This window comes from Capsicum annuum, chromosome 6 (assembly GCF_002878395.1).
Source record: "Capsicum annuum cultivar UCD-10X-F1 chromosome 6, UCD10Xv1.1, whole genome shotgun sequence".
Classification (NCBI taxonomy): domain Eukaryota; kingdom Viridiplantae; phylum Streptophyta; class Magnoliopsida; order Solanales; family Solanaceae; genus Capsicum; species Capsicum annuum.
In genome coordinates this window covers 100,521,176-100,593,264 of record NC_061116.1, presented here as the reverse complement: position 1 = coordinate 100,593,264, position 72,089 = coordinate 100,521,176, and positions in this window count along the sequence as shown.

Sequence of the window (72,089 nt, the reverse complement as noted above, 5' to 3'; positions counted from 1 at the left end):
GTCAGTTGGTAAACTCGCACTCGACTTGGATCAAATAGTTGGAACATCAAATAACCCAACTTTTTATAATATTAAATCAAAGAAAGAGTGGAACACTGCCAAGTGATACAATTTAGAACCCTCAAAATTATGGCTCCAACTGCATGGCTATTACCACACGGAGTGGTAAAATTTTATCAGGCCCTTCTTTGGGTAATGCTGTGAATGATGAAGTGATTGAGAAAGATATTGAGCTTAGAGAAGGTAATCCAATAGAGTTTGAAAAGCTAGATGGCATTGATATTCCTTCTAATTATTAGCAGGTAGATGAGTTAGAAAAAAGAAAAGACAAGGAGAGGGAAGAAGCGGTGAATACTCACCCGAAACCACCACCTTCTTTTCCTCAGAGATTGAAGAAGAAGGCTGATGACTTTAGTAAATTCATGACAATGTTGAAGCAACTGATAGTGAATATGCCTCTGGTAGAGGCGCTTTAGAAAATGCAAGGATACACTAAATTTATGAAGGATCTTGTAACAAAGAAAAGAGCAGTAATCTACGAACCAGTGGATAATCTTCATCATTGTAGTGCTATTTCAACAAGGTCCTTGGTGCAGAAGAAGGTATACCAAGGAGCATTCACTATTCCTTATACGATTGGGTCGCCAAAATTTGCTAAGGCCTTATGTTATCTGGGGGCGAGCATCAATTTGATGTCGTTAGCTATTTATAAAAAGTTGGGTTTGGAATACCCCACACCCACCAACATACGACTTATGATGATGGATAGGTCAGTAAAACAACCTGTTGGTATTTTGTATGATATGGTGAAGGTGGCCAGCTTTATATTTCTTGTGGATTTTGTCGTTCTAGATTGTGAGGTGGACTTCGAGGTTCCCATAATCTTGGGTCAACCTTTCCTCACAACCAGAAGCATGCTGATTGATTTGTGAGCTAATGAGCTTTTATTTAGGCTGAATAATGAAGTGGTGTGATTTGATGTGTGCCAATCGATCAAGCAGCATAAAGAACTGAGTGTGTTCTCAATTGTTGATGTATATTATTAAGATGAGCAGGAGGTACCGATAAAGGAGAAATTTGTCATTGAACCTCTAGCTGCAGTGAAGATGAATTTTAATCGTGAAGGCATTAAGGAGTATGAAGAGACTGTTTGTGCTTTGACAAGAATGGAATCATATTCTTATGTTCCTAAGAAGCTAGATCTTGATCTTAAAAATCAACCAACACCACCGGCAAAGCCATCTATTGAAGAGCCACCTGTGTTGGAATTAAAAGAGCTGCCAGGACATTTAAGGTACATGTTTCTAGTCAATTGAAGCACACTACACGTTATTATTGTAGCTTATTTGGGTGAGCAGTAGGTGGAGGCTCTTATTTTGGTGCTTCAGAGGTAAAAAAAGAGCAATAGGCTAAACTATTGTAGATATTATTGGTATTTCCCCTGGCATCTGCACTCATAAGATATAACTTGAAGAAGATTGTACTCCAACCATCGAGCATCAATATCATTTTAACCCACCAATATAAGAGGTAGTTAATAAAGATATTATTAAGTGGTTAGATGTAGGAGTGGTTTAGCCTATTTTCGATAGTAAATGGGTAAGCCCAGTTCAATGTGTGCCCAAGAAAGGGGGCATGACTGTTGTTGCAAATGAAACGAATAAGTTAATTTCTCTTAGGCCTATGATTCCTCTCTGGCCTATGACTGGGTAGAGAGTTTGCATGGACTATCGCAAACTAAACTCATAGACCTTGAAAGACCCTTTCCCAATGTCCTTTATGGATCAAATGCTTGATCAATTGGTGGGAAAAAATGTGGTATTATTTTTTGGATGGCTATTCTGGCTATAACTAGATCTGTATTACTCCTGAAGATCAGGAGAAAATAACATTCACGTGCCCATATGGCACTTTTGCATTCAAGTGGATATCATTTGGGTTATGTAATACACCTGCTACCTTTCAAAGGTTCATGATGTCTATTTTCTCAGATATGGTGGAAGACACCCTGGAGGTGTTCAAGGATGATTTTTCTGTGGTAGGAGATTCATTTGAGCTATGGTTAGTGAACCTAAGTAGAGCCTTGGAACGTGTGTGGAATTCAATGTGGTGCTTAACTGGGAGAAATACTACTTCATGGTGAAGGAGGGCATTGTTCTCCTGCACAAAATTTTAGCAAAAGGGATAGAAGTTGATTGAGCCAAGGTAGATGTTATTGAGAAGCTACCAACTTCGATCTCAGTAAAGGGAGTTCGTAGTTTCCTTAGTCATGCTGGCTTTTATCGAAGGTTTCTAAGGGACTTCTCCAAGATTTCAAACCCACTTTGCAAACTTTTGGGGAAGGAAGCTAAGTTCTCCTTTGATAATGATTTCTTGAATGCATTTGAATGCCTTAAAAGGAAGCTGGTTGAGGCCCCTATCATTGTTGCATTGGATTGGTCAAAACCATTTGAGATCATGTGTGATGTAAGTAGTGTTTCCCTAGGAGCTGTGCTGGGACAAAAGAAAGACAAATTGTTTCATCCAATCTATTATGCCAGCAAAGCGCTGAATGGAGCTTAAAAGAACTACACCGTCATAGAACAGGAACTCCTTGCTATTGTCTATGCCTTTGAAAAGTTCCAAGCTTATTTTCTAGGAACCAAGGTGGTGGTCCACACTGACCACGCAGCCTTGAGATATCTGATGGCAAAAAAAGATGTGATGCCAAGGTTGATTAGATGGGTGCTGCTGCTTTAAGAATTTGACTTTGAAGTCAAAGATAGAAAGAGGTGCGAAAACCAAGTTGCGAATCATCTGTCCAGGATGGAAAGTGAACAAGTAGTTAGAGATGAATTTTAAATCAATGATGCATTTCTAGATAAGGAAATCTTAGCTGCTGTTATGGAGAAAATACATTGTTATGCTGATTTTGCAAATTATGTGGTGAGCAAGGGGATACCAGAGAATCTTTCCTTTCATCAAAGGAAAAAGTTTCTCCATGATATGACCCATTATTTTTGGGATAAGCCATATATTTTTCGGCGATATGTGGATGGTATTATTAGACGGTGGATCCCAAAAGTAGATATGTTGAGTATACTAGAAGCGAGCCATTCCTCCCCAGTTAGAGGTACCATGCAGGTGATCAGACTGCAAAGAAAGTGCTTTAGAGTGGCTACTACTGACCCTCTTTATTCAAGGATGCGTATGAGTTTGTGAAGAGATATGACTAATGTCAAAGGCAAGGGTCCATCTCAAAGCACCATGAGATGTCAATGTCTAAAATGCTGGAGGTAGAATTATTTGATGTGTGGTGCATTGATTTCATAGGGCCTTTCATGAGCTCATTTGGGATGAAGTACATACTAGTTGTTGTTGACTATGTGTCAAAATGGGTTGTGGATGTGGCTCTGGCGGATAATGAAGAAAAGTGGGTTGTTACATTCTTAAAAAGAAATATCTTCTCTCACTTTGGGGTACCACGTACCATTATAAGCGATAGAGGATCACACTTTTGCAACAAGATATTCAGAGCCACCTTGGCAAAATATGGAGTCAAACAGCATAAGGTGGCTACTCCATACCATCCACAGACCAATGGGAAGGTGGATATCTCAAATAGGGAAATCAAGGCAATCCTTACCAAGACTGTAAATACTAGCCAAAAGGATTGGTCTAGGAAGCTGGACTATGCCCTATGGGCATATCGAACGGCTTTTAAGACACCTATTGGCATGTCGCCATACCATTTGGTTTATGGCAAGGCTTGCCATTTTCCGATTGAGTTAGAGTATAAAACATTGTAGGCACTGAAGCGGCTTATTTTGAATTGGAATAAAGTAGCAAATATGAGACTGGGGCAGCTAAATAAGATGGACGAGTTCCATCTTAGAGCTTATGATTGGGCTGATCTATATAAGGAAAGAATGAAGAAGTACCATGACCGCAGGATTAAAAAGCGGGATTTCCAGAGAGGTGACTTGGTGCATCTATTCAACTCCAGACTCAAACTGTTTCCAGGTAAGCCCAAATCCAAATTGTCCAGCCCATTTAAGTGAGTCAAGTTTACTCATCTGGAGTAGTGAAAGTTGAAAATGAAGGCGGAAGTGTCTTCAAGGTAAATGGGCAATGTGTGAAACTGTATATATCAGTCCAATGGACTCGATAAAGAGTATTGGTACTGTCTGTCTCAATGGAGTCTGAGTAATCGAGATAAATAAGTCATGCCACGACAATAAATCAGGCGCTAGTCGGAGGTAATCCACAGTGTGTTATTGTAAAGTACTAGTTAAAGTTATTTTGGTGTTTGTTTTGTTGTTTTGTACAAACTGAAGGGTTTGTGTAAGTGTGCAGGTCTAACAGTGCAGGAAAATAGAAGCTGAGAAAGTTTGGGGTGACCGATGATTAATCTGACGGACCGTCAGTGATGTGATGGACCGTCGCTATAAATTCTAGAAACTAATTTACTGGAAGAGTAGCGACGGGTTGAGTGATGGATCGTTGCACATGAAACGGACCGTCTCTTAAACCATCGCCAGTATGTCTCTAGGTAAGTCACTGAAAAAGGATAATGGGATTGACCGATGAAATGCTGCATATGTGACGAACCATCGATTGAACCGTCGTATAAAACCCAATTCCAGCGGGTTGGGTCGAATTAATTTAAATAACTGACTTTTTCATTCTTATCCGATTCAAATGGGTTTAAATGATCATTTATGGGTTTACATGATAATTTGAAGTGGTTAAGTAACTCTCCAACTATTTAACGCACCTGATTCCTTTCATTCTCTCGTATAACTCTCTATTTTCCCTTTCCCAAGTCTGTTTCTCCTTTTTCTTTGTTCATCACAAGCCTACTAATTTCTTTTCACTAAAATAAATAATTTTCTATTGTCAAAGTTCATTGTGCAAGGTCAGAAAAGTGATCGAATACTGCAATAACATGGTATTAATTTCCTTTCACTCTCTATTTTTCTTTAACATGATGAGCATTAACTTAGGTTAAGACAATCAAGTGAACCAATTCTTTTCTACTTCTGGTAATGTATGGTATTGATTTGAGTTAAAACCTAGTATACACTATCCTAGGGGAAGTCTGAGTAGCCCATGGACTAAAAATGGTTAAATATAGTGACGTGTTATTGATAATTATGCCATGAAAATAGCCATTAAAAGAAACGTATGCAAGGTGTTTGACAAAATGCCAAAATGAGGCTTGAAATTGAAAGATGCAGGTGACAACTTGAGCGACAGACCGTCGGGTGCAAAACGATTCATTGCCTTAAGGCGTTGCACTTTCTCAGAATCAGTGTTACTGGAATGACCCCGACAGTTTGGGTCGATGGGCCATCGCAGGCCCAACGGACCGTCGCCCTAAGCTATTGCTTGTCCATAATTTTTCTTGTCTTCTAGTTTTAGTCTATGAAGTGATATATGTTTCACTTGTAGTTATCATCGCAAACAAATTACCAACCACCAGGGGTAGAGGTAGAGTCTAAGGGGCCATACAAGGGCTATCACAAGATGCAGATGCCCTGACACATAACACCCAGCGAAATCATCAAATCATCTCTTCATCCTTCCAGTTTGACGAGGAGGGTGAAAGAAGTAGCAGCAATAGCTCAAATTCAAATTCAGTTGAGGAAGGGGTTGAGGTTTCTAGCCCCGACTAAGAGGAGATTCTAGAACACAGGGACCCTAATTTGGTTCGACGCAAGGATTCACAAGTGTGGAAAGCTATAAGATGGCAGGTTGAGGGTACTCGAGAGAATTTCTACAAAGGGTTGGCACCAACAAATAGAGTATCCATAAAGAGGTCTATTTTTGAAGAACATCAGATTGTGACAACAAATTTGCCCGAGTACCCAAAACTTGAACGCCGATTCAATGAATACGAGTTGGCATGGATGAGTAGACCACTTGGATCCTATCAACCAAACTTGTACATTAGTTTTTCGTCACTTACTTGGCATTACTAGAAAAAAATTATCCCTCAGGCAAATCAGTTGCTGACATGAACAAGCTAGACACAGTTCCTGTTCGTGGAGTTAACATAGACATCTTAGAACGTACGTTGAACAGATTCTTGTTCAGGGCTAAATATTAGATACCAGGTGCAATACCATACTTGGAGCATCGGTTATTCACACGGACTCAACAAAATTCGTGATTAGCTAAAATATTGACAGACGGAGAAGAGCCTACATGGCTACACAATCCTCGCGAAAAGATATCCAAGTCATCCCTAAGCTTTAGGACTAAGTTTTGGTGGGAAGTTGTGAGGCTGAGGATGATGCCAACAGGTGGGGATGATCGCCTAAAACTCACTAGAGTTGTGATTTTCGTTGCTTTGATTGAGAGGTTGACAGTGGATTCTGGCCACATCATTTTTGATGAGTTATTTTACCGCACTCACAAGACTCAGACTGCACTGCCATTTCCATGCCTTATCATAGAGTTGTGCAAGCAAGCGAAGGTACCTTTGATCAGCAGAATAGATAATACGGTCCAGCCAATACACAAGCAAAATATTGAAAAGAGTAGAGATGTCTTAAAGTTTTACATGCGAGTCAACATAACCGAAGCTAACCAAACTCAGTCGGCACTAATTCCTAAGTCATCAGAATTCCCTTCAGGTATGCCATTACCTTTTGATACGTATATGCCTTTGACTATATCTATACCTTTTGCTACGTATATGCCTCCAACCACATTTGTAGGTTCATCTTTGATTCCCATGAGTGGTACCACAGATTTTTCATCAGTACCACCCTAATATTCTGAGTATAGGCTGAACTAAGAGAACTTTGCAAAGATAGTCCGAGCACAGAAGAGGTTTGAAAAGCAGTTGGCTATATGGGGGGCAGATTTCAAGTCATTTATTGAAAGAATTATGGAGAAAATAGTGAGCCCTTTTAGGAACATGCAACTAAGAATGGACAACATGGAGAAGCAAATTAACAAGAAGCTGGATACCATGTCCATTTTGGATTTTGCAAAATTGATAGAGGAAGTTAGACAAATCTGGCCTGACTTTGGCAAAATAACTCAGCAGCCACAACAACATATATTTGATTTATTTCAGATTGAAAGTGATGAATACAAAGGTCTTGTAGACTTAATGGGGCGAGCGATCAAAGATAAGGGTAAAAAAGTAGTAGAGACTGATGAAAAAGCTGTACAGAAAGCTTTTAAAATAAAGAGACTTAAAGTCATGTCACCAGAGGAGCGACAACATCATGATATAAAGTTATCAAGAAGAAAATCAAGGAAAGATAAAGAGAGAAGAAGGAAGAGAGCAGAGGATAAAGTAGCTGGAGAGTGTACCAGTTCTGCCCCAACTAGGAGGCAAACTATAGATCCTACTGGAGATGTGGTACCCTTGATTTCGAAGGGCGAGATTGTGAGTACTCCCACCACCAAGAGGGTCGACATAGCACTGGGTAAGGACACAACAACCTCATTGTACTTAACAAATGCCTCAGATGAATAAGAGGTACCACAAGTATTTCCCCTCTTTTGTACCTAAAATTATATGCATTGAAGGCAAAGTATTATTTTTTTGTAGGGGTGATATGTTCTTGTACCATAGGGGGTTGTGTTTCTGATATAATTAACCCTACCATGTGCTATCTAGGAGAATCGACATGTCTAGGTTTAATTTTTTTATTGCTTATTATGTTACTGATATTAGTCCATGAAATAAAAGTGTTGTTTGTGTTATTATCTTGTTGTAAATATGAATGATGAATGATGTTGGCATCAAGTTATGACTATTTTCATTTGATTGTTTACTTTTATCTCCTAAGATATAACTGTTAGTGGTTCTGTAGTTGGCATTAATCTATAAATTCACTAAAAATTCATATGACAAGTGATGCATTTCTTAAGAACAGTAGAATGAGTTTGAATCAGTTGCCACCGTGTGTGCGATTACTCTGTATTAGTTCTGACATAGTATAGTACCTAGAACTTTCCTGGTTTATTTGATATTATTCTGTGTTTGATGGGATGAGAAGTGATAGTAAGACACCTTGTGTTGTTAACTTAGCCAAAATGACCCCACCTAGAATAATTTCCCATGTTTGAACCCTTTATTGAACCTTTGTAGATTTCCTTCATCACCTAGTATTCTAGTTAACCCTCTTTTAGTTGATAACTTCTAGATCTGGCCCTGGCCTAGAAATAGGTATTATTTACTGAAACTTAGGTAAAACACCTAAGTTGAGGGTGGATATTATAAGGTTATTAACTGCCTAATGGACGGAGGGTCTAGAACTTAAAGTAGAGCATTTGGCCCTGGTCTTGTTAAGACAATGTGCACCTTAACTTATGGCATCAACCTAAGTTGAGGGTGGCTGATCCCTATTCTTAAAAAAGGGGGGGGGTGTTTACTATGGTGAAGCATAGAAGAACGAGAAAAGGACAAGTGAGTTATCAAAGTAATGGCCTTGATGAGAAGAAGTTGGAGGCAAAGAGAGTTAAAATTTATGTCATAGTTATTTTTGCCCAAAATTCTTTTTTTGAGCTAGCCTGACACCTTATTACTAGCTTAAAAAAGATCTGTTTGATCTTGGAACACAGCCATAGGAGGGGTGTTGGATGATAAGGCAAGCCTATGGGTACTTGTGCTATGTTAGTAACTTCTTTGATAAGTGATATGGTTTTGAATTGTATCCACAAAATATTTTGAGTGGTGGATCTCCTTGACTGTGAGGGCAACCTAAGTTACGCTTATTTTGGTGGATTTATGTAGATACTTTTATCCACATGTGTTTAGATGAATTGAATTAGAAATAATGTCGGTTATAGACTCTGACATGTTAAATGATATGATTTGGATGACAAATGAATGGTTGTGTGAAAACTTGATCAGTAAGAAATGTCTATCATCATGATTGTTTATATTTGTGGTTTGGTGCTGAGTTTATTAAGGACAAACAATTGTCTTAAGTTGTGGGTGTTGATGTTACGTCTTTTGATGTAATATTTTAAAACTTTTTCTTATGATAATTGCGTTTTCTCAAGTAACTACTGTTGTATTTAACATGGCGTTTTAGTGTTTTTAGGGTAATAATTGAGTACGAGGATAACTTGGATAAACTGGACAAAACAAAGAAGAATTGATTAGCGATGACTTAGGTGATGGGTTGTCGGCCTAGCTACAGACCGTTGGCCAGATCCGTCGCCCAAAAAATAGAAGACAGTTACACTGGAAATCCTGCGATGGTCTAGGTGATGGACCATCGACTCTGCAATAAACCATTAGCCTAAATGATCACCAATAAATAGAATTTGAAAACACTAGATGTCATGTGACGGTCCAAGAGATGAACCTTCGGCCCTGTGATGAACCGTCACCCTACCTATAACCTAGTGGAGCGGGAGTTAGAGTCTGTTTGCGTCTTTTTTTGACTCAACAAAACATATACTCACTGGTGCTCCAACGATGGTCTATATGATGGATCGTCGCCTCATTGACCAACCGTCGCTTGATTCGTCTAGCATAAACCGGAAACTCTGAGTTCAAATTTTGAAATTCCAATTTTGGAAACATATAAATACCAAGTATTAGGGTTTATTCCATATCTTTGTCATTGGTTTCATACTTTTTCCTTTTTTTGGAGAGCTTTGTAATACTTTTCATTGAGATTTGAATCTATAGATTGAGATCTGATTATTAGTTTATATTTTTTCCATTGAAGATTAAGAAGAACATTATTGTGACATTTGTAAGTACTCTCTTGAAGTCATTTATGAACGTCAATATATCTTTGATTTCTTACATAGAGATGAGTAGCTAAAATCCCATAACTAGGGTTATGGGAGCCTTGTTGTAGAGAATTATTTTAGGGTTATTAATCAGTTTGATTTCTAACGTTATTGAAATTGCATGAATCTTTCTTCTTTATAATGACATCTCTTGGTTGCAAACTTGAGAAGTGAGTCGATGAACACCACTTGTCTGACAAGAAAGTGGATATTGGGAAAAGAAGTGATTCACATAAACACAATAGGTTTACCCTTTGGGTTAATGGGTTGATGCCTTACATTGAGAAACACATGAGTAATTCTTACAATTCAATAATTCTTGCAAATGAATACATAAGTTATAATTCGAGCACAAATTCACAACCCAAACTGTTTGAACATCTTGGTGAGCATAACTCTAGTCAATTCATTTTTATTGAAATCACATCTACATTAACTCTCATTAGTTGGACCTTGTGTGATATAAATATAAAATAATATTGTTAACACATCCAAACCCCCTTTTACCTAGGAACCTTAGATCAACAATCTAATAACAGTCACAATACTTAGTGAATATAGTATTCTCTGTGGGATTTGACACCCAACCCAGTTGGGTTCTATATTTAAAAGCAACCGCTTACTCACTCGTAAGAGAGGTATAATTTTGGCGTATCATTGGGAATGTTGCATATGAGTTAGATTTTCCTGCGAGTTTGGGCTGAGTTCATCCTTTTTTTCATGTGTCCATGCTAGAAAGTGTGTGGGTGATCCTTCCTTAACAGTGCCTATTGAGGATGTTGGTGTGACGAATTTCTTGTTTTATGAGGAAGTCTCAATTAGAATATTAGATAGGCAAGTTTATAGATTAAGGACCAAGGAAGTAGTTTCAGTGAAGGTTCTTTGGAGGAGCTAAAAGGTAGAAGGGTCTTCTTGGGAAGCTGAGAAAGATATGATGGACAAGTATCCATTCTTATTCCTTGTGTAGGATGAAAGTGCTTAAGGTATGAGTTTCATTTTCCTCTGGTCACTTTCTGAGTTTGTCATTTGATTCTGGTGTATTCTTGCTATTCTCATGCTAAAAAGTGTCTTAACTCATATTCAGGGATGAATTATCCTAAGGAGGGGATAATGTAAGACCCTTACAAATTCAATCATTTTATTTTTTACCCTCTGATTTTTATAATATTGATATTTGACTTGAATTATGTCTAGGGATGTTAAATGGGTAATTTGGGAAAGTTTTGAATTTTGGAAAGGGTCTGGGGCTATTTTGGAACTCCGTAGCAGTGTCCCTCGCGATATCACCATGCCTCAGAGGTTAGCCTCCACGATATTTCTGGGACATGGAATATAACCTCAGCGATAACGTCATGCCACGCCAAGGTGTTAATTTAGTCCGATTTTGTTTTTTTCCCCTTGGGGTAAGGAGCTTTTGGGTTTTTTCACCCTTTTCACGACTTATAAACATAAAAGGGACCTTTTTCTTCAGTTTAAAAAGATCAAACTCTATTTTATTCATCTTTTACTCTCCAACCAAGAAAGCTAATAGGTTTCATAGAGAATTCATCATCCGGGCTCTGAACCTTAAATTGACTTCAAATTCTTGTGTGTTTCAGGCATATTTATCTTTCCCAAACTTTAATTTTACATTGTGGCATGAATTGAATGGATTTTTATGTGGTTTAAATTATTGGTTTTGAAATTGGGTTGAGGGATTTTGGTTGTTAGTGGTTAAATTACTTGTCCCGTGTTTTGAACGGATTATTTATGGTTTAAATTGATGTTTTTTGGGGATTAAATTGGTATATTTTTTAAATGGTTGCAATTGAGGACATGGATTTCACCAAATTGGATGAATTTTTCCTTAGAATTGGATGAACCTCAAACTACTTTGAGAATTTGATTTTAATTATAGAAAATTGTCAGGTTTAACTTGTTTTTGAACCTAATTCATTACTTTAATGGATAAATGGATATAAAAATGTATTTGTATGGCCTTAGTGTTTCGCCCCGAGTCTGTACCCTGGTTGGTACATGGTGCTCATCATCCCGAAGGACTACAAGCTAACCCATGACTGGTACCTACTGTAATAACTGTCTAATAAATACTATAATGATTACGAAAATAGGCAAAAACATGCCATAAGGTTCAAATCTGTTAATAAATCTGAATGCGGTATTAAAATACAAAAACTGAATATAAGTACTGAAAAACTGAACTATCTGAAAATACTCTAGTCTGAAAAAGCCTCTAACTATCTGAAATATGGAGTTGATGGGACAAGCCCCAACTAACTCCATCTACTGAAATAAAACTAAAGTACTGTAACTAATAAGCATGTCCTCAAACTATGAGGACTCACCACTACTCTGAAAGCTGAGAATCTGAACTGCTAAGAGTGCTCTAGGGCTTGTGCGTCTGAACCTATGATATAAGACATCATAACGCAGAGAAAAAAAGCATGTGTCAGTACTTTGAATGTACTGGTATGCTAGTGAGGTAGGCTGATATGCATGCACAATAATAACCAAATAACATGAGTATGACTGAGTAAGAGTACATGCATGAATACACAAACTGTAACTAAAATCGTGTTAATACTGAGTACTGAATCAGAATACTGATAACTGATATCTGGGTTTATGAATACTGTATTATTGATTATTTGAATGAATTTATCTGACAGTTCTGAGTGCTGAGGAACCAACTGAGTTCCATACTGAGCTGATTGACTATGTTTGATAGTCCTAAATCTATAAAACTGAACTGAGTTATATTCTGAGACTGAGATTAGAACTGACATTATAGGAGATAATCATCTAACCGACATACCCCTCTCTAAACTTATTGGGGTACAACCTGTAACCCCAGTTGGAAGGGTGTCAATACCATGCCATGGATAAGGACAAGCTGTGAATTAACCCTCTCTGGCATGAAGCTCTTTCATCAACCCTCAATGGCAGGATAACTCGGATGAGAAGTATCAACCCTCGTAATGTCTGACAGGAAGATACCTTAACCTACAGTAGCTACGTAGTTCTATAATGCAAGGATTGCTGCTAAGGGTCAAACCCCCTATTGAAAAGAATGCCCCCATCCCTAGGTTAACTTAGTGCTGAATCCTACTCCCAAATGAATAGACAGAAAACTAATTTCTAATTTGTACTAGGCTGGACTGAATGATTACTGAGATTACCATTTAGATTAACTGAACTTAGTTCCATTGACTGACGAAATACTACTAAATTCTGTTAGCTGATTGAGTTTACTGAGGTCTAAACTAGATACTAAATTAGACTGGACTAATATATATTTTACTGAGTTTTCCTGAGTTCTGTAACTGACTGAGGTACTACTGATCGTGTTGTGACTGATATTGTTCTATGACTGACCATGGCTCTTAGTAATCAGCTAAATTGTCTGGTACAAGTACCCCCAGAACTCGATAGCGTAAATTAAGAGACATGGCATAACATAAAACATGTAAACTATGAACTTGATCATCATTCATTTATTCGGGCATTTTGACAAATACTTGCATGATTTAACTTGCATATAAGCTATCTAGACATGATTTCTTTCTCTTAATAGTTCACATGGACAATTTATCAAGCACTTGGTAAGCATAGTTTATGCACATAGTATTGAACAAGAAGTGAGCATCATAATTCATATCTAATTTTACAAGTCAAGGGTTTATCATGGATTCACATTAATCTACACATATAGTGATCAATTTCACATGAGATATATATATGTAATCATGAATTAGGAATTTAATCCAAATAGAAATCATGGATACACTTTAATTCTAACCATGGAATCATAAAATCAATTACTTGAAGTTTATGAGAGATTCTTGGAGTCCAAGGATGGAAGGAACCCTTGGATAAACTCTTCACATACCATTGTTGAAGAATTTCTAAAAGTTTGTGGTTGAATCTTGAGTTCTTGATCTGAAATTTAAGCACCTAGGTTTTTGTCTTGAGCTAATTGGAGAATGAATGAGTATATTTGCTCTCTGAAGGGCTTAATTTTATGTTTTGGGGGCTGAAGGACGTGGAGAAAAGACCCAAATACCCCCAAGAATGCAGTCTTTTAATGACTGAAACCTGGGCTGCCGAAGCACAGGTCAACGCAGCATGTCGATGGCATCAATGCTATAGACAACGCATCATTCCATATTCACATTGATTCACTAGAATAGGATACTAGTAGCTGGGTAAAATATTAATCAACGGGATATTCGATACGGCGCGTCAAGATCGTGTTGATCCACTATTTTAAGTTTCCAAAGGAGCTTCAAATGAAGTCCAAAAAAATCCAAAACTTGTCTAGAAACACCTACAGATATTCCTGATCATGAATCAACCTAAACATCAACATTTAATGGATATAAAGGTCATAAAATAAGACTTCCAACCTTCGTAGGTTAAAATGACACTAAGTCTGAGTACTTAGCTAAAAATTCTAAGTCTGGGACCCTTTGACAAGCCTAAAAGACTGAAATAAGCTTAGGATTTTGCGAGGTCTTACATTATCTCCCCTTTGGTACCATTCATCCTCGAATGAGACTGCTGATATTAAGAATAATGAGAGACTAACTTACTTACTGGGCATGATCATTTGTAACATGACTATATGACTGATATTATTGGTATTCTGAATTCTCATACTGAACTTGCATATTTAATGCATGGATATAACTTAACAAGATTTATGTATGCATGACTGAGATTACTGATAAACTAAATCTATATACTGAACATGCATATCTAATGCATGGATACATGACAGAACTGGCTCATGAACATATAATTGAATATGAAATGGGAATTGATACCAAGTTTGTAACTGAAATCTGAACATGAAACTAATTAAGATTAACGAAACTATTACCTTGAGTTGAGTCTGGATTAGCAAAGAATTGATGAGGATACATGGTTCGCATGTCTGCTTTTGCTTCCCAAGTAGCTCCCTCAACGGACTAATTTCGCCAAAGAACTTTGACTAGAGGAACTTCTTTATTCCTTAGTCTGCGAATTTGATAGTCAAGGATTTTGACTGGGATCTCTTCATGAAAGAGGCTGTTCTGAATATCTATGCTCTCAATAGGGACTACGACTGATGGTCACCTATGCATTTCTTTAGCAAAGAGACATGAAACACTAGATAAACTAAAGGTATACCTGAAGGCAACTTAAGCTCGTAAGCCACCTTTCCAAAATGACTGGGAAACTTTTGAGGGTCGATATATCGGGGACTGAACTTCCCCCTTGCCAAACCTCTTCAACCTATTCATGGGAGAGACTTTTAAGCATATGAAATTACTGATCTCTAACTTGATACCCTTTACTGAACACACATGAACAAGAATATGAGAATCATAACTGAGCCTAGAATGTGATACATGAATTGAATATTATGAATTGAAATGATTGTCGTGAACTAAACTGAGCCCCTTGAATACATGGTTTATGGGTGATATTGGAACCTGAGGGTCAACTTATGAGTACCCACTATTCTTTTGGATTCGTTACGTGAAGAGAATCAGGGAGGTTTAGGATATTAAAGCTCAGGGATTATGGTACATCTCCTCCTTGAGACATTATGTTTCTCGAAGAATATTGACTTGGCTGAGATACTGAGGAAAAACTGGGATGATGCTCAGGGCACCTACGAACCGAGTCTTGACTGAGTATCTGGGGTCCTAAACTGAGACATGATACATGAACTGAGCTGATCACGCAACTACCTAGTTGCCCCATCTTGGAATAGTTACTTTCATAAGACTTTAGATAGTTCGACTAGTGAAAAAAATTGGGAAACCAAGCTATACAAATTTGTCAACCCGACTGCTAAACTGAATTTTTTGCTTTACGAACTAACTTATGCTGAAAAATCATGCTTGACTGGAGCATTTCCTTGACAGTATTTCTATAGATTTTCTAGTGACTTTATGGAGAAAAGAATCTTTGCCTAGGCTGAATGAAGCGTCTGAATACAAAATCACATTCTAGCTAAATTTTTGTATTATGAGGTGAGGCCTCCGAGACCTCTTCTAATGTAAAGTGACATATACCTTGGATACACCCCCTCAACGATACTGTCAACCTTAGCACGGTGATTTCCCTGAGACTACTAAAAATATTCACATAGGAGCTAGGCACGGATGCATGAACATACTGTCTTATCTGATTAATTGAATGGCTGATAGCTGAATACTGGTCACGCAAGTTCAAACTATTCTTAGTCTAAAAAACTTAATTGAAGTTGTAGAGTATTAAGCATATGAGGTGAAGACTGACTAAGTAACATGAGACAACTGATCATGAATTTGTGAAGGACTGTATTATTTAAAAGTACAAGACCAAGCGTATAACATGGTTCCTAAATAGTCTATAAAATGAGATGCTAAAATACTGATATCTGAATAACTGATAACTATACGCTATGGTCAAGAAAACCTAGAACTAAATTGAGTTACTGATTTGATTACTATAATAGGACTGGGACAGTAACTAAGATGGTAGTTGAGACTGTAACTAAGACTCATAGTGGAACTGAATAGTGTGTTCTAATAACTGGATACTGGTAACTAAGGTTTAGACTAATACTAAAGTACTGGATTCTGATGGCTAAGCAACTGATAACTGATAGCATAGTGCTGTAGAACTATCTGAGTTCTTTACTGAATTCTGAGATTGAATACTGATTACTGAGTACTGAATACTATACTGGACCTGATACTTAACTGAGGCCTGAGGAATAGAATATCAACATCTTGGGTAGATCTACCAATAGATCTAGGCTGAGGATATACATGTCATGATCTGAATTTAACCAATTTGTTGGGAGGGTAGCATGAGGCATGGGAACTGAGCATACTATAAAACATAACATGAGTACATGATCCATGAGTTACATGACCTGAGTCTGGAGTTTCTGTATTCATGGAACATGGTTTGTAATATCGTGTGAACTGGAATTCCTTATACTAGGAACTGTAAGCGTACATAACTTTTACTAACTTCCTCAAATATAAGCTATGATCATAGAGTTGATATGTAAGATATGAATAGATATCATGCTAAATGATGGATTTTGAGAGTTTGAAATACAATTCTGAGATGATCTGCGTGATCATGCCCACTGTGGAGTAGACAAAAATGTTATCTAGGAAGACTATGATGAACATGTCCAAGTACTGCTTAAAAACATGATTCATTAAGTCTATAAAGGCTGCTGGGGTATTGGTAAGACCAAAAGACATGACTAAAAATTCAAAGTTACCGTACCAAGCTCGGAAAATTCTTTTTGGGATGTCACTTTCCCTAACTCTGACTTAATGATAGCCTAATCTGAGGTCTATCTTAAAGGAATAACTGGCACCCTAATGTTGGTCAAACAAGTCATTGATTCTGGGGAGTGGATATGTAATACCCCACATGTTTCTAAGCTAGAAAGTGAATAAGTATTCCTGCGTATGAAATATCCTATCCTATGATTCATACTTGATTACATGACTTGCAATGAATATCCTAGTGATAGGATAGCTTATGATGCATTAAGCATGTTCATATGAGTCACTCAAGGTAATACAAGCTAAGAGTTTTTGAATCCATCAAGTTTTAGTGTTCGATTTTGCAAGGGTCATCTTTGAATGAGTATAACTCGATGTTAATGTGTCATTTTGGCTGATTTAGACCCACCAAATTGTATAAAATCAAATTATCTTTCCAATGATACCAATTTTGCCTTAATCCAATACCCGAGCAAAAAGTTATGCCCATTTTCGTGAGAGACAGTAAGCATAGGCAATTGGTTAGGCGCCGCTTAACCTAAGCATAGGCGATTGGTTAGGCGCCGCCTAACCCAAGCATAGGCAATCACTTGGACGCCGCCTAAGTAAATTCCAGGTGTCAGAAACACTCCATCTTGAGTTATTTTAAAGGTAATTAAGTCTTTAAATACTCCTTACACGTCCCTAAACTTAACCCTAAGGTATGCTTAGTGTTCATCTACGGATTCCTTTCGTCCGTGGAGTTCAAGAATCAATCTTTAACATACAAAAGCTTGGTTGATTGTGGTGATATGATCATTCCCATGTTGATGCTTGTTTGTTTTCCTCTTTTTCATTATAAAGTATGATTTCTATATTGTTAGGTGTTGATGATCAAGTTGTTGATATTGGGTGATTCCCAAGATGGAATCTTTATATGTTTTTATGAATTCATGATATCATATGAGTTGGAAACATGTAAATTTGGTTGTTCATGATGTATAATTTGATGAATTCACCTATGCTTAAGATGTGCATGTAAGGTGTTTGATTAAATGCTTAAGGAACTAGAAATCATGCAATATAGCTAAATTGTGACTAAGTGAAGGATTCATGATATGCCCTTATGTTCCAATGACTTATATGTTGTTAATGTGCCTTGTAAATGTTGATGGAATACCCATGAACTATTCTTATGAGATTATGCTATGTTACTTGCAAATCGTACTTATGAACAAGATGTATGATAACCATGCAACCCACATGAACTTCCATGCTATTAGTATCTGTTGCCAATATGATTATGCAATGAACATGATATTAAGATTGTGAAAGTACTTCCATGTGATATGAAATCCTTTCCATGCAATACATTGTTGATAACCATGCCTAGTATGAGATCCCTACTTATGATATTATATATTAGGGACTCTACTCTTATGATCAAGTCAATCATGTGCGTCAGTTTTCTTCCATCGAGTCCTGGGTGTACTTGTACCCAAAAACTATAGCTGTGTGCCTAGAGCCTTGTCATGTTTCATGATATCCGAACTCAAGCTATGATTCCATAGACTTCAGTCAGTCATGTGACTCAGGAAAACCTTATGATCTTAGTCAGTTGTCAGATATCAGTAACATTCCACCAGTCAATGAAATTCAGTAAGATCAAGTCATGCACAGTCAGTTATTCATGTCCAGTCCCTCCAGATAGGAGTATAGGTTAGCACCAAGTGAACCCAAGGATGGGAACTCACCGCCAGTTCAGGGTGTGATTCTTAGTAGCAATCCTTGTGTTCCAGAACTACGTAGCCAGCGCAGGTTGAGACATCTTAACCCGTTAGCTTAGGGTTGATGAGGTGTCTTAATCCATCAATTTAGGGTTCCCACCATTCTCATTTGAGTACCTGCCAGTATAGGGTCTCACAGCTGTCCTTACTAGTGGCGCGGTATTGACACCCCTCCAGTCGGGGCAGAGATTGGACCCTAGCTTAGCCATAATGGCATACATGGGGCATGTCGGTTAAACACTACATCCCACAATTTTAGTAACAGACTCAGTAAAAAAACTTAGGGCTTTCTTCAGATTTCAGTATATATAGGACTGTCAGATACAATCATCTATGTTATCAGTTTCAGTATCAGTCTCAGTAAAAGAACTCAGGGCATTCTTCAGATTTCAGTATATACAGGACTGTCAGATACAGTCATCCATGTTATCAGTTTTAGTATCAGTCATGACAGTTATCAGTAAACCATGTATTACATTGCAAGTCATGCTATCACGTATTTACAGTCCTAATTTCTATATATGTGTGTTTGCACTCCCACGTTCATACTAGTCAGTTAGTGTTGTTCATGCATGAAACCCTTCATGTTCAGCCTTCCTTTTTTGTATACTCAGTACTCCAGTTGTACTGACGCATTTGCGCTATGGTGCTTTCTTTTCATGTTACACTATAGGTTCCGAGATGCGAGCTCTAGCCCAGCAGTAATGGTAGAGTTCCAATCACAGAGACACAGTGAGTCCTCATTGATTCTAGGATAATAAAATTTGATTCATTTATTTCTTCAATTCATTTTTACGGAGTTAGTTGGAGACATGTTCCTTCAACTCCTTGTTCAGACAGTTTAGAGGCTTTCAGATTTACGTGCAGATTAAGTTGTTTTGGGTATTTTCACCCATATGGTTTTATTCAGTTGAACCTTATGGCCTTACAGTTCCATGTATTCCGTATTATTATATTATGATTTGGAGTATACAGGTACAGATATCTGTCATGGATTAGCTTGTGATCCCTCGGGGTCATGAGCACCGCATAGCATTTCGGTTCAGCAAATTGAGGTGTTACAGGATATTTGTTCTTGATCATAACTTTATTTAACTGATGGTAATCTATGTACATTCATGGAGAGCCATCTTTCTTATGTAGGAATAAAATTGGTGTGCCCTACGGGGACACACTAGGTATGATGAATCCCTTATCTAAGAGATCCTTTAACTAGTCCTTTAATTCTATGAGTTCTGCTGGATCCATTCTGTATGGCGGGATAGATATGGGCTTAGTATCTAGGAAAAGATCAATTCCAAAATCAATTTCCCTTTTGGGAGAAACTCTGGGAAGTTCTTCGAGATATACATCTGGGAATTTACATACTATTGATACTGATTCAAGAGAAGGGGTTTCTGAACTAAAGTCCTAGACTCGAACGAGATGGCAGACACATCCTTTAGATATCAACTTTCTAGCCCGAAGGTAAGAAATAAGTTGACCCGTAAGTGCTGAAGTACTACCCTTCCACTCTAGGATAGGTTCATTCAGAAACTGAAATTGGACAACTCTATTTCTGCAGTCTATTAAGGCATTACAAGAATGAAGCCAATCCATGACGAGAATGATGTTGAAATCAGTCATCTTTAATTTGACTAAATCTATTTAAGTGACTTTCTGAGATATCATAATCGAAAAGTTCCTGTATACCTGCTGGGCTATAAAGATTTACCCACTGGGGTAGAAACTGAGAGGGGCTCTGCTAGAATTTTGAGACTGACTTCGAAATAAACTGCTATATATGGAGTAGCAAAAGACAAAAAACTCCTGGATCTAGCAAAGTGTAAACCTATAAATGGAAAACTTGTAACGTACCAGTGACCACATCAGGAGAACTTTCCTGATCCTGTTGAGATTGAAGATCATAGAGTCTGTTTGGGCGCTGCCCACTGATGGAACTGGAAGAGGCACCCTACTTATTTGGGTAACCGGATTGGCTGACTCTGTGAACCCACCTGAGGACACTGTTTGACTCTATGGCCTAGCTTTCCATATCCAAAATACACATCGTTGCCGGCTCTGCAGATACGCTGGTGGTTTCTGCCACACTGCTGGCGGAGAGGATTTATTCGGCTACTTTTTGGCCTAGACATTCTAGCACTCTTATTCTTTCTCCCTTCTTTTCTACGCCTCTTCTCCCTACTCTGCGGAGCATAAGCCATAAACCTTAATAGGATAATGGCCAGTCGATTGTTTTGAGCAGATACTGAATAAGCTAAGGCAGTGAAAGAAACTCTAAATTCAAAGTGGGAGACATGCTCATTCAGGCGATCTGCCTGAACGGGCGGAGGGGCTGACTAATTTTCATTACTTCTATTGTTAGCTTCTCTAATCAGAATGTTCTAGAAGTATAAGGAAGAGTGGATTAAACTGAGAGTTTAACTTAAACTTGTGCTCACTCGCACGATATAAATACTGAAAGAAGGGGAAACTTTTCCTAAATCATCTTGTAGCCTCCTATCCATAAGTGTGGCGCACAACACACCCATGCACAATACTATACAAGATGTGGCTTTCAGACTTCCTAGGACTCGGCTGAACCTTAGGCTCTGATACTAAGTTTGTAACACCCTGAGTCTATACCCTGGATGCTATATGGTGCTCATAATCCTGAAGGACCACAAGCTAACCCATGACTGGTACCTGCTGAAATAACTGTATAATAAATACTATAATGATTGTAGAAATAGGCATAAACATGCCATAAGGTTCAAATCTATAAATAAATCTAAATGCGGTATCCAAATACCAAACCTGAATATAAGTACTGAAAAACTAAACAACTGTCTGAAAATACTCTAGTCTGAAAAAGCCTTTAACTATCTGAACTATAGAGTTTATGGGACCAGCCCCCAACAAACTTCATCTACTAAAATAAAACTAAAGTACTGTAAATAATAAGCATGTCCTCAAACTATGAGGACTTACCACTACTCTGAAAGCTGAGAATCTGAACTGCTAAGGGTGCTCAGGGCCCATGAATCTGAACCTATGATATAAGACATCATAGCACAGAGAAAAAAATATGTGTCAGTACTTTGAATATACTGGAATGATCAGTGAGGTAGGCTGATATGCATGGGTTTATATGCATGCACAATAATAATGGAATAACATGAGTATGAATGACTAAGAGTACATGCATGAATACATAAACTGTAACTGAGATCGTGCTAATACTAAGTAATGAATTGTAATACTAATAAGGGTTTACGAATACTATATTAATGATTATCTGAATGACTGTATCTGATATTTTTGAGTACTGTGGAACCATACTGAGTTTCGTATTGAGCTGAGTAACTACGTCTGATAGTCCTGAATATGTAGAACTGAACTGAGTTCTATTCTGAGACTGAGACTGGAACTGATACTGTGGGAGGTAATCATCTAACCGATATGCCCCTCTCTAAACTGATTGGGGTCCAATCTATAACCCCAGTTTGAAGGGTATCAATACCGTGTCATAAGTATGGATAAGCTGTGAATTACCCTTTCTGACAGGAAGCTCTTTCATCAACCCTCGCTAGCAGGATAACTCGGATGAGAAGTATCAACCTTCATAATGTATGGCTGGAAGATACATCAATCTAGGCTGGCTACATAGTTCTATAATACAGGGATTGATGCTAAAGGTCAAACCCTCTACTAAAAGGAATGCCCCCATCCCTGGGTTAACTCAGTGCTGAATCCTACTCCCAACTGAATAGACACTGAACTGATTTCTAAACTATACTAGGCTGGACTGAACGATTATTGAGATTACTATTTAGCTGAACTGAACTGAGTTCACTGAGTTCTATTAACTGACGAATACTACTGAATTCTATTAGCTAATTGAGTTTACTGAGGTCTGAGATGGATACTGAATTAGACTAGACTAATATGGATTCTACTGAGTTTTCCTGAGTTTTGTAACTGAGTGAGAGTACTTTTGATCATGTCATGACTGATACTGTTCTATGACTGGCCATGGCTGTAGGTAATCAGTTAAATTATCAGGTACAAGTACCCCCAGAACTCGATAGTGTATATTAAGAGACATAGCATAACATGAAACATGTAAACGATAAACTTGATCATCATTGATTCACTTGGGCATTTTGACAAACACATACATGATATAACTTGCACATAAGCTATCTTGACATGATTTCATTCCTTTAATAGTTCACATGGACAATTTATCAAGCACTTGGTGAGCATAGTATATGCACATATTATTGAACAACAAGTGAGCATCATAGTTTGAGAATGAATGGGTATATTTTCTCTCCAAAGGACTTAATTTCATGTTTTGAGGGCTGAAGGATGTGGAGAAAACAACTAAATACCTCCAAGAATGTTGTCTTTTAATGACTGAAAACTGGACTGCCGATGCGCATATCGATGTGGCGCGTTGATGGCATCAACGTGATAGCCAACGTATCGTGCCATAGTCATGTTGATTCATTGGAATAGGATGCTGGTAGCTGGGGAAAATATTTATCAATACGATAGTCAACATGGCACACCAAGATCGCATTGATCCACTATTTTAAGATTCCAAAGTAACTTCAAACAAAGTCCGAAAAGTCCAAAACTTTTTCGAAAATACCTACAGATATTCCTGATCAGGAATCAACCAAAACATCAATATTTAATGGTGATAAAGATAGCAAAATAAGACTGCCAACCTTCGTAGGTCAAAATGACACTAAGTCTGAGTACTTAGCTAAAATATTCTAAGTTGGGGACCCCTTGACAAGCCTAAAAGACTGAATTAAGCTTAGAATTTTGTGGGGTCTTACACTTTGTAGCCATGGTTTGGATTTTAATGGAGATTGGGAGTCCAATTTGGTTGTGTGAATTGGTTTGGCATGTTTAATTTAGCTTGCAAGCATATTGGTATAACGATATCAAATAGTAAATGCCTTAATGATTGCCTCTTAGGTTAATAGTTAGAACTATGTGCAAGGTGTTTTAATTTGGGCTTAAGGGGGGTTGTTTAGTTCACCATGAAGGTGTAAGTGCCAGGGGGAAGACACTAAAAACAATGTTTGCCGGCATTGAGGGTCTATATAATCGTGTTCTTGATGCACACTTGATATATATATATATATATATATATATGAGGTAGTTATTACCTTGATGGCATTAGTTTTACCTTAAATTTTCCTCGGTTCATGCGGCTAACACACACTGAGGCCCTTTCAGTAGTGGGAGCTGAACCCATTGTCATGACCCAATTTACAAGTTATGTTGGAACCTACCAATTCCCACCTGTAGGTAAGCCAATACCATAACCCGAAGTTAACACAATGGGTTAGTCTGGCAAGGAAGACCCAACATATGCAAAATTCAAGAACATCAATTGAAAATATAAAGGTTCTAGATAGGATAAACAATCATACAAGATACAAATCCCAAAACCTGGTAGATCTGGTACAAGAAAAAATAATAGTTTCAATACAACTCCAATTCTGGAATAGTTAATAATTCTATCTTGAATACTAAAGACTGATTACAGAGATGGATGGAAATTGGGTGACTCAAACTCCAAGAGCTCACCCGATCATTGGGTATCAAGCATCACATGAATGATAATCCACGACGATAGCTAATACTCGGATCTACACCAAAAAGGTACAGAAGTGTAGTATGAATAGCAAAACATGAGTACTTAGTAGGCATCATCGCCCGACTGAGATAAATCATGATATAAGAATAATAAACTACAAGATAATGATAAATAAGTCAAGGTACTGAATCAAACCTTAATCATCTTCATCATCACCTTATATAATAAGTAAGAATTTCAGAATAACAATAAAACATAAGGAATTAACACATGCCAATATCGCTGAACATAACAATCAGTAAATATCGAAATCACGATATAACATAAGGCATCAACACATGCCATCATCGTCGTATATCACAAGTGTTAAATATTTGAATAAAAATATAACATAAGGAATCAACGCATGAAAATACCGCCGTGCATAAGAAATAAGCAATTCGGAATCATAAAGCAACACAAGTGCAATCACAAGCAAACACAAGTACAAAATTTGCGCACATACAACCCATACACCAGCTAGTGCATAAAGTAAAGAACTCATCACGGTGTTTTATACCACCGGATAGCACACCCAAGAGAAATATAAAGAAAAAAAATCAACAATATATCCAAACTTCCTAACTATCCATAGTTTTCCTCAATTTAAATCAAATGGCCATTTGCCATGATACATAATTATCATAAAAATCCTAATGATGTAACATAGACCTACATACTCATAACTATAATCGTACCATCATATATGCACATATCTCATTAATACACTATATTCACTCATTATTAGCTAGCCAACGCTTATTACTAAACTAATTACTCACTAGTTGTAATATAGCACTATTTATTTACTATCCATTATTCATCAAATAAGGGTCAACAACTAACCATTATTCACTAACTAGCCAATATCAAGCATCTAGTAAAGATTCATCACGGGACCATATCAAATAATTAACCAATATTCATTTCTAGCCATCATAATCCCACTAGTGACCATTCATCATACGATCACTAGTCACCACTTATTCACTATTCATCTATCAACTAATATCTTTCATTAAGTAGCATCATTAATCCACAAATATTTATTTAGTAACTAATTAATATCATAAACTTAGTCATTAATAGAAACTAATTATCACCATCAATAAGTCGATTATTACTAACCACCATAATAAGTTAATCATCCTTATTAATAGCAATCAATACCACTAGTCCTCATTATCACTAAGGTTCATGAACCCACTAGTCACTATTAGCCACTTAATACCTTAACTTATTAAAAGACTATGATTGATATCTCTATTAAATTTATTTTACCCAACTACACAAGAGCATAATTAAGATATAATTGCCATACATAGGGCTAGTCGGGTTCAATCTGATAGATGTACATTTAGGCACATCAATAATTATCTTTCAGACTTACTGGGAATCATCATAACATCATTGTATCTTTTGTCCTTGCCGGGTATTAATATAATTTCATAATATCCTCCAGCCACACCGGGTATCATCATAACATCATAGTATCCTTCGACCTTGTTGGGTATCAATGTAATATCACAATATCCTCCGGCTGCACCGGGTATCATCATATTATCACAATATTATCCAGCTGCACTGGATATCAACATATCATCATAATATCCTATGGCCTTACATGTATCAACATATCATAATAACATCCTCCAGCCTTGTCGGGTATCAATATATCATCAATATATCCTCCCATTTTTTCAGAAATCAACATGTCCTCCGGCTTTTCCGAGCATCATCATATCATTAATATATCCTCCGTCCTTACCAGGAATCATCATATCATCAATATATCAATAATAAAAATGAGCCCCACAAGGGCTAAAGTAAATGACAATCCCCACAAGGGCTAAAGTAAATGACAAGCCCCATGAGAGATAAAGTAAATAATAAGTAAAGTAAATAACAAACCCTACAAGGTCTAAAGAAAATGAGAAGTAAGGAGAAATATACCTTCATATCTCATCATTCGTCATCAGGGATAATTTATCCATAAATATATGAATATATATAGCATGAATATTACAAATCATTAACGGGTTCAACATGGTTAGTAACATAGCATCTTATGTAGTCAATAAATATACCTTCTAGATCCCTTAGTATCATGACCCACAATATTAGCAACAATAGGGCTTTCTAGCAAAAACACTAGTTTGGTTATTATACAAAAGCATAAATAGTTAATACCATAGCCCAAGTCCCAAAATAGTAGTCTAGTCAATAGTCCACATGATAAAATTGTCTTGGTCATAATTAATAGCATAATCCCTAGTCGTAAATCACATTAACGATAATTTGGTGAACAACCATACACTTCATTTCTAATGCAATCACCATAATTCATAAGCTAGACATTTTGACCATGTGCATAACCCTAAGTGATATCACAAACAATGGCCCATTAGTAGCATATTCGTTGGCCCACTATTGGTCAAAAGATAATTTATCATTAGTATGAATGATGGCTAAAGCATGACAAATATATAGCTTATTCATACAGTGGTTGATAACATCATTTATGGCTTAGGCCATATTATTGTTAAGGGCTTATTTAATAGCACATTCATTAGCCCAACCAATAGTTAGTCACAATAATATAATTAATAGCATGACATACAATTTAGCCAATAAGGCATACAAGGCATAATCCCTTAGGAATAATTCTCAATGCTATTCTGCATAACCAACAAGTACTAAGAATTATCAATATTTCCATAAAGGGGTACCCTCTAATCAATTACTAAGCATAAGGGTTCAAGGGAACTAATCATAAGTCTTACCCTAAGATGGATCAACAAGACCATATCTAAATCCACGAATTCATTCTAAGTAAAATTATATCGTGGACTAGGCTATAGTATCTAAATCAACTCTAAGATGTAAAGAAAGCCACCATAAGCCCTAAGGTAGATATTCTACTCAAGCACTTTTACTAAGTCCAATGGAACTAACACAACCTTCATTAGTATTAGAAACCAATTCCAACTTGCTCTAAGTATGAGAAACTAGAGCCATTTACCTAATATTAAGTATTCTAAGGCATCCTCATGCTAAACATAAGTAATAAAGTCTATTCCACCTAAGTTAAAGGGAAATAAGTCAAGCTTTTCAATTTTAAGATTCACATAGCATAAATGGTCCAACTTACCCAAGTATTGAATTTCATCAATTCAATACTTAAAATCCATTCCAATCTAACAAGATATAACAATTATATCAATACATAGCTCAATATGACAAGGATTAAGCCTAACATACCTTCAATTTGAGGAATGCTCAACAATCTGCTACCTCTTTGCTTTTTTCTTTCAAGAAGCTTATTCAAGGATCCAAGCTATCAAAAACACATTCTACACATTATTATGAGATATAAATGCCTATATTTTACCATTGTTCGTTGGGTCCAAAAACAACATCAAAAACCTTTAAGTGGGTTCCACATACAAAAAAATATTTTTGAGATCAACCTAATATTCATACACCATTAGGAAATCATAACCCTAAAGAAATATGTAAATGCCAAGATTATTTGGGATAAAATCAAGCCCTTAAGCTAATAGGAGTTTTGGTAAGAATTTGAAGAAAATCAAGCATAAAATGAAGGATTCATACCTTTAATCCATTGTTAATCACAGAAATAAATGTTAAATAAGCTTCCAACCATACCCAAGACTCAGTTTGAAGTTAATATATAATTCTAGGGGCCTATTTATAGCCTTTCCAGGTATGGAGGTACTGTAATGGCCCTTACTTGGGCCGCGATCGCCATTAACCTAGCTGCAATCACCATTCTGCAGGCCCAGCAAAGTCAAAACTTGTTTTTCACGTTCGGAGCTCATTCAGACTCTGATTTTTTCAAATGAACTATGTAAATCCACTAAATTTGATATTTTGCATTCATTGGTAAATTTATATTTTCCATTAGAGGTTGTTTAGACTGTTAAATTAAGAGATTCTTAAGTATTTAGGGCAATTTTTATGTTTTTAGATTGAATTTTGAGAAAAATGATACCCCTCTAAAATTTTGTTTTAGAACTGTGTGAATGAATATGTGTGTGAGCATGTGGATCATGGTATGGCATTAGGATTAGGGACATGATCATTATTTGCTAATAATTGCACAAACCAAATAGGTAGTAGCTTGTGATATTGATTCTATGCCATGTGCGTGTGAGATGCTACTTAGTTCCCTTTATGTGTTAAATCTAGAACTGACCCGGTTAGTCTTTCCTAGGTTGTAGGATAATGGTTAGGAAAGGATCATAGGCCATTTTTATGTTAATCTACTTTTAGCCCAAATGACCTTCCATATGAGAATTGTATCCCTTGATCCCTGATTTTGAGCCTATAGCCTATTTTTCTTGTTACACCTTTCACCTTTCTATTTGCATTGTAATAACTTGTTTTGGCCCATTCCTCCTTGGACATTGTGTACCTCAACTCAGGAAAATTGCCTAAGTTGAGGGTGGCTATCATAGGGGTGTGTAATGTAAAACGGGTATGTACAAGGGTAAAATGAGAGAAAAAGATACTAGGGATAGGTGTGGTAGATAAAGAAAAATAAAATAAAATAAAATAAAAATTGTGAAAAGTGAAAAATAAAGAATAAAGAACACACCCAACCTAAATGTGCAACAAAGAATAAAAAGGAGAGAAATAAGGAGGGAATAAAAAGGAAATATTAGTTAAGTGTGGACCCCAACAGTAGTTGTAGTGCCAAGGAGGATTAGTCAATTGATATAGATCTATGTACCATACCATCCCCCAAGCCTACATTAAAATCTGAATATAGTCCTATAGTGATCCTATCTTGACTATTCAAAAATTAAGATAAAGAAAATAAGGGCAAGCCTATGGTATTTGATGCATATTGATTGGAACTTCTCTTTTGAGTGTGAGTGTCTCTTGATTGTCCCTGCAATGACATACATTATTTCATATTAGTGAGTAGGACTTCAATGTTATGAGGGAACATAAGTTATATTGCTTGCTGCTTACTTGTTTTGGGTAGTGTAACTTATATATGAATGCATGATTGTCTGTTTCTAATGTAATTCTATAACTTGATCCCGTTATGTCACATTGTTGTGCTTCATGGTTATACATATTTGGTTTTGAAAGGTTGAGATAGGAGAGGGTATTATGGTTTGAGCTTAAAGTGTTGACTGACTGCCTTAGATAGCTTAGATTCTCCTAGTTAAGCATCGTGTTTTCTTTTGTTTTGTTTTATAGTGTTGTGTTTCCTGAGGACATGCAACAGTTCTAAGTAGAGGGTGCTAATGTTCTATAGAAATCTAGCACATACAAGTTTCTTAGGATGTTTTATTAGATATTATGCATTTTGGGTATGTTTTGCAGGATACTTTTGGATGCAATTCTGAAGAAAAAAAAAGAAAAATGAAGTTTATGGGTACGTACAAAGGAATTTTTGGGCGTATGTGCAACATACTTTGTGTATGTAAGAAAAGTATGTTAAGAAACTAAAAGTCTAAAGGCTAAGATACAGAAAAAAGCAAGACCTTCAACATAAAAAATCAACATACAGACCGCATGTTCAATATATGGACCGTATGTAGGCTTAGTATGTGTCGGGATAGAGAAAATACATAGAGTTGAAGTTCAGTTTTAGAAGCCCAGAACATACAAAGTCAACATACGGTCTGTATGTTCAATATAAGGTCCGTACATGGACATAGTATGTACAAAGATGCAAAAGTCCAGATAGTTGAAAGTCCAAGATTCAAGGGTGGCAACATACAAAGTTCAACATAATGTCCCTATGTTCTGCATACAAACCGTATGTTGACTTTGTAAGTAGCCACCGACTTTGTTTTTCCTTTTTCATTTGGGATTTGATTTTTAGGGTTTTCATGTATTCGATAAATACCCTAGTGATGTTTTGCATTAAGTTAATGCACTCTTGATACTCACAAACATATATTCTGATTTCGAGATCTATCTTTGTCTTAGAATTATTTTTTTTTAATTTTGGTTTTTAATTAAGTTGAAGTTTTGGGATTTTTAGTTGTTGATTATTTTGTGATTGTTGAATGTTTTCAAATCTGAATTCCTTTAATTGTTACACAAACATGAGCGGCTAATATCCCTTAGCTAGGGTTGTGGGAACCCTGGCTATATAACAAAATAAGGGAAGTGTTTAATACTTCTAGACTATTGTTACTACATGTATTGGTGTTCTTTCACTCTTATTGATTTCTTAATGGGTGAACATGTTAGGATCTAACCTGTATTCACTACGAACTCGAGAGTGAGGTAAAGATTGGAAAAATTAAATCACAATAGTGATTTAGAATTAATTGCCAAAATAAGCTTATATGTACTATCTTCTTAAGCCAGTTAACTCCCATCTAATCAACTAAAGACTAATAGGAGATAGTTGCAACTGGGGTCTAAGGTAAGGGTTAGTAGGAAGATACTCTGAGATCAAGAGTAGATGAGTGAAATTTACTAAATGGTGCTGAGATATAGTTGGTGATACCTATCTTACCAGACTCTACATGCGTTGTAGTTGTATAGTTGGATTGAGCACGAGAAGCTTACTGAGTTAAAAGCCAAAGGGAACAGAGTCCTAGTGTTCGTCTATGACTGAATTACAACAAGAATTGATATTAGTTACTTGTTTGATATTGTCACTTCAAACGCCCTATTTACATTCCAGTTCTACCCATTGACTACAACAGTTAAGAACCACAATTCGATGTATTCCCTTTGATTTGATCCCAACCTTTGTTGGGTTACTATAGTTGACAATGATTGCATAATCGTCAGATTGAAGATGTAGCTTGGGTGTGATCATTCATCAACAACTTTGTGCTCATTGGAGGCACCAATAACATAAATGTCAGCTCTTTTCTAGGCCTTTCGAGTATGCCACCCTCGGTTGGTGAGAGAGATCTGATCTAATAACTCTGATGTTGTCTCCCATAGAAGGCGCATGAATTTTCCACCAATAGTAGTTTTTACCAAAGCTCTGGAACTGGTATTAAGGGATCTATAGAATATTTCAAGTAAATACTTCCCTTAAATCCGGTGGTTAGGCACCATCAACAACTAAACCAAAACATGCCTTATATATCGACTAAGAATGCAACTGCCTGAAGTTATATATGTCGTCTTTTAACAGTAGCATTTTGGACGAAGGAAATAAAATGTCTAAAAACTACCTCCACAACTTGTTCGCAGTAGTGATTAATCCTCAAGGAATCTCACTAGCCATAGCGTATCTTCACCAGTTAGGCAGAATAAGAACGACATTAGTCTGACAGCTTCCTAATCTACCCCCGGTATTATGTAAGATGTCTAAATCCTAATGAAATTTATAAGGTTTATTTTTTAATCATTCATCGGTAAGCCCATAAACACACCCTTCATATTCAATAGCTAGATTATGGCACAAGTGATATCAAACTTCACATTCGGTGGCAATACAGAGGAATAATAGATCTTGTCTTAGTAAGCTCAACACCCAAATCCTCCAGAACATCATATACTGGCCAATACTAATGGGCAGGAAGTACTTGAGATGTACCCCTTCTACCTCTGCCGAGTTCTGCTCGACGATTAACTAGTGTCTCTACCTTGCCATATCTACCTCCTATGCTATACGATGAGCCTTCACATCTCTCCTCAAATTCTCAGTATTTGCCTCTGCTTATAATCACTCAGTAGCCTAATCTACTATCTCATGAGGAGGAAGGAGAGGAAAATTTTGTGGATTGTCCTGAATCCCCTCAAGATGGCCTTCACATACGTGTTTAGTCATTCTATGATTTGGCTGTAGGATTCTCTCTGGCTTAGGATTAAGTGGGAGTAAGGGATTGTCTTGACTCTTAGTTCTAGGTATACACCGACATACGCATTAAGAAGAACAAAAAATAAAACCCAAAAACTTCAAAAAATCCATAACCGTAATCCCCGACAACGGTGCCAAAATTTGATATCGCCCAAGCTATACCTTCAAAAAGATACAATTTTATCGTTGTCAAATTATAGTAACACAACTAGGTTAGGTATGATCCCACAAGGAATAGGTCGAACTCATATCTTAAATATGTTGAAGTATCCGAAAGTGCGAGAAAGTAAATGGTGGGTTTATAGTAATCAGTTAAAAGTAACTAATTAAGAATGCTTTTGGTTGTAAACATTCTAAAACAAACACTGGGACTTTATTTCGTTGGCTTCCTAACACCATACGTTTCTCACTCTCAATAAAACTATCTCACCTTCGTACGTGCAAAATCTGATAAGCTAGGTAGGGGGTTACCTTACTATCTCTTGTCTTTGATCCCAGTTTAACTATCACCTTGGGGTTCTTAAGTTATTAGACGAGGGTTGATAGCCTTAAATCATTATTGTAATCCTCTTTTCCCAATCTCGATCTCTCTTGTGAAGACGATCTCGAATACAAGCTAGTTCTTAGAGTTGGCCACCACAAAGAAAGCAATTAACTTGAAAGAAATCATAATACACGTGTAAACATCAATCTAGCCGAATCTCACACTTTCCCTACTTTATTAATCTGTTAGGGTTCCTACAACCATGGTTAAGAGAATTAGCCACTCATAGTTTTACAATAATCCATGGAGATCAATAAAGAAATCATAGAATTAATATCATAATAATTGAGAATAAAACTCAAAGTTTCGAATTGAATAATAAACCAAAAACAAAGAACAAGAGTATAAAGTGTGTAAAAATTTTGTAATAGTACGTAAAATATTACATAAAGACCCCAAGGGAATTTATAGAGTCTCCAAATAACAAATAAAACCTAACCAAAATAAAATAGAAAAGCTAAGTTGGCAGTGGTCATGCCTCTGCTAAGGAGTCATTAGGACTCATAACAACTCGTAGGCTGCTTTCATTTATCCAATAAAAAGGCCTAAGTATTTACATATTTTCACCATTTTAAGAACCGAGAGTGCCATGAAACTATGGTATATCACCGCTCCAAAAATTATGGGTTCAACTTAAGCCAATTTATAATTAACCCTTTTGGTAGCTCGGCCAACCATAGAGTGGCTTCTCCAGCCAGAGATAAGGAAAATAACCATAGTCTAATAGCATCCTAACTCATACCAGGTAAATTATAGAAAGTGTATCGCCACAAGGTTTATTAGGTGAAGGTTTGCATCAGCAGTAGAAAGGCCACTCCCTTCAAGTATAGAAGTTGTATCATAGCACTAGTAATGCGATCTTAGTCTTGAGTGCCAATGGAGGTGGAAAAATAACATTTATTTCAATTATATCTATGAAATCTACATCATTATCTGCATTCTCAAACTAAGGAACATAATATTGGGGAGGTTGTTGCCCCTATTCTTTATCTGCCTATTTTGTTCCTCAAGTGCGCCAAGTTGGCTACTTCTACTTGTCCAGCACTTTCTTCCGCTTCTGCCTACTAAAAGCTTCTTGTCTAGCATTCTCTTCAGTAACCAATCTAGCGGTGCTTTTCTCCACAGAATCCCAAATCCCATGAGTATATCCTAGATGGTTAAGAATTCTCTCATCTATAACTCTCTTCTTATAAATTTCTTGGTTAAGAACTCCATCATTAACTACTTTTTGCTAGCACAGAGAGTTCTTTAAATTTTTGGATCAAGTGGAATCATGGGATTTCCATGACTCTGAGTGTTGGTAATGCACCAGTGTGCACCTTAGAAAAAATAAAAAAAGTAAAATCAAGAAACAAAAATCAACAGCTAGACAAACTCTGTAATCGTACTCCCTAGCAATGGCCCCAAAATTTGATGTTGGCCAAATTATACCTCATATAAAAGACTAAAGCCGTCGTTGAACAAACATAAAATCAAACTAGGTTGGGATCGATTCCATAAGGAATAGGTCAAAATATCTATCTAAACAATTAGTACTCAATTCCAGTAATGCGGGTATTTGAGGACGTCAAATAGTAACAAATTATTGATTTTTTAGATTTGTAATCAATATGAGAGAGGCGCCAGAAATGTATTCCCCATAACCTCATAACTTCACAAGTCCATTGTATTATGTTTATAAAAATGACTTTAAGCCCCTATTATATGGCTATTATCAATCACATGTTATCATCTCTTGAGTTTTGCATTGATAACCCCTATCATTGTTCTCATATTAGATATCTCATTTACTGACTCAACCTAATTGAATGAAGGTTGATATCTCCAAGTCTCATTGGTATTTCTATTTTCCCATCCATTACACCTTCTTTCATTGTGATTAAGGATAAGGTGAGCTCTAATGTTGGACACCATCAGAAAGCAATCAAACTAAGAAAATGATAATTCATGCACAATCACCCTTTGAGAATCACATCGTACATTGAATACTACTTTGTTAATCTATCACGGTTCCTACAAGCCTAGTTTTTTTGGATATTTACTCATGATTTCAAGCACATAATAATAATTCTGAGAAGAAATCATAACTACAAACTTGCAAAGAAGAAGATGAAATTCATAAATCTCAATTATAATTAATACCCTAAGAATTGATGCTTGTACTTCAAAGAACAAAAATATGCCTCAAGAGTATCAAGGGAATGTAAAATGAAACAATAAACCTATTTGGAGTATTTGTACATATAAATAAAACCTATCTTGAACACAATGGAATTTGTAGAGTCGACGCTTCGGATGAAGGAAGGGGATGATCATTGGTAGACACCATGATCATCCTTTGAACACGTTAGCTGATATTATCCTTTTTCTATATTTTAAGCCTTGGGTATGGAAATTCTCAGTATTATCTCATTGTTATAAGGGACGATCTTATAATCCTCTTGTTGGCTCCACCTTACACTTTAACTATTTCTGAACTTTTCTCTCATGATCTTCAAGAAGAATCTGTTGTATCATCCAAACACCGTGGGATCCTCTTATTTAATCTTCTTCATACTTAAACTTTTTCATGCATTGTTTATAGACTTTTTCCCACTCTATTTTGACTTACACTTGCTAGAAAACAAGCAAATACTGGATTCGAACAATAGAACCTTATCACCGAAGGTGAACACTTTCTTTTTTCTATTTATCGATCATAGTACGTCTTTATCTTCTCTTTGTACATATCTAAACTTTCATAGTCTCTAAATTGGAAATCATCCATGTCTCAAATTATCACTCTAATCCAAATTTAACCTATTCAGTGCCCATAATTACCTTATGCTCAAATTTAATAGGCAAGTGGCAGGCCTTACCATACACAAGATGATATGAATATGTACCAATTAGGGTCTTGAATGTTGTTTAGTAGGCCTGTAATGCATTATCAAACTTGGTAGCCTAGTGCATTCTATTAGCATTTACTATTTTTCCAAAATAGACTCGATCTCTCGATTAGAAACCTCAACTTGCCTGCTTCACTGAGGATGGTAGGATGTTTCTACCTTATGCTCGACATCATATTTTTTAGTAGGGCTCTAAATAGATAATTGAAAAAGTGGGAACCTCCATCACTAATAATTTCCCTTGGTGTACCAAATTTGAAAAATGTGTTCTTCCTAAAAAATGTGATACACTCTTCCCTTCTTTTTTTACAGCACAACTGCTTTCACCTACTTTGAAACATAATCAACCACAACTAGAATATACTCCATATACTATGAGCTTAGAAAGGGCCCCATGAAATTAATGCCCTATACATTAAATAGATCAACCTTTAGTATTTTGGTCATTGCTCACCAGATGTTTCCTAGTATTTGGCATTGGTCACAAGCCCTTGCATAGTCATGTACGTCTTTATGAATGGTGGGCCAATAGTACCCATATCTCAATATCTTATGCGTAGTCTATGCACTAATATAATGATCCACAACTAATGAAGAATAACATACTTATCATCTCTACCTTAGTAATACATCTACGAATCAGTTTATCTGTACAAATTCAAATCAAGTATGGCTCATCCCATAAGAACTCTTTAAATTATGCATTAACTTCTTACACTACTAAAATTCTAGTTCTTAATGCATCACATCACTAACAAAATAATTAGCAAAGTCTGTAAATTATGGAATCAAATCTTACAATGCAGCCAATACCTGCTCATATGGAAAAGTATAATCTATCTCATGCTTATCCTTTAGTTTCAGCAATGCCTCTTCTTGAAGCCACAAGTGGTCATCCACTTGATTTTCAATCCTTGACCTCAAAGTCAATTTCCTATAATAGAAGTACCCAATGAATCATAATGTTGGTTTTGCATCCTACGTTGCCATAAGTTACTTAAGAGTTGTGTTGTTAATATACATAGTCACTTTCGTGCCTCACAAGTACGATTAAAGTTTCTCAAATGCAATCACCACCGCAAGTAACTCTTTTTAAGTTATAGTATAATATTGTTATGCAAGGTTAAATACTTTGATAGTGTAACAGATTGGATGTAGAATCTTCTCTCACCTTTGTCCTAGGTCTGCTCTAAGCGCCACACCACTAGCATTACATATAACCTTAAATGGCATAGATCAATCAGATGGCGCTATAATAGGGGTTGAAATCAACTTCTCTTTCAGACACTTAAATATTTTAAGGCACTCATAATATAAAATAAACTTTACCTCCTTCTCCAAATACTTGTGAAAAGGATGTATAGTTCTAGAAAAGTCTTTCATGAACCTACGATAAAACCCAACATACCCTAAAAAGCTTTGAATACCTTTCACAAAAAATGGTGGAGACAAATTTTTCAATCTCATCAATCTTTACCTAGTCAACTTCAATCCCTTTTGTGAGATCATATGACCAATCACTATTCCTTCTTTGACAGTGAAGTGACACTTCTCCCAATATAAGCACCAAGTTCCAATTATTATATCTCATGAAAACACTAAATAAGTGTGTTAAACAATCTTCAATAAAGCACAAACAACTGAGAAGTTGTCCATAAATACCTTAATAGTGTCCTTCACCATGGAAAAAATAAAGGACATCATGCAACGTAGAAAAGTTGGTGGTGCATTACACAAACCGAAAGACATTCTCTTGAAAGAAAACATTCCATATGAACAAGTAAAAGTGGTATTCTCTAGGTCTTATGGTCCAAGAAAGATCTAATTATAACCTAAATAACCATCAAGAAATAATATCATCCTCTACTAGCGATACGGTCTAACATCTGATACACGAAAGGCATCGAAAAGTGTTTTCTTTTATTCTATGCATTTAACATCCTATAATTCATGCGTACACTCTAAATAGTAATATACCATATAGGACTAAGATCATTCTTCTCGTTTGGAACCATAATGATTCTACCATTTCTTAGTACACATTAAATCAAGATCACCTATTTGCTACCGGTAATAGGGTAAACTACACTAGTATCCAACCACTTGATAATATACTATTTTCAATACCTTTTGCATAGGTAGATTAAGTTTTTGTTGATTCTCAACACTCGGAATACAATATGGCTCTATTGGATTTTGTGTATATAAATTCCATGTGGAATTCCAATGATACCAACAATCAATCTAATGGCCTTCTTGAACTTCTATAATATAGACACTAGATCCTCAATGTGTCAATCTACCAAATATGTTACAGTAATAAGTAAAAAATATTATTGGCTCCCAATAATGGATAACGGAGATGGTATGGAAGATCTTTGAATTCCAAAATAGGAGCCCCTCAATAGAAGGCCTAACTAGTATAGTCACTCTATCATTTAAATCATGACCCAACTTCTTGGATACAAAAGTGAAAGAACTCAAGCCAACAAGTGTGCTCAGCATCTCATCATAACTATCATTATCATCACCCTCAAAATTCATAATTACTGTTGTAAGTGTTTTCACTCCAATCCTTTCCTCAATAGGAGTTACTTGTGCATCCTCATCGACTGTATCAATAACCAAGTTCACGTTCATGTCCTTTGTCCACTTCAAGTATTGGTATACATTAAATGTCACTTACTTATGATTTTACCAAAACATTATCTATTTAATCACCATATCAACTAATACTAGCCAGTCACAAGAAATGGTCTTTCCAAGATAATAGGAACCTCAACTTCAACCTCACAGTCAACAATGATGAAATCAGCCCAAAAAATAATGGATGAGACCCTTATCAAAATATCACATAAAATACCCATTGGTTTCTACATAGTGCAACCCACCATGAAGAGTTTCTTTATAGTGTGGCCCACCATAAAGTGTATCATTGAAATTGATTTGAGAAACCCTAATCCGAACTATCCTGTAATACCCCATAATATTCTAAGCTTGATTAAGCTTTTAGTTGCATGCTTAAAGGGTACAAGGCTTGAAAATTTCACTATGTGTTGAGGAAATAGTCATTTTAAAGATTTTTATTTTAGTCTTTCCAACCTCAAGACATAGATTTTTAAGTTGAAACATGTTTGTGGTTGTTAAAGGTTTGTCTCAAGAAAGTTTTGGGATATTCAGACGAGCGTAAGGGTGTGTTTGGGAAATAAAAATAGTATCCCCATTGGGATAAGCCCACGGTGCCTGGTCTATTCCAGTCGGACAGAGCCCGCGGTGCCCGGTCAAGTCCACTGGGATAGAGCTCGCGTTACCTAGGCTAGTTCGTCGATCTGGATCCCGTATCGCCCCCTCGCTGATCCATCCAACCCTTTGACCTTTAAGCTAAGGGGCATTTGAGTTATTTCTCTCATCATATTTCATTGATAATAAGATTTAGGGCTTTCAAAAAGGGCATTATTTTCCCCTTTAACCTTAAAATCAATTGTAGAAACCCTCCTTCCTCCCCAGAACAAAAATTTAAGCTCTTTTTTCAAGAAATTAAGAGTTCAGGCTTCCAATTCAAGGAAATCTTTAAGAATTCAATCATTGAGGTATGTGGGATGTTTATCCATGGGTCCCTTTCACCCTTGGAGATCAAACACCCTCTTTTGGTTTAATTTAAGAGTTTATACATGTTTAAGATGAAATAATTCCATGAATATCTTATTAATTCAATTACATGTTATGTTTACAAGTGTTTTCAAGTGGAATGAGTCATATCATGTTTTGAGTGTTGCAATCCCCATGTCAAGTTCAATAGATTTCATGATAATGCCCAAATTATAAATTTAGCCATGTAATCATATTGTTTCCACATGTTTATGACATTCCCATGTTCAAGTTTATGATCTTCACATATTTGATGAAATGTATATGTTTTGGGTTTTGCATGATGATCCCATATTACTGTTTTAAAAGCTTATTGTTGTAAGTTATGGTTATTCAGTGCTGGCGGGTTATGAACACCTGATACCTATGTGTTTTACATGACTTCAGATCTTTCAAGTAATGATTTTAATTAAACCATACATATTACCATTTACTCAATTTTCATGATCATGATGAGCAATGTTAGTTTTCATGTTCAGTGAATTTAGTTTAGTTCAGTAACAATGTCAGTTCAGCTGGGGGAGGATTTAGTACCAAATGAATCCAGGAAAGGGGGATCACCTGCCTGTAGAGGGTATGACCCTTAGTATCAATCCTTGAGTTATAGAACTATATAGCCAGTATGGGTTTGATATGTCCACTTTCCAGTTGAGGGTTGACACATATCTCATAAGAGCACTTGTCAATAGAGAGTGACTCTTTAGTCCTTTGAGACACCAGTTTAGTGGATAAACACAACTAGTCACAGTACTCGTGATATGATAATGACACCCTTCCAGCTGGGGTTCAGGTTGTACCGTGATTAGCTCAGATTGGGGCATGTCGGATATATGATACCTCCCACAGTTTTAGAAAGTATTTTTGTGTATCTCAGTTTAAGTTTGCTTGACCAAGTGGACAAATTTCCAGTTAATCAGTTATACAGATTTCAGTCTTTCAGTTTACAAATTATTTCAAAAATATGTTTATGCTTGGTCTTGCATCCTCAGACATTATATGTTCCTGCATTCATGCTCAGTTACCCATGCATTATAGCCAAACCTTATCTTATATACCAGTATATTTAAAATACTGACGGCCTACTTTTCTTTGTGCTATGTTATCTTATAACTTAGGTTCGAACGTTTAGTTTCTTGACCATTCTTAGATAGCTCAGCGTTACTCAGCAGCAGCAATGGTGAGTCCTCATCTGTTGAGGATATGATTCCTCTATTGCAGTTATTTCAGAATTTCCTTATGTCCGATCAGTTGGAGTTAGTTGGTGGCTTGTCCCATCAACTCCTTATGATGTTTAGAGGCGTTCAGACAATCAGTTAGACAATTAGTTATTTTTTCTGTGTTTATCAGATATTGTATAAATGTTCTTATTGCGCATTTTCAATACTTAGTCTTACATCATCTTATCAGTTTACCTTTCGTATATGTATTGTATTACTATTTTGTTCAGTGTTCACAACAGGTACCAGTTCATGGGTTAGTTTGTGGTCACTTACGACCGTAAGTACCATTATCGTGACCAGGGGGTAGCCTCGGGTTGTGACATGTCTATAAACTACTAGTGGCATCAGATTATGTTAGCACCCAAGTCACACAAAGCTTTATTAAAATTGAATGACCCAATATTACATGGAATTGTGAAAGCTTCCAAATCTTTCTTCTTCTCAACTAGAGACCGAAAAGTTATCACACTATAATGGTGCACATTATCGATGAGCTTAAAACTCATAGGCCTCTTCTTTGTCACCAAATCCTTTATAAACTTTTCTAACCTGACATTTGCTTAAGGGCCTCAACTAGAGAGATAGTCATCGACAATTCTTTCATCGTTGAGATGAACGTGTGATACTTTTTCTCTTAAATCTTAGTTTTATTCTTTGTGGAACAAAAGAAAGAGGTTGTGGAATGCGATTCAATACTTGTGAGACCTTATTTTTCTTCCCTTTTTTAGCCTTATCCTTTTTTTCAACAACTAGAGGCTTTTCAGATGTAATCACATCATCAACTAGACTTTTAGAGTCAACTATTTTATCAACATCGACAATCACTGGATTGATATCATTCTCAATAACCACGGGTATAGAAGGATTGGCGGTCATCTTACTGATCTTAGTAGTAATAGCCAAGCAATGACCATTATGTTGTAGATTTTGAATGGTGTTGCTTGGAAGTGTAATTTACTGACACTGGTTCACAATAGCTAAGAACTACTAAATTGCTGCTCAAGTTGTTTAATGGTTGTAGTGTGTGACTTGACTTTCTAAATCATCCCTAAAATATCTACTTTAATTTGCTTATCACAGATTTCATTCTTTTTTATCACTTTCATAACTTTTGTAAGCATACCTTTCATCCTTGAATTACTTGAATAAGCATTGCAGCTCCTAGATGGAACATAGAGGCCATTTCTATCTTTGTAGTCATCCTTTCTCTTCCAATCACAATCTCTACTTCTATCTTTGTAGTCATCCTTTCTCTTCCAATCACAATCTCTTACCCTACTCTCTTCTATTTACCAGGCATGTTGTAGTTGTTATCCTTGTTGTAGTTTTGGACTTAATTTTTTTGCCCAGAGTTCTAATTTTATTGATTAGACCCTTGGATATTTTCTCAAAACCCCACCACCTGATTATCTAGATGTTTATCCTCATTCTGAGAATTAGAGTCATTATGTCTAGGTGACTTACCTTGTGAACCAACTGCATTTACAATTTTTGCCCTTGCTGCTATAAATTATTTTGTGAATAACCTAAATTTAGTCCTCAACTATGCTAACTCCCGTACAATAAAATTGCCAAGCGTTTGTTGTTCTATTAATACTCCAATCATATAAATTTTGGTGGTCATGGCAGCCTCACCAATGTGCCAACCCCCATTTGTTTTAGCGTCCAATCTAGAATCTCAGAAGCCTGCTTCAAAGTTAAAGTCATTAGCTCCACCAGTGACACTGTCTGCTATAACCTAATTATTTACATTCAAACTTCTATAGAAGATCTCAAGCAAATTATGGCCAGATATTTGGTGTCGTAGAATATATGCAGCTGTCATGACCCAATTTATGAGTCGATATGAGAATATCAATACCTATATTTCACCATTGTGCTTTGGATCCAAAAATCACCTCAAAAACCTCTTGTGGGTGCCACTTATGAAAATTATCTTTTTTGAAACCAAGATAATTTGGGGCAACCATGGGTGCCACTTATGAAAATTATCTTTTTGAAACCAAGATAATTTGGGGCAACCAACAAAAATCACCTCAAAAACCTCAAAATCATTACCCTAAATGGGTGAAAACCAAGATAATTTGGGGCAAAAATCAAGCCATAAAGATTTTGAGGTTTTGAGCAGTAAATCAAGAAATCTTACCAAGAAAAGGGTGTATTATTACCTTAAATCGAAAGATAATTGAGAAAATAAATGTTAATCTATCTTCCCAATCATCAATAAGCTTCAATCTAAAGTTCTCACAATTTTTAGGCTTCTTAGCTCCTAAGCAACTGATGATATTGGCCAAAATTGTAGAAAATAGGTCATTTTATACCCATTCCAGGTCCTCAGCAGTAGCTATCGTGACCTGCTACCTCACGATTGCACCATATCTTGCCTACCACATAAGTCATGATTGCGGCATCTCCCTGGCATTGCGAGTCACAATCATGATCCACAGTGCCACTGTTGTGGTGCACAAGATTTTCCATGTCCGAATGAACTTCAATCAGGTGCCCGGGATTCGTTAAAAATCCTGTATACATTAATAAACTATGTATGCACATGAAATTCGAAGTCTCAATTTTGAAGGCCCTTTCAAATTTTCCATTTGAGGTCGTTTTGACCAAATATAAGTCCCACACCCATATTACATTTCCTTAACTTTCTGACAAATAGGTTAAAATAAGCTCAGGTGCCTCAGTCCTAGACCTAAAGGTCTACCATCCTAAAATCAACTTTCAGGAGATGTTGGTGTAGTCAAAATTTTCATATGAGAGTATTTTGGTGAAGTTTTTGCCCAGTGGCCAATCAAAACCAATGAAGACTTCAAAATAGGGAAATAGATCTAAAAAATAAATGAACTTCCCGATTACCGAACTCTCAGTCCCAGCAAGTCATAAATGATTTGGCGCAGCTATGCAAAAGCTCTAATGGCGAAAATAAGTAGAAGTATGGAAAATAACCTGAAGGGTAATTACAATATCCACTACTAAAGGAACTTTCGTCTAAAAATGTAAAGGATAGAATGTACTTGAAGTTTCAAACAGGTTAGGATACTGGGACCGCATCTCGCTCTCAATCTCCCAAGTTGCCTCCTCCACTAGGCGGTGCCTCCACTAAACATTAACTACAGGAATCTCCCTAGTACGCAATCGCCTGACATCACTAGCCAAAATAAGCACCGACTCTTCTACAAAGGTCAAAAACTCATCTAACTGGATTGAGTCCGATCTAAGCACATGAGATGGATCAGGAATGTATTGCTTCAACATAGAGACATGGAAAACTGGATGAACAATGGCAAAACCTTGAGGTAAAGCTTATTCATAGGCTACCTCACTAACTGTGTAAAGAACTTAAAAGTTCCAATATATCTGGAACTGAGCTTTCCCGCCTTCCCGAATATCATTATACTCTTTCTTGGCAATACACGGAGGATTACATGATCACCAACTCCAAATCTCAATGAACGAAACCTATGGTCTTCATAGGCCTTCTTCCTACTTTGAGCTACTCTCAACCTATGCTTAATTACCCTGACTCTATCCAACGACTCCTGAAGTAAATTAGTACCATGGGGCCTAAAATTAGAACTCTCAAACTATCCACCTGGAGAACTACATCTCCTACCATACAAATCCTCAAAAGGCACACTCTCAATACTCGAATGATAACTATTGTATATGCAAAATCTTCCAACTGTTACACCTAATGGTATCCAAAATCCATAACATATGCTCAGAGCATATCCTCAAGCATCTGAACGGTACTCTCCGACTGACCATCCGTATCAACCCAAAAGACATCTCTAAGGACTCATAATGACCATAACGGGTCTTAAAAGTTAACTTTGGGATATCCTCAGCCCAAATCCTCAACTAATGGTAACCATATCTCAAATCAATCTTAGAAAACTCTATCTCACCCTGACTCTGGTTAAATAAATCATCAATGCGAGGTATAAGATAATAGTTCTTCATCGTCACCTTATTAAGCTTCTTATAATCAATATACATATGCACAGATCCATCATTTTTCTTTAAAAATAATACAAGAGATCCCCAAGGGGACAAACTCGATCTAATAAAATACTTACCAAGAAGATCCTGAAGTTGAGAAATCAGCACCTTAAGCTTGGCAGGAGCCATATGGTAAGGTGCCTTAGAAATAGGTCTGGTGCAAGGATCGAGATCAATAGAAAACTAAATATCACGAACAGGGGAAATACTAGAAAGATCGGTAGGGAACACACCAAGAAACTCTCAAACAACAAGAACAGAGTCAAGCGACGGACTCTCAACACTAGTATCACAAATATAAGCAAGGTAAAACTCGCAACCCCTGGAAATAGGCCTCTAAGCATAAATGTAAAGAATAATCCCTGTTGGTTCGCAACAACCCCTCCCTACTACACAACTGGGGGTACACTGAGCATGGCTAAAGTAATAGTTTTTTTCCAAATAATCTATGACCGTATGATAGTCAGATAACCAGTCCATGTCTAGAATAATATCAAATTCACCATATCTAAGACAATAAAATCAGTATAAGCATAAATATCTCTAAAAACCAAAACATATTATCTGGAAACTTATTTCATTACTAAAGAATCACCCATGGGAGTAGAAATACACAATGGCACAGATAATAAATCAAAATACAATTCCAACTATGGTGCGTAATAAGTAGATATATAAGAATAAGTGTATCCTATATCAAGTAAAGCTAGGGTCGAGTGGCATCACACCAAAATCATACCTATAACAACATTTGAAGTCTCAACCTTAGGTCTAGCAGGTACTACATACAACTAACCACCCACCACCTGGCTGGGCACCTAACTGACCTTCTATCCTTCCTACCTGAGAACCTCCTCGAGTACCCAAGAAACCACCCCTGTGACCATGAGAACCACTTCTAGTGTAGGGATAAATACTCTAAAAGGGGAAGCGCCCTGAGCTAAAACAACAATCGCCCCATGACTAGGGCACTTATGTGATAGTGACTAGGAGATCTACAAGTATAACAAGAGCCCTGAGCTAAACCAGAACCAAAAGATCTGGTTGACCCAGTATAACTACCATTAAGAAAATAACTAGAAGATGAACCCCTCGAGTACTAACTGCCACACTGACCAGGGTGGTCTCTGGAACTAGACTAACTTTCTTTAGTAAGCTGAAGTGTTACCTGAACTGATCGACTAAGATGACTCTGAGGCTGATAGGACAAATGCAAAGAATACCCACTATGCAAACTATTATCTCTGAATTGGGAACTACTATGGTTTCCCTAAAAATGCCCTGATATTTAGGCCTCTTATTATTTCCTCCTTGAGCCTCAACCCTCTGATAAAGCAATAAACTCTCTCATATGTAGTGTCTAGGATAGAAGTTACATGCCTAGTCAACTCATAAAAATGAGCCTCATACTCTGCAATTATCATGAAAACCTGCTCAAATATTAAGAACTGATCCCTCAAATGATCTCTAACGCTGAGAAGCATGTAATTCTCTATAAATATCTTGAAGAGTTAAGTCCATTATAAAAGAGAAGATCCAGCTGGTCTAGAATCCATATAACCTCTCCACTAATATCGAGCAACTAAGTTTAACTAAAATATGGTGGAATCCACCCCACGAGTCTCAACAAGGATGAAATTATGAAGCTTATCCTCACTAGTAATCATAAACTCATATCCATCCTCTCCTAAAGCACCAGAAAACCTATGCAAAGTCTTATCTCAAAAATCAACCCAACATCTTTTGCTCCTCGAAAGACATACCAGGTTGAGCAACCACTGGTTGATCAACTATCAACTGAGCAACTACCGATGTAGGTGGAACCTCAACTATAGGAACCACAAATACAAGTTATGCCCTGGCCTCGGTACCACTTTGATTAGTAGACTATACACTATCAGACAGCATAATATAAACTATAACTAAAAGTTAAACCATTGTATCTCTAAGCACTAAAGGGGAAATAAACCCTAGTAGGGCCTGGGCTAGTCCCTGGCCTACCATTGGATAGGGCAGATGAATCTCTGGCTCAAGAGCAGAAATAAAACCTGGGAAGACGGCCTATCCTAGCCCCTACATATTATGTGATTGTCCACAACTCTAGATCAACCACGAATAGGAGTAGGATCCCTAGGTTTGATCTCGTGATCCTCGTCTTGTGTAGCGGTAACACGTGTCTCGGCCATCTACCAAAGAGTAAAGTTAAGGGAGTTTTTCTAAAAACCAACTCAAAATCTTAGCATGATATGAGTGAAAGAAGTGAAGAACTTTTAAAAATTTCTCATAGCCTTCCAAAGATAGGAAATGAATGTCATTATTCCGTTCGACAGGACTCTACTATACACTTGCCCTTATACCAACAATACTGGTGAAATATCGCTCTGATACCAATTTGTCATGATCTTATTTATAAGTCATAATTGCACCTATTAAATCCTGCCAGTAGGTTAGCCAAACTATAACTGCAAGCTAACATAATGGCTTAATCCGTTAGGAAATGCCTATCATAAGCAAAATTTAAAAACACTATTTACAAATAAGCAAAGTGTTTAAATAGATAAGACAATCAATATAAGATACCATTCCACAACCTGGTAGAGCCAGTACAAGAGTATCCACTAATAGAAATACAACCCAAGTATCTAGGGTGGTTAATACATTTGTCTTAAATATAAAAGACTTAGTATAAAAAGATAGAAGAAAATGGGCGACTCACACTCTAGAGCTCACCCTATCTCCGGATATCAAAAATGCACAAACATGAATAAATAGAGGCAACTTGTACTCAGATCTACACCAAAAAGGTACAGAAGTATAGTATGAGTACCAAAATAATAGGTACTCAGTAGGCATCATTAGCCGATTGAGCTAAATCATGATATAAGTATTATAAAATGCAAGATAGCATAACTAAATTAAGATACAAAAATAAACCTGAATCATATCAAATATTGTTTTACATAATGAGCAAATAACAAGAATAATAACATAATATACATAATATCACACAAACAATCATAAATTTCAAAATTGGCACCCATATGCCAATTGGTACAAAAAAGTAATAACTCGTTATAGACTCCCATACGCCTAGAGAGTACACTCAACCATAGAATAAAGTAATCAACCAATATTATAATTAACCGCCATCATCATTTAACCATCACTCCATAATTTACCTATATTACATAATGTTACCATCATTTAACAATCTCATCATCATTACTCACTATCCACCATTTATTAGTTAACCATCTCTTATTAACTAATTCATTTAATAACTAGTGATCATATAAACTCTAGTCATCAATTATCAACTAACCATCATTTTTTAACTAACCATTTCACCACAAAAGTCCATTTATGTCATGCTACATCATAATCATACCCCCATTTTTCAACTTAATCAAATTGCTACCTCCAATCTCACAATCCGATATCATCAAATCATAGAAAGTCTACTGTTATAGTATAATTTGCATATTCAGATTCGAATTAATAAATATAATTTTCTACCTTTAATCTCACATTCTGATATCATCAAATCATAGAAAGTATACCGTTATAGTATAATTTGTATGTTCAGACTCTAATCGATAAATATAATTAATAGCCAAACTTGAACAGGTAAATATTCAATAGTCGAACTCGAATCAGTAAATATTCAATAGTCGGACAAGAATCGATAGATATTCAATAATCATAACCAAACCAACAAATATATCATTAATGTCATAATTATCATCGAAACTTAAATCGAGGATATATATAATAAACATCATAATCATCTTTATGACTCAAACCAAATATATATACATATAATCAATATCATGGGTAGTATCATCAATAGCATAAATAATAGCAAAATCAATAAGTGTCATCCCTCACTTAACCAACATAACCATCATGCATCAAGATTTCTTAATATTACCATAATTTACATTTCCTAGGGTCTAATAAGCATAACAATTTTACCAAAGATAGCATGTGTCATAGCCTAAAATGGGTTAAGAGTCCATTTATAATCCTCAAGTTCATATTTAGGTAAAATTTTACCCGAACTAGGCTTAAGGTATCTAATATCCACTTTTAGATGCTAACAAGCCTCAAATAGCCCTAAGATAAAAAAAAATTCACCTAATTATGAGCAACAACGTTAATTATGCCTTATTAATTAATCTAAGAAATTCTTATTCTAAACATGAGGAATGAAGTCCAGTCCACCTAAGGCATAAGAAAACAAGCTAAGTGTTCAACTCTACGGTGTTAATATGGCCTAACCGGTCCAACTATCCAAAGTCTTGCATTTTATTAAACCAAAACCTAAATCCCCATCTCAAATATAACACAACATTATAAGAATGTTATGAAATAGCTCTATCTAATGAGGGATAAACCTAGCCTACCTCGAAGCCGAAGAAAGCTCAACAAACCGCTAAACCATTAATTTTCCCTTTTGAGAAGCCTTCTCAAGATGTCATGCTATCAAAAACACTTTCTACTTATCATTACAAGCATATTGATACCCATATTGCACATTACGCTTTGGGTTCAAAAATTACCTCAAAAACCTCATGTAGGTCCCACTTATGAAAATCATATTTTCAAAATTAATAAAACATTAATATAAGCTCAAGGAATCATTGCCCTCAAAATGGGAAAAAACCAAGCTAATTTGGGCTAAAATTAAGCCCTAAATATTTTGAGGTTTTGAACAATAAATCAAGAAATTTCACCAAGAAAAGGGTGGGTTCTCACCTCAAATCAAAAAATAATCATGAAAATAAATGTTAAATAGCTTTCCAATCACCAATAGGATTTAATTTTAAGTTCTCACACTTTTTGGGGTGAAGTAATGAATAAAAGCCAAAATCATAGAAAAGGGGTCCTATTATATCCAGTCTAGGTCCTCAGCAGTCGTTATCGCGACTTGCTGCCTCGTGATTACACCATATTTTATCTTAGATTGCGATATCTACCCTGCACAGAGAGTCACAATAAAGGTCAGAAGTATCGCTATCACGGTGCACCAAAAACCTAGTGCGCCTTATTTTTTAAGTCTAAAATAGACTTTAACTGGGTTGTCGGGATTCATTCAGAATCCTGTATATGCAAATGAGCTATGTGACCACACTAAATTCAACGTCTCATATATTATTGATCTCTTGGATTTTTTATTTGAGATTATTGTGACCAAATATGGGTCCCGCACCTATATTTGATTTTCTCAATTTTTTGACCAATAGGTCAAAATGAGTGTGGGTGCCTTGGGACAAGAAAAAGGGTATACCTAGACTAAAATCGACATTCCAAAGTTGTGGGTACAGTAATAATTTACATATAATATCGTTTCACTGAAGTTTTTGTCCAGTGGCCATTTAGGACCTACGATAACTTCAAAATGGGAAAATGGCTCTAAAAAACAAATGATCTGCCTGATAACCTAACTGTCAGTACTAGAAATTCATACATGACTTGGGACAGTTATGGAAAATATCTAATGGACAAAATAAGTAGAAATATGAAAAATGACCTGAAGGGTCATTACAACAACATTTTCCTAAAATACGACCAAGTTTAATTTAACATTTTCTAATGTAACTGCTTGAATTTATAAATCTCATATTTCAACTACAATATTCTAGAAAGTTGTAAAAATTGCTCCAAAATTTTTGTCTTTAACTCTTGATAATTGGTGATTGACCCTTTTAGTAGGTCGGTCAACCATAGAGTAGCTACTCCATCTAGAGAGAAGGAAAACAATCACAGTCTAGTCTCATATTGACTCATACCAGGTAAATTAAAGTAAATACAAATCCCTACAAAGTTCATCAGATAAAGTTTTGCATCCATATTAGAATTTTTTGTAAATAATTCCTTCAAGTATAGTAGTTGTATCATAGTACTAGTGATGTCAAACTTAGTTTTGAGGAGCAATGGCGGTGGAACAATAGCACCTGTTTCAATCGCCTCTATAAAGTCTAGATCATCATATGCTTTATCAAACTAAGGAACATAATTATGGGGAGCCTGTTTCCCTTATTCCTTCTTTGCTTATTTTGTTCTTAAAGTGCAGTCAAGCGAGTCATTTCTACTTGTGTAGCCTTTTCTTCCCTAAATACCTGCCTGGAAGCTTCTTATCTAGTGTTCCCTTCAGTAACCAATCCAGTAGTAGTTTTCTTTGCAGTCTCCTAAAGCCTATGAAGATATCTCATGGTTAATTCAGAATGCCCTCATCTATAATGCCCTCATCTACAATGCCCTCATTATGAACTCCTTGGTTATGAACTCCATAGCTAAGAATTTTTCTTCTAGCTCTAAGAGTCCTATAAATTTTTGGATGAAGTGGGATATTAAGGATTGCCTTGACTCCGAGTATTGGGCATGCATCGGTGTGCACTTTAGAAATAACAGAAAAGGTAAAATAAGGAAATAGAAACCAAAAATTAGACAAACACAATCAATCAACTTTGTAGTCATAGTTCTAGCAACGGTTTCAAAATTTGATGTAACCAAAATTACACCTCCAATTGAAGTATAAAGTGATCGTTGATAAAATATAGAACCCACCAAGGTTGGGGTCGATCCCATAAGGTATATATTGGAATATCTATCAATATGTCTGTCTAAACAATTAGTTAACAATTTTTAGTAATGTGGGTATTTGAGAACATCAAATATTAATAACTTGTGATTTCAATGGATTTGTAATTAATATGAGAGAGGCACTAGGATTGTGTTCCCTATAACTTCATAACACCATAGGTTTATTTTATTTGTGTTCTCTATTCACTACAAAAAAATAGGTATAATTTTGGGGGTTTATTTACGGGGGTTATTTTAACCCCTGCAAAATAATATTAAATATGGGAATTGAAAATGTACCACTAAAAATTATATAATTTGCGGGGGGTTTAACCGCCGCTGTCCATCAAAAAAATATCGCCAAAAATTATATAATTTGTGGGGGTTTTAACACCCGCTACCCATTCCCAAAAAAATACCGCTCCAAATTATATAATTTACGGGGTTTTAACCCCCGCTATTCATAAAAAAATAGCGCTAGCTAAAACAGTATTTCCCCTTTTTCCCCCTAAAATATTTGTCTCTCTCTCATTTTCCCCAAAATATTTCTCTCATTGCTACTTTATGGAGGGAGGTAAGCACCGAACATTGCTACCTTATGAGGGAGGTACACTGGCCATTATACACAGTGAGAGGTCTTTGATTAGCGATTTCGTCCCCAGCTCCGATTGACTCTTATCCATTATTTAGAGTGAGTTTTCTATTTCTCTAATTTAATGAATGTCATATCAGTTATGCCCAATTGGTTGGGATTCCCCAAAATTCCTTATCAGGTGGTACTGATAATTCCCCAAAATTGCTTTAAAATAGTTTGATGTTGCTCTCTCTAATATTTTTTTTGGTAATTCCACCCGATAATATCTTTTATTTTATGTATACTCAATGAAGGTAGCAGATGTTTTCAATCAAGGAAAACTTGTCCCAGAGGAAGTTATATTTGGTTTGTTGTCAAAAAGGTTAGAAGAAGGATATTGCAGGGGTGAAAGTAGATTAAAATAGTATTAGTTTCAAGTTATAATTGGTAAGAAGATCATAAATTTCCATGTTAATGGTATGGAGGGAATTTTTAATGAGGAGTACGTGAAAGATTATGGTTTTATACATTTTAGGGAAGATTATTCACTTTATTGTGATCTATATCATCTCGGTTACAAGTTAGATTTTCTTAATGGGGCAAAATATACCCACAAAGAAATAACTTATGGATACTTATAGACAAGGAATTATTATTGAAGATGTATATAGACAAACAGTTGTTATAAGGTCTTATGAAGTTGGTCCTGATAAAGTTGCTACTATTGAAAGTATCCTTAACTTACTTTAGTTGATCATATTTTTTTTCATTTCAGTATTTTGAGAGTTATTAATGTTTGTTTGACTTGAATAAATAAGGACAAATAGAGCGACATGTATAGTGAGGATTAGTATAACTGACTCTGACTTGTTTATGATTTAGGCATTATAGTCTGGCGTTGTTGCTGTAGTATTAAATGGAATGACATGTATAGTGAGGATTCATATTGCTGACTCAGACTTATTTTTTATTGATGCCTTGTAGTTTGATGTTGTTGTTGTTGTTGTACTAAATGGGACCACATAAACAGTGAGGATTCATATAGTTGACTCTGACTTATTTGTGATTAATGCGTAGTATTCTGACAATATTGTTGTACTATTAAAGGGAATGGCATGTACATTGAGGATTCACATAGCTGACTCTGACTTGCTTGTGATTTAGGCTTAGTAGTTTTACGTTGTTGTTGTTGTACTACTTTTTCTAATTTGTTTACTTCTTATGTTCTGGAAAGAATAATACATAAACTTGTTAATAATACATTGAACATAAATTTTACTATTCTTGTCTCAGGCTTGTTCAAAGAGTCATGTTTATTTTCAAATGATTGATGATGAACAGATGTTGGAAATTACATACACTTCTGGTTTATTCCTGTAGGAGATTCTGGACAAAACCTTGGACATAGATTCTGGTTTATTTCATTATTAAGTTCTTGTAATACCATTGCTTTTCTTTGGGACTTTGGATTATTTTACTTGAGCCAAGATCTATCTTGAGGTGAATCATAATTTGAAGGTTAGCTTCTTCATTCTTTTATTGTGTAATTGGGATATGCTTATTATGTTATGTTTTATCTATGCGTGGTTAATCATGATAGGTGAGTGGAACCAAAAGCTTTTGTTAAGGAGAGTGTTTATATTAGTATTGCACTTGTAGTTTCTTGTCTTTTGATTTCTTTGACTATCTATAGGTGTTCCCGTTGCTCTGAACAAGGTTTCATTTTGATTATTGCATAACTGGGAAGTGCTTATTGTGTTATGTTTTAGCTATGCTTGGTTAATCAAGATAGGTGAGTGGAACCAAAAGTTTTTATTAAGGAGGGTGTTTATATTAGCATTGCACACATGGTTTCTTGTCTTTCAATTTCTTTGACTATCTGTTGGTGTTCCTGTTGCTCTGAACAAGGTTAACTTTATTTCCATTATTATGTAACTGGGATGTGCTTCTTGTGTTATGTGTAGCTATGCTTGGTTAATCCTTAAAAGTGGAACTAGAAGCTTTTGTTAAGGAGGGTGTTTATATTAGTATTGCACTTGTAGTTTATTGTCTTTCGATTTCATTGACTATCTGTTGTTGTTCTCTTTGCTATGAACAAGGTTAGCTTCATTTCCATTATTGTTTAACTATAATGTGCTTGTTGTGTTATGTGTAGATATGGTGGATTAAATAGTGATAGGTAATGTACTTGTTGCAGCACTTGAGAAGTCCTCCGTATTTCTTTCTTTTAACAAGAATGCAAAGTTGGTCTTTCCACTAGTTAAGGCATTACTTAAAGTAACACTTTTACTTTGGGGCTAATGACCATGTAAACCAATATTTACCATTCTTGAACTTAGTAAATAATACTTGTATATCATAACATTACCCTAGTTGTACTGCCTTAGTCAACATTGTTATTTACACTGTGATTCAATCATTGGGTTTTGAATTGTGTGCAATTAGTCCAAAAATTTCTTAGCTACCAAATAAATAGACGTACCAGTTCTGCTTTTAAGGGAGAAGATTTGCCATCATTATTAATTAATTATGGTTGTTGAACTTGTTTTCTATGTCTGTAAAGTTAATCTAGTTTTGGAAAAGTTGACTCAGACATCATAATTATATGTTATAGTAATTTTTCATAAGATATTTTGTTATGTATATTCTTTGTTATAGTTCATTAATTTATTTATTTTCTACTACATTTACTTTTCTTCTTTATGAAATTTTATAGGTGATATTTAGCATATTCATCAAATTCTTCAATGTATAGATCTTGGATTGGAATGCCAAGGAACACACCAGAGTATTTTCTTGGTTTGAATCAATTTCTAGATTTTGCATTTACCAATGGAGCTATAGGAGATATAATAAAGTACCCATGTCCTATATGTGGTTTTAAAAAGTGGCAAACAAAAAAGTGGTGTTTCACCATTTGATGAATAAGGATTTCCCTAAACATTACATCACTTGGGTTGTGCATGTGGAAATAAATGTTTTGCCTAATTCCAGAAACATAGAGATCACTCAACATGCACAACCTTTAAAATTCCTATTGAATTATTGATTAATGAATCATTTGGGGGTTTAAGGCATGAGGGTATTGATGTAGGTCCGTCACAAACAGCGGGAGAATAAGAAACTATACATGATTTATCTGATTCAAATAACAAAGATTATTTTAAATTACTTAAAGATGGAATTAAAGATTTGTATGAAGAATCCAAGTACTCAAAGTTGCAATTTTTATTAAAGTTTTATCACATAAAGTGTTTGTCTAGGTTAAGTGATAAGGGAATGACTATACTGCTAGATCTACTAAGGGATGTATTTAAATTTGCAAAGATCCCTATATCTTTTTATAAGGCTAAGAAAATCATTAACAAGTTGTGTCTTGATTATATCAAGATAGATGTTTTCCCAATAAATTGCAAGTTGTACTGCGAAGATGATGTTAATATAGAATCATGAAAGTATTTTCACACTTCTAGATGGAAGCCCGAGAAGGATAGCAATCTTGATCATGCTCCAAGTACAAGTAAGAAACAAAAAAGAAGCAATAGAAGCCTGCAAAAGTTTTGCGCTACGTTTCATTAAAACTAAGATTACAAAGATTGTTTATGTGCTCTAAAATTGCAGAGCATATGAGATGGCATACATAGGATGGTAATAAAGATGGGATCTTAATGCACCTGCGAGATAGTGAAGCGTGAAAAAGGCTTGATACAAATTATCCTGAATTTGTTTCTGATCCTCGAAATATTCAATTAGGAGTAGCTAGTGATGGTTTCAATCCTCTTGGAGAAATGAGTACTAATTATAGCTTTTGGATAGTGGTTTTGTTTCCATACAATCTTCCTCCTTGACTGTGTATGAAGCAACCAAATTTTATCCTCTCAATGATCATTCCAGGTCCACGTACACTAGGGAATAACATCGATGTATATCTACAACTACGTATTATGAAGTTGAATGAGTTATTGAGTGAAGGTGTGGATACTTTTGATTCATCAAAGAATGAATGTTCAAAATGTGAGCAACACTTATGTGGACAGTTAGCAATTTTCTTATACTTCATATTTTATCTGGTTGGAACACGCATACTGGTCTTACATGTCCTTTTTGTAATTTTGATGCAGAGCCTTGTCAACTTTGTCGTAGTAGAAAGTGGTGTTTTATTTGCCACCGTCGATTCTTGGAAAGAAATCATAAATTTAGACTGATGAGACATCATTTTGATGGAAATGTGGAAGAGAGGGCCCCTCCAAAGAAGTTATTTGGGTCAAAAATTTTGTAGCAGGTGAAACATATCCATGTCACATTTGGAAGACAATCAGAGTTGCGGAATAGAAAAAGGGAAAAGAATGTTGAGGAAGATGCAACTCATCAATGTAATAAAAAACCATATTCTTTGATCTTTCATATTGGGAGTTTAATCTGTTGACTCATAATTTGGATCCGATGCATATTGAAAAGAATGTGTTTGACAATGTTATATACACTTTGTTAAATTATAAAGAAAAGTCAAAGGATCATGCTAAGGCTCAAAGAGATCTATAAGATATGGGCATAAGGCGTGATCTTTGGGTTGGCGAGAATGATGAGTGCAAATTTGTTTCATTTGCAATTTCAAAGAACAAGAAAGTGGCCTTCCTAAAGACATTAAAGAATATCTCAGTGCCGGAAGGTTATTCAATTAATATATCTCGTCGTATTGATTTGAATGAAAAAAAATTGGACTAAAAAGCCATGATTTTCACATTCGTATGCAACAGTTATTACCCATAGAAATTCGCAATGTGCTTCCAAGACAGGTTGTTGCAACTTTGGTTGAGTTTTCTTTCCTTTTTAGGCAGCTTTGTTTGAAAATTTTAAGTCTTGTAGACTTAAATAAGCTACAAAATCAAATTGTGGAAACTCTTTGCCATTTAGATATTTTGTTTCCTCCATCATTTTTTACTGTAATGATTCATCAAACTATTCATCTAGTTGATGAGGTAAAAAAGGTGGACCGATACATTATCGTTGGATGTATTCTGTTGAAAGGTAAGATATTCGTTATTCAAAATCATTTAAGTTGATTTTGCAGTAATATTTCAACATAAATGCTTTGTCTTACAATTAATATTTTTTGGTATAGATTGTTGGGCCATTTCAAGTCCCTTGTAGAGAACAAATCACAACCAAAAGGTTCCATAGTTGAAGGCTACATAGTAGAAGAAGCTCTTACTCTTTATTCTCGTTATTTGAGGAAATTAAGTCAAGGTTAAATCGACCTAAACATGTAAATGACGAACCAAGCGAAAATGAGGCTTCTGAAAAGTCAAGTATGTTCCCTCAATAAGATAAGCATGTTAGAGGCTTTGTAACAGAATCACTGACTCATTTGGAGAAAATATAAGCTCATCGATATGTGTTACTTAATTGTGCGGCCGTGAAGCCATTTATTGAGTAATAAATCTACATTGATTTGATTTCTAAGATATGTTTTAAGCAATTGGATTAAAATTGCTAATTATACTGCCTTTGTAGTAAATTTAGAGATTACATCAAAAGAAGTACAAGAGGCCGAAGAGTTTCAGCAACAGAGTTAAGGAGAAGAGCTAGTAAAGAGTTTCCTGATTGGTTTCCTATGCGAGTGAGTGAATGATATTAGAATGTTTTTTTCATATAACTCTCTTATATCAATTTATAATTTTTGATATAATTTTTTTGTATAATATTATGAATCTGGATATATATAGCAGATACTATGTCTGATGAGATAAAGTTCTTAACACAAGGTCCAGCCCGAGATGCAAAAAGATTCAGTGTATATAACATTAATTGATTTAAATTCCAAACTTTGTCTAGAGAACAAGGATTAAATACTCAAAATAGTGGAGTTTTTCATATCTCTAACACATTTTGTGTCGCATCTAGTGCAGATAGACATGCAACACAAGCAGACCTGCCATATTATGGAAAGTTGGGAAGATATTATTGAGCTTAATAATTATGAACAATTTGGGTTTGTTCTTTTTAAATGTCATTGGGCTGACACTAATCAGAACAGAGGGTTCAAAATAGATGCTTGGAAGTTTAATTGTGTCAACTTTTACAAATTGATTCATACCGATGATCGTGTGAATGATGACACATATACTAAAGCATCACAAGAAAATATGGTATACTGTATTGATGATGAAAATGATAAAGAATAGAGTGTGGTTGATGGAGATGAAATATATGCAAATGAGCCATATCAACGCAAGAATTTGAACAATTTTTTTATGCTAATTACGAGAATGTACAAATTGCAACAGAGGAGAATATGACAGAATAGTATATTATTATTTTATAATTTCCCTTGGCACTTTGTTTTTCTTGCTTGATTAGTGTTTTTTTCCAAGACTTCCTATCTTTTGGCTAAGAAAGTTATCTTTGTTCTTTATATATTTGCTTTTTTATCTTCTTTTCTTCACTACAATAGAGAAGTATTTAGTATTTGCATTCACAATATATTACTGGATTTTTCCTCAGAAGGTAAGTAAAAGTGTTATTGGCTTATTGCAGAAGCTAGATGAGCTCTAAGATTGTAGAGCTCAGTTAAAGAAGAAGGATTCCATGTACCGAAAAGATTTTAGCTGATAAGCTAATAAAATCTACCAATTACTCTTCTCTGTATAACCATATAATTCTAGATTTTAATACCATCTACCTATGTTCGGGTGTGCATTGCTCTCTCGGAGGTTACTTATTTGTCTCTTCTATCCCAATTGTTGTTAATTTGACTCTGAACTATGTCTTTTATACCTAGTAGGTGCTTTATATTTTGATTGGAATTGTCTATTCTCTTTTTTTTCTAGATGTATATGGAATTTGACCACAATAAGATTGCTTTATTATACTTATCTTGTGGAGTCGGCAAGATGTCACCATTTTGAAAGTGTCTACAACTTATATCACATTAGAGTAATCCAAGAAGTAGATGTTTAGTTTGCATAGTCCTCCGTTGTATGAAGTCATTTTCCTGTCATAACTTATTTAAGTTGTTTTCTTTGCTTCAGTTATTGTATTATTTGACATTGCTACTCTTCTCTTTTTTTTTTTAAATTTTAGTTTGACTTTTTCATGTATCCATAGGCCAAGTATTGATAGAAGGCATGAGAGGGTTTTACTTTTTACCATCTAGTTGCTCTTTCTATTTTATTTATTCTCTAGCAAATAGTTTGTGTCAGTCATGAAAACACTAGTATAGATACCCTATTATTCAGTGTAACACCTTTGTATTATTCAATTTCCAAGGACTTTAATATAGGTCTGAGAGCTTTGAGTTTAGCCTAAATTATTTTCATAACTCTACCTTCATATCTCTTCTTCCATACACCTTATACAAGAGCAAGAAAACCAGGATGAGTAGTCCATATATTAAAATTTTTGAAAGGGATTCTTGGATACCTGATAGTCTGATAAATAGTAAGGAGCATGGGTGAATGATCAGAAATAGCAGACACCTTATACTCAGTGTAGAGGTATCCCACTGCAACATCCACAAATCATTACCAAAATTTCTATCTAGTCTATTGCATATTCTATTAAGTCCATGTTGCTTGTTACACCAATTGTAAAATTCTCCTTTCTATGTCAGTTCGTTAAGCATCAAAGTCTGGGTACGGTCATTAAAACTCTCTAACTTCAGCATTTGTTATAGATCTCGAATGTATTATTCACAAAAACTTCTTTGGAATCCAGGTAACAGGGTGGTTTTCTCGATTGGGGGTCCTGACTATACTGTTAACAAAATATGTTATGCTCATTTATTCTATGATGAGTGAGTTGCAATATGTCAATGCAAAGATGTGATAAAACTCCTTTATAGTGACACAGACCATATATAATTGTAGTCAAAAGCCAAATATTGTAACTGTTGGTTATAATTATTTGATTACTATGCTATAGTGAAGTCTACTGTAGTTGTGTTATAGTGTTACTACTGTGAGGTGTAACTTCCCAGATATCATCTTACTAAACAATACATTGTTTTCTGTAGATATGCCAAGGTTTAAGAGGTTGTAGAAAAAGCAAAAACTAGGTCCATCAGTATCTACATCACAAAGTATTGAATCAACACCTTATTTTCTGGACAAAACAAATCTGTCTTTGCAATTTCAACATGCACCACAACCATATCGACCAATTTATTCAACATCCCATCCAGCTCCTGTAGATCAGGACACTCCACATCCGGATCCGACAGTTTTCCCTGAATCACAACCATCTCTGTCAGTTCACTTGACATCACATCTATCTTCTATTGGTTGGGACTCATCCCAGCTATCTCCTATTAGTCGGGACTCATCACAGCCATCTCCTATTGGTCGGTACTTATCACAGCCATCTCCTATTGGTTGGAACTCATCACAGCCATCTCATGTTGGCCGGGACTCATCATAGCCATGTCCTGCTGGTTGGGACTTATCATATCTATATCCGGTTGGTCGGGACTCATCACAGCCATCTCAATTAGTTCATTCTACATCACATCTGGTTCTAAAAAATTAGTACTCATCATAGTCACCTCGATCAGTATATTATACATCACATTCCACTCCAACAAATTAGGACTAATCACAACCAACTCGAATAGATGAGGCTGCACCCCAAAAATATTCTAGACGTGAATCAAATATGCATTAGGTCGTAGACACAATAGGTAAATACTCCAGACTATCAATACATATTCAACAGACCTTTCTAAGCCAATGTAATGTCTCTCATAACTTCACCTAATCTCTTTTCTTATAACAGATTCAAGAAATAATGTCAAAAAAGTCAAAGTGAAAGATAAGGAAGTACTGAATTTAATAGGTGAAGAACGTATCGTGGTTTAGTTTGATGTTTATGATGAACTATTTGGGGAAGCATACAGCCTACTTTCGCGCTTTTATGGAATATTAGCATGTGATTGCTCTTTATTTCTAATCAACTTTATGAAATGGTCGAGTTTACCTATGACATACTTCAACCGTGTCTTCAAACATATTATAAAGGTATAAGCTCTAAATTATGATGACTATACCACTGGTTAATTTTTTCTTTGAATTTTATATTTACATGTAGTAGAAAAGCTAACCAATATTATCATTTTGAAGCCCAAATTATTCTTTGACACAGCCAAATCAGTTGCTCAATAACATCATTCTTTATCTATTGGGAAAAAGTGGGCTGGAAATAAGATTAACATGTTGAATGAAGTTGATGATCCACTTAAAGTAAAGCTCAAATTATGGATAAGATGCCAGATGGGATCCCACCGGATAAATGGATTTTTGTTATTGAATATAATTTTAAAAAATCAACAAAGGTATTTAAGTAAATGAATTTCTTTATAGTTGTATAATTATTTTTTCTAATTAAGGTTTAAATATATATTTATAAGAAAATGCGTCAAAGAAATCGTGAAAATCGAAAGAAATAGGCAACTCCATACACTGGTGGCTTCAAAGCCAATGCTACAAAAAAGGCTAAAATGGCGAGTGAATTTACCTTGAATGTAATTATTCCTAACTAGTAAATTATTTTGATTATGTTGTTTGAGCTGGTGTGATGCAACTTTGCTTGATCAGATTAGAAGTTTTCTTGTGTTGTTTTCTGGGTTGTTTTGTTCTATATCTTTGCTATAGTAGAGTGGTAGTTTGGAAAAGATTAGATAGCCTGACAAGGGAATATAGCCTTTGAAGATGACATCTGGAAAGTTACAGAGTGATTGTGTAGGATGCTTGTCACTGATATGAGTTGTGATTTGGGTTGTGTTTTTAAAATTTTGGTGTTTTTTAACTCTTTGTGATGTTGCGTGAAAAGTGACACACCAGGTACGTGTAATGGACTGTTGCTTGCCCTTAGTTTTGATAGAATTGTTTGAACGTTGAAGTAGCATTGGGGGATTGAATTAAAGTTGTAGAGTTACTGTAGTACAGTTTATGGCTCTATACAACTTTTATATATGCTTTTGTAACCACTTCACAAAGAGCAAGTTGTTGATTTTTGTCTCATCATTTTTTCCTCACTTAAGTTCATTAATTCTTCCATGAGCCAACCATGATATTTCAACAAAACCAAATTACTCTAGAAAAATATGTTTGTCATACTTTTTTGATAAAAAAGTAAAAGGACCTTCATCATATATAATCCTTTTTCTTCTGAACACAAGACACTAGCATAGAGTGGTGAAAACATAAAATATGATATTGATCACGCCTAGCTCACAAAGTTACGTGACTCAGATTTATTTTCTTTTTCCCCGAGCATATATGCATCCTTCTTAGTTTCCAACTTTCTCACAAGCTTTTAGTTTCTCCTAAATAGTTGCTTCATTTTTCTTAACATTCTTGTGGTTGTAATATACTGTCAGTAAGTGTGCAACATATCTCAGACAAGGCTCTGCTTAAAATGTACATATCCTGTAACAGCACAGGGAAACTAGATACTATTAATATTGTTGCTTCTTCTCTCCCAGTCACCCATAGGCTCTCTAGCCAAGCTTTCTCCTTAATCTAGAATTCAAGTCTTGTTAAAGACCAGTCACCATCTAGAACAACCGTTATCTCCTCATTTCAGGACGTTATAGACATTCTCCATTATTACATCGAGAAAGTATAGTTCGTTAAGAAAACATACAATCACGGTACAGTATTTAGGCTATATTCACAGTCTTACTACACTATCATGTTGAAAATAAATAGTCCTATATTCCTAGTGTTAAAACAAGAGACAGTGCTAAAATATTTCTCTTCAATATAGTCAATTAAGAAATTTTAGTATCTATCTAAAACTAACATAGAGCTCTATTATGACTCAAAGGGGGATAATTTTAACAAGAGACTAAAATCAGCAACTAAATTTCATAAAATAAAATACTTTGCTAGTAAAACTTGAAAAAATATCAGAATAAAGTACAATGCATGTCCGTATTCACAACAATATACAAAAAGAAAGAGTTACCCCAGGAAGTGTGTGTTTATTGTGGTAAGCAGTTGTAGCCTTGTCTGTTTCTTCTCTGGAGGGGCAAAGTTCATTTTCTATAACTTTGGAAAATTTTCCAACATAGTGTTAAAGCATGATGTTCACTATAACTTGTTGTTTATAATAAGGACTGAAATTTTATCGATTGATTTTTATACTTTTCATTTTTAAGTAGCCAAGTGATACAGCTAGTGGATCCACTTCGCTCATGGATGCAAGGAGATCACGTGTTGATAATGATCCTAATGACATTCTTTGATTTCATTGCATTTTTCTTGGATATTCAATTATGATGTGTAATTGTGTGGTTAGAGTGAATCTTAGAATATTGAAGATTTTATGTTTAAATTTGATTTTGGAGTTTGAAGATACTAGTTAAAGTTGAAAATTTGGAATTTGAAGATGTTAATGTTGAAACTTTAATTTTTAAGTTTAATGTTCAATGTATTTTTGATATTCTTGTTGATTACAATGTTTAATTACTCATGTTGTATTAACGATATATGAATTGAACAAATATTGAATTATAGGTTATACCTAAAAAAACAATTAAACTTAAGCTAAAATTATAATCTATAATTATTTATTGAAAATTGATGGCCCTACTAAATTTTAAAAGAAAAAAATTATGGAGATTTTAAACCCCCACAATTTTTAAATAAAAATATATTATAAAAATAATTAAATTTAGAGTAACGGGGGGCCAACGACCGCAAGATAACCCCCGTAAATTAATTATGGGGATTGAGAAAAAACTGTCATAACTTGTTTACGACTGCTCATATTATGGGGGTTTTGGGAACCGCCACAATTACATTTAGTGGGGTTTTAAATTCCCGCAAACCTTAAAATTAACTCCCGCAATTTAGCCCATTTTTTGTAGTGCTTGGTGCTCGTCATCCAAAATCAATAGGCTATGTTCATCTAAACAACTTTACACCCCTATTAGATGACTATCCTCAGTTACATATTATCTTTTCCTAAGTTTTGCATTGCTAACCTCTATCATTAACTTGATATTAACTATCCCGTTTATCAACTCAAGCTAATTATATAGTGGATAATAGCTCCAAGTCATATTGGTAGGGGTGTTAAATGGGCGGGTTGGGTTGGGATTGAATATAATAAATAGGTTAAATTAGACATTGGGTTGGGTTATGACCCACCCAAATTTACTCTCGGTTAAAATGGGCTAAGAATCGGCTTGGTTAAAACCTGTTTAGCAAAAAAATACTAACATATTGATATTTACACTTTATAAACCAACATAAAAAAAATAAATTTGAATGGAGTTGGGAATTTGGTGGATAGGTAGTACAATACCTCATGTCTGAAATCTCCTATGCAACATACGACTCATTTCCTTGAGTCGTACATACAACATGTGAGTAGTATATAAAAAGCATCATACGAGTTGCATGAAGAGAAGTCACAAGGTCAGTATCCTAGGTTCCCTAAGTTTCTGTCAAAGTTATGAGTTAGGGGCTACAAGTCGTATTAAGAGGTTACGAGTCTTAAGTTTAGACTCGTATGTTGACCAGTGTATACCATCTTGTCCCTGCCAAGTCTATGAGTCATGAGGCTAACTCGTATCCTTACCATACGATTCGTATGGTGAACTCGTGACGACTGGCGGTCAATTTTCTATAAATTCAGTTGAAGGGCCTTTTGGTCTTTTACTCTCTTATAACTCCCAACCCACAACCTATAACTCTAGATAGGGATTATTTTCCTCTATCGTAAAGTCAATTAATAGCATCTTTTCTCCTCCCATCTTCAAGAACAAAAGATTAGGTTTTCTCTCACCAAGTCATCTCGTAAGTCTCAAAGTTCAAGTTCTCTTCATAATTCAAGCAATTCCAAGTATGTAGAGTTTTTGAACAAGGTTAATCTTCCATCCTTATGCCAAAAAGCATGGTTTTAAGATTGAATTTACATGTTTTATATTAGGGTTCATCCCTCAAATTCTCATATATTGAAGAAAATCAATATCTTGTGATTTTAAGGCTAAAGATACTTAAAGGTTTCATGTATTCATGTTTTGAACATTAAAATTGATATTGTGATTTGAGATTCATTACTTTGATGTGATTTTGGTGAAAGATTTCTATATAGGTGTTGAGCCTACTATTTTGTTATAAGTGTTATTAAAGAAAATAAGACTTTCAAGATTCAAGAAGAAGCATTAAGTTTACAAGAAAGTTTATGCTTTTAAATTTCCATTCATATGCAATACAACATGATTCAAGAAAGCTTGATCCCTTGATCTAAAGATAAGACATGAAATACACAAGTGTTTTAAAGTAAAGAGAAGCCTAGCTGATTTTTATTCTATAAACCCTTATGTTATTTTAAGGTGGATTTCTTAAGTATGAGCATACATACTTCGATGAGTAGTATTTAGCACAAAGAAAGGAAGGCGGATGAGCGTATCCTTATTTCCTAGAAACTATAATCCACTGTAGGTTAAGATTTTTTCCCAATATGGATAAAGTAAAGTGATCACTAAGACTAAGGTTCTATTCTGTTGGCAAGGGTGGAATAGCTCTCCCCAACATAGGAAAGACATTGGACTCCATGGCAGCTCACATAGTTTATGTCGATTAAAATCCCATAATAAAGGAGTAAAAGTAAAGATTTTAGAACTAAGTGTTATGGATCACAAAGTTTATCATTATGCTTCTTTACTTATGTTTATGATTTGTAGTCTTTGCTTTATTCATGCTTAAGGTGAGTCATTTACACTTAACATGCATCATTTGAATGTCTATGTGTATATTCAACTATTGTTTAACTTATGCATTCACCCCCACATAATTAGTAGATTCTAGAGGTACTGACCCACATATATGTCTATGTGTTATATTGTCTAGTAATGTAGGTTCTGGTGCTCGTTCCCAGCAGCACGATTGACCACGGGAAGCATCATCTACAACTTGATTTTGGGTGATTCTTCATAGTCCAAGGACCCAGTTTATCAAACTTTTGTTTGTGGATGGAAGTATTTTAGTTATATGATTTCTATTTATGTTCAGGTCAGTTGGGGTCTTCCTAGTGTCTCTCTAGTCAGTAATAGAGGGTTGTCAGACTATTTTATTTTTAAGTTCAATAGTTTTTTAAAGAATCCCAAGTTAATGACTTTTATTAAGATATGTCCTTGTTTACCTTAAAATTCTATTTATTTTAGTTCACTTTTCTTACAAGTTTCAAGTTAAGTAGGATGAATGGTTTAGCTTGGGGCTATTCGTAGTCTTAAGCACTTATGAAGTCCAAAGGGTACTTATGGGGTGTTAAATTCTTGGTATCAGAGCCTAAGGTTTTAAAGAGTCTTAGGGAGTCAGATAAGTCGCGTTACATAGAGTCTTGATCATGGATATAAAGCGCGCCACATTTATGAGCAATATGCTATGGAACAAATTAGGAATAATCATTTCTTTCACGATCTATCATGCTTAATATTGTCTCTATCTATTTTAACTTGAGCTTTAACGTGACAGAGTATGCCTCTTCGCCAAGCTGATGCACATAGAAACGGTAATCAACTACCCCTACACACCGACCCTTTGAATGAGAATGTGTCTCATGCTAAATTATAAACTGTCTTTCAAGTATTGGCCCAAGATATGACTGCCAATATTTTGGGAAACCAACAAGAAGCAATCCCACTTTGGCAAAATGGTAACCTAGCTGCAGCCCAGTTACTAGAATTTATGAGGATGAATCTACCTAAGTTCCTTGGGTCAAAGGAGGATGAGGATCGTCAACTCTTTATTAATGAGGTTAGAAATATTACGCAGATCATGCATATTACTAAAGATGAGAGTCTAAATATGCATCCTATAGGCTGAAGAATATTACTTATGATTGGGTAACTATGTTGAAGGATAGTAGGGGTGAGAACGCAACTCCTATAAGTTGGCAGGTGTTCCAGAATGCTTTTCTGGACAAGTTATTTCCTCGTGATATGAGAGAGTCTAAAGTGTAGGAATTCATGAACCTAAGGCAGGGATTTATGACAATAAAGAGTACTGCCTTAAGTTTACTCAGTTAGCTAAGTATGCCCCAGAGTTGTTATCTGCCTTAAGTGTATTGGGTTGTCTAATTTGGTGGTCAAGGAGTGTAGAACTGCCATACCGATTGGGGATATGAATATTGCACGATTGATGACTCAGGCTCAATAGATTGAGGTAAAAAATTAAAAGAAAGGAAGAAAAGAAACAAGACATCTAGGACTGGACAGTTTGAGTATAGTCAGCCAAAGTCTAGACAAGGAAGCCATTCACAGTTTCAGGGTTATTCACTAGATCCTGTTCCATCTTCAACCAGTTCCCCTACACCCAAGACCTAGAAAGAGCAGTGGGACAGGACTTTGAATTCTAGGTCTCAAAATAGTGTAGTTGGGATGCCCAGCTATCCGACATGTGCAAAGTATGGCAGGACCCATCCTGGTAAGTGTATGATGGGTAAAAGGGGTTGTTATGGTAGTGAAAAGTTGGGCCACAAGATTAAGGAGTGTCCATATGCTAAGCAGAGAGGTAGAGATGCTCATCCTCAAACTCAGGCTGCTAATTCAACAGCTCAGCCAGGTTGCCTAGTCCCTCTATAGGGCGCATCATTTAATACCAGTGGCAGTCAGCACAAGAATTAGTTTTATGCTTAACCATCCTGTAAGGAGCAAGAGAGTTCACCAAATATTATCACTGGTAAGCTTCGTTCCTTTCACCTTAATGTACATATGTTGTTAGACTTGAGATCATATCTCTATTATATAACTATATATGTTGATGTATATTTTGTGGTAGGTCCTGAAAATCTCCCTAAGCCCTTCTCAGTTTATACCTCAGTGGGTAAGTCAGTTGTTTCTAGGCATGGTGAGTCCTCCATAAGAACACACTAGTGGACCTAAAAGAGTTAGAGATAGTAGATTTTAATGTTATTATGGGCATGGATCGGCTCCATTCAAGCTATGCTTAATAGATTATTGCACTCGTGTGGTAAAGTTTCAGTTTCTTGAAGAGGCAGTTTTTGAGTGGGAGGGCAAGGGTTGTTTCATATATTATCTCAAGGCCAGAAAGTTAATATCAAAATGGTGCATATACCATTTAGTTCGAGAAAAATATACCAAGTCTGAAGCCCCAACAGTTTGATCAGTCTGTGTAGTCAATGAGTTTTTGGAGGTTTTCCCCAAAGATCTGCCAGGGTACCTCCAGACAGATAAATAGAATTCGGTATTGATCTTCATCCTAATACTCAGCCCATCTCTATCCCGCCATATCGCATGGCTCTGACCGAACTTAAATAGTTAAAGGAGCAGCTTAAGGACATCTTAGGTAAAGGTTTCATCAGACCCAGTATTTCTTCGTGGGGTGCCCAGTCCTTTTCGTGTGTAAGAAATATGGAAGTTTTAAAATGTTTATATATTATAGACAGCTAAAGAAGGCTACCATCAAGAACAAGTATCCCATTCCTAGGATCAATGAATTGTTCGATTAGCTTCAGGTTGCCCGGTGGCTTTCCAAGATTTACCTTATGTCGGGATGCCTTCAGTTAAAATTCACGGAGCAAGACATTCTAAAAACAACTTTTTGAACAAGGTACGGCCATTTTAAGTTTGTCGTTATGTCATTTGGACTAACAATTTCTCCTCCAGCCTTTATGGATTTGATGAACAAGGTCTTCAAGCAATACTTAGACATGTTTGCTATTGTCTTTATAGATAAATACTGGTGTATTCTACGAGTGAGGCGGAGTATGTAGACCATTTGAGAATAGTAGTGTAGACCCGCAAGGACCATTAATTATATACAAAGTTTGGTAAATTTGAATTTTGGTGGAATCTTTTTACCTTTTTGGGGCATGTCAATTCAGGGGTTCGTATTCATGTAGATCCTCAGAATACTAATGCAGTGAATCATTCGCCTAAACCCATCACTCCATTCGATATCAGGAGCTTTTTAGGTTTGGTTAGGTATTATAGAAGATTTGTTAAAGGTTTCTCCTCTATAGCTGCACCATTGAATAAGCTGACCCAAAAGAAAGTGAATTTTTTATGGTTGGATAAGTGTGACAAGAGTTTTCAAGAGTTGAAATATAGATTAACTTTAACACAAAAGTTAGCCCTGCCAGAGGGGTTAGACGGATTCATAATGTATTGTGATGCTTCTAGAGTTGGGCTAGGTTGTGTATTGATGCAAAATGGGAGAGTGATTGCCTATGCCTTTAGGCAACTTAAGTATCATGAAAAAAATTACCCAACTCATGACTTAGAGTTAGCTGTTGTGGTATTTGCCTTAAAAATTTGGAGGCATTACCTCTATGGGGTGCATATTGATATTTTCACAGACCACATGAGTCTTCAGTTTTCTCAGTGGGAGATAAATATTCATCAGAGAAGGTGGACAGAGTTAATGAAAGATTATGACATAATTTTGCTCTATCATCCAGGTAAGGCTGACGTGGTGGCTGGCATGCTAAACAGGTTGTCCATGGGCATTGTGGCTCATGTAAAAGAGGAAGAACGAGAGTTGACCAAAGAAGTACATAGATTGGCCCATTTGGGAGTACATTTACTTGACATGAATGGTAGGGGAGTAGTGGTTTAGAACCACTCAAAATCATCTTTGGTAGTGGAAGTAAAGGAGGAAGAGTGAAATGATCCCATACTCAACCAAATATTGGAAGTAGTCTAGCATCAAAAGGTTGAGGTTTTCTCCTGAGGGGTATATGGTGTACTTCGTTATCAAGATATGATCTATGTTCCAAATGCATACGGGTTGACGGAAAGGATACTAGTCGAGTCTCATGGGTCGAGATATTTTATTCATTCGGGTGCTACTAAGATGTACCGTGACTTATGGGAAATTTATTGGTAGAATGGTATTAAGAGAGACATAGCAGAGTTTGTGGCCAAGTGTCCCAACTGTCAGCAAGTTAAAGTTGAACACCAGAGACCGGGTGGTACGATACAGGAGATCAGAATCCCCACCTAGAAGTGGAAAGTAGTTAATATGGATTTTATCATAGGGTTGCCTCATACAAGACATCAAGATGATTCAATTTGGGTCACAGTAGATTGAACGACTAAATTTGCCTATTTCCTACTGTCAAGGCTTCAGATACAGTGGAAGATTATGCCAAAATATATATTCACAAGTTAGTAAGACTTCATGGGATACTTTTATCCATAATCTTAGACAGAGAGATACATTTCACTTTGTAATTCTGGCAGTCTTTCCAGAAAGGCCTTGGTACAAAAATTAAGCTTAGTACTATTTTTCATTGGCAGACTAATGGTCAGACTGAACACATAATTTGAACATTTGAAGACATGTTGAGGTCTTTTATTTTAGACTTTAAAGGAAGTTAGGATGACCATCTATCTTTGATTGAGTTCACTTAAAATGATAATTATCGTGATTGCATCCAGATGGCTCCATTTGAAACATTATACGGGCAGAGGTACAGATCACCAATAGGATGGTTTGAAGTTGGTGAAGCAGTGGTGATTCAGCTAGATTCTATTCTTGAAGCTACGGAAAAGGTTCAGTTGATTCATGAGAGATTGAAGACTACTCAGAGCCATCAGAAATTGTATGTCGATGTAAGAAGGAGAGAGCTCCAGTTTGAAGTGGGAGATTGGGTATTTTTGAAGGAGTCGCCTATGAAGGGAATTATGAGATTTGTAAAGAAGGAAAAGATGAGTCCCTGATTTATTGGTCCATATGAGATGGTGAAGTGGGTAGGAGAGGTTTCTTACGAATTAAACCTTTCGCCAGAGTTAGTTGAGGTTCACCCAGTGTTCCCTGTTTCGATGCTTAAGAAGTGCATTGGATATTCATCCTTAGTAGTTCCGCTAGACAGTATTCGGGTCAAGGATAACTTGACATATGAGGAGACTCATGTTGAGATACTTGATAGGCAGGTTTGAAGGCTAAGGAATAAGGAAGAAGCGTTGAAAACGCTCAACTTATATGTTAATTTAAGTGCAAGGTGGTTGTTGTCAATATAATTACCCAACTTTGAGTTAGGGTCGAATCCACGAGGAACAATGTGAGTGGAAATTAAATAAGTTAAAAATTAAAGTTACTTTCAAAATTCAAATATATTATACGAATATTTTGGGGGATTTTGAATATTTTCAAAATTGTAAAACAATTCTTGGGATTCCAAAGGACTAATTTGAGACTAAGAATAATTAGAGGATTATTAATTAGGAACAAATCTTGGGGCTATGTTTTACTAGAGGCAACTAGTGTGTGGGTACATTAAAATCAACTTCAAATCTTTGCTATGGCATTCTTGAGTAGGCTCAGTTATGGATTTCAATACTAGTCTTCCAACAAAGTATCAAACTATCACCCACGGATTCTTTTGAATACCTCGTGGGTGTGGTCAATTAATCATCACAAAGCCTCAATTTGGCATCCCTGTTTCTTGGATGATGTCCAAGATATAGCAATTCCACAATTTATCCTTATTTCTATGACAACAAAAAGGGAATAACTATTATCTATCTTAATGTTCACAAATGCTCATGTCACCTACATTCTTCTTTCAAGGATTATTTATGATCTAGACTACCCACATCCCTCTTTCAAAGATGATGTGGGGTTCAGGGAAATTGAGGCTTTCACCAATAAATTCCATTTTATAATCAAACACTTGTGAAACCCAACAACATTAACTAAGAATTAAAGCTAATCACCACAATCCATACACACTTGCACCCTATTCAAACATAACTCCAAGAGGAAGAAATACAACACATGAACATAATAAACAAAAATTTACCAAAATCTCCATCAATTTGATTCATGAAAAATAAAGAGAATGCAAACCACACTTTAAATTCCAATGAATATTTAATGGAAATTTTCTAATCCTTCACTTAGGAGTTACTCTAATGTAATCTTATCTCAAAGTTAGTACAAATATTTACTCCAAACTCCCAAGAGATGAGATAAAGAGTGAAGATGAAAGGTAGGATCTGCATAGTGAAAATGAGCTAAAAACCCTTATTTGATCTCCAATTCCATATTTTTCAAATATTACAAAAATGCACTTGAAATTTTTCTGCTCTACCGCGATCACCACCTCATCACTACTTTTGTGACTCATGCGATGGTGGTAGTCATATCATGATCGCCCTCCGGTTGACTTGTTGACTAGTAGCGATTGCGATCCTCAGGCCGTGATTGCGATAATTGAGGGTCGATTCTTAGGCCTGATTTCTAGTATTTGGATCTTTTCTTTCACATTAAACCTCTTTTTGACTTGCTTATCTTCCCTTTTCAACCCTTTCTACACAAATTAGCATTACGTAAGAGATTAACATAAAATAAATGGAAAAGCATGGTAATTTAGGCTTAAAA